The sequence below is a fragment of the Gossypium raimondii genome, chromosome 11, assembly GCF_025698545.1.
Source record: "Gossypium raimondii isolate GPD5lz chromosome 11, ASM2569854v1, whole genome shotgun sequence".
NCBI classification, from domain to species: Eukaryota; Viridiplantae; Streptophyta; class Magnoliopsida; order Malvales; family Malvaceae; genus Gossypium; species Gossypium raimondii.
The window spans coordinates 10,810,951-10,883,039 of NC_068575.1; the positions used below are offsets into that span (position 1 = coordinate 10,810,951).

The 72,089-nt window shown below is 34.0% G+C and overlaps 4 protein-coding genes and 1 pseudogene across 17 annotated transcripts; all 5 read right to left on the reverse strand.

The window, feature by feature from the left end:
- Nucleotides 1–2,655: 2,655 nt before the first annotated feature.
- On the reverse strand, nt 2,656–3,251 carry LOC105801609 (pro-hevein-like; annotated as a pseudogene).
- A 3,520-nt stretch (nt 3,252–6,771) lies between these two features.
- Nucleotides 6,772–12,051, reverse strand: LOC105801242 (potassium transporter 5). Its single transcript, XM_012632565.2, has 8 exons — nt 11,911–12,051; nt 9,532–9,702; nt 9,207–9,432; nt 8,814–9,062; nt 8,666–8,716; nt 8,162–8,590; nt 7,820–8,074; nt 6,772–7,724 (listed from the first exon to the last, which is right to left on the reverse strand). The coding sequence occupies exons 1-8, from the start codon at nt 12,049–12,051 to the stop codon at nt 6,772–6,774; spliced, it is 2,475 nt and encodes an 824-aa protein (XP_012488019.2).
- A 31,362-nt stretch (nt 12,052–43,413) lies between these two features.
- LOC105804683 (hevein-like preproprotein) lies at nt 43,414–44,273 on the reverse strand. The gene is made up of 2 exons (XM_012637383.2): nt 43,836–44,273; nt 43,414–43,738 (listed from the first exon to the last, which is right to left on the reverse strand). Exons 1-2 carry the CDS (start codon nt 44,244–44,246, stop codon nt 43,574–43,576), a joined length of 576 nt encoding a protein of 191 aa, XP_012492837.1. The 5' UTR covers nt 44,247–44,273; the 3' UTR covers nt 43,414–43,573.
- A 2,612-nt stretch (nt 44,274–46,885) lies between these two features.
- On the reverse strand, nt 46,886–51,734 carry LOC105804681 (vacuolar-processing enzyme). 12 transcript variants are annotated; one of them, XM_052624008.1, is made up of 11 exons: nt 51,579–51,734; nt 51,338–51,387; nt 51,037–51,243; nt 50,682–50,730; nt 50,194–50,403; nt 49,659–50,057; nt 48,933–49,012; nt 48,288–48,380; nt 47,998–48,052; nt 47,641–47,761; nt 46,886–47,198 (listed from the first exon to the last, which is right to left on the reverse strand). In XM_052624008.1, exons 2-6 carry the CDS (start codon nt 51,367–51,369, stop codon nt 49,761–49,763), a joined length of 795 nt encoding a protein of 264 aa, XP_052479968.1. In that variant the 5' UTR covers nt 51,370–51,387; nt 51,579–51,734; the 3' UTR covers nt 46,886–47,198; nt 47,641–47,761; nt 47,998–48,052; nt 48,288–48,380; nt 48,933–49,012; nt 49,659–49,760. The 12 variants fall into 12 exon arrangements, with proteins under 12 accessions (XP_052479968.1, XP_052479966.1, XP_052479967.1 ...); XM_052624006.1 differs by having other exon boundaries at nt 48,288–48,599; XM_052624007.1 differs by adding an exon at nt 48,518–48,599 and having other exon boundaries at nt 48,933–50,057.
- A 4,951-nt stretch (nt 51,735–56,685) lies between these two features.
- LOC105804680 (receptor-like protein 7) lies at nt 56,686–61,692 on the reverse strand. Of its 3 annotated transcripts, none has more exons than XM_052623999.1 (4): nt 60,694–61,692; nt 59,713–59,784; nt 58,737–58,808; nt 56,686–58,427 (listed from the first exon to the last, which is right to left on the reverse strand). In XM_052623999.1, the coding sequence occupies exons 1-4, from the start codon at nt 61,685–61,687 to the stop codon at nt 56,878–56,880; spliced, it is 2,688 nt and encodes an 895-aa protein (XP_052479959.1). In that variant the 5' UTR covers nt 61,688–61,692; the 3' UTR covers nt 56,686–56,877. The 3 variants fall into 3 exon arrangements, with proteins under 3 accessions (XP_052479959.1, XP_012492833.1, XP_012492834.1); XM_012637379.2 differs by having other exon boundaries at nt 56,686–58,658; XM_012637380.2 differs by lacking the exon at nt 59,713–59,784 and having other exon boundaries at nt 56,686–58,658.
- Nucleotides 61,693–72,089: the final 10,397 nt, after the last annotated feature.

Sequence of the window (72,089 nt, forward strand, 5' to 3'; positions counted from 1 at the left end):
AATGTAACATCCTGTTATTAGTAATGTTAGAAACAATGATTTTAGGACTACAATTCCTACAAGTAAATTATTATTTTATTATTTATTTAATGTCTACGGGAATATATTAAGGTCGTATCAAAAATTCGTTAAGAAATTTTGATGTTTAAGTAGTTAATTAAGTAAAAGGACTAAATCATAAAAAGTGTAAAAGTTAAGTTCTATTAGTTAAAGGGGTCAAATGGCTGGAAATGAAAATTAAAGGACTTAATTAGTAAACAGACCATTTAAGGTGATAGTGGGTGTGCATGGACATGGTTTAAATGAAATCATTATGGTTTTTAAAGAATAAAATGATAAATGATCAATTAAACTTAAATTAAATAAAACAAAATTGGTTAATCTTCTTCAAACTTCTTCTCCACCGATTTTTGGAGAGAAAATAGTCATTTTTACACTTTGAAGGTTTGGTGAAGCTTTCTTCTTACATGTAAGTGATTCTGAGTCCCGTTTTTAATAATTTTTATGTTTTTGAATTTGTTCTATGTAATGCTCTAAATAATTTATTTATGTTTCTATAAATATTTAATATAAATATGTATTTGCTTTAATGGTTAAGTGTTCTGAGTGTGTGTGTGAGGTCTTAGGTTCAAGTTTCCCTTTTGCCTAAAGGTTGTTATTTTAGATCCAAGCCTTATCCTTGATGAATAGTGTTTTATAAATTTGTCTATTAACTTATATCAAAATGAACTTGTTGGTTCGAGTGGTAAAAAGTCAGGGTGTTGGAGGTCTTGTGTTTAAATCCTTGCATGAGCATAGGTGATAGTTTTTGCTTCAGTTGACTGTGAGAGTTTGGATGGAGTTGAATCGGTTGGTTAGTGGTGGATTTAGTGGGATATTAGGGATTTTAAATCTTTTATTTTTATTTTTATTTTTATTTTATTTTTCTTTCCAAAATTTCTGACGTCAAATTTCTACTGCTTTACCCTTTTCTGACATTTTTTTCCTTTACTCGAAAAATCATTATTTCGTTCTTCTTTTTCGATTCTATTGGTGGTTCTATTGTTCAATTATGTCATTGGTTTTGTTGAGTTTTCTAATTGATTGGTAAGTAAAGTTTTGTTCCCTTTTAACTTTTGATTTGGAATTATAGTGATGTCAATCTGTAGCGATTGATTAGTGGAACTTCGTGTTTAGGAGCAGATTGTGGAGCAAGGAGTTCCACTCCAACAGTTTAGCACGCATTAGAGGTGGTTGTCGTCTGCGGTAAGTAGGGTTTGTGTTGATTCTTGTTGTCAAATTCATTAATGAATTTGCTAAATCTTTCATGGGTACCCTGTTTTTAGGTTTTGGAAGCTTGGGATTATTTTTGCATCGAAATCGTAACAAGTGTGTTCCCAAAACACTAAAAATCGAACTTCGGTGAAAGCTGAAAAACTATACTGTCAACGCCACACGGGCGTGTGCTTGGCCATGTGGTTGGTCGTGTGTTTAACGAGGGCATGGCCGTGCGCAAGACACAACCGTGTGATGGTGTGAGTGTGGTCATATGGGCCATACAGGTTAGGCTAAGTTGGGCGTGTAGGCCCACACAGACATGTGGGTTTAAGGGCAGGCCGTGTGGCCACACAGGCAAGGCCAATCTAGGCGTACGGGCCATAGGGCTTGCGGGCCCACATAAGCATGTGGGCCCATATTTCTAAAATTTTCCCTAAGGTTGCACGGGTTGTTCCGATCGATTGTAGGCCTACTATATGAATTTATACATTACGTTATACAAATAATAAAGAGCATGCCACATATCTTACTCATCTGACCCAAGAGCACATCATACATCTATTTGACCTGATATCCAATCCAGCTTGTCCAACATGTGTGCTCACCATTCATGAGGTATACACTAGCTAGCCAGTGTCTTGTTCGCCACTAGCTCGCCCATATTCTCATGGTTTTGCTTGCCCTTTTCTCACCTATATCTTTTGTAGAGTATTTGAGGACAGTTAAAACTCCTAAGAGGATAATGTGTCACCACACAAGGCACCTAGTTACCCCTAGCACGTCACATCAGTAAATCATGCCTTATATATATATATATGAAGATGAACCACCCTAAAAAGGGATAAAGAAACAAACACTCAACACACTACATCATATATGAATCCTTTCATAAATAATTTTAATTTTTTCCTCTTTTTCACTTTTTATACTTGGAGATTACTTTTTATTCTTCCGAAAAAATGTCATTGTTAGAAAGAAAAAAAAAACAGTGATGGATTGATTTTCCTTCTCCTTTGAAATATTAAATAAAATTATTATATTTTTACTTATTATTTTTAACAAATAAGTTATATTTTTAATTATTAGTAGAGGAGGAAGGAACCCATTTAATCTAAAAGCTTATAAAACTTTAACCAATTTTGCAAACAAATTTTAACATAAATAATTTATATTTGATGCAAGAAACATAAATAGTTTCACATATTATCGTTGAATTAAATAATGATATATCTTAAATTTTACCAACATTATAAAAACTAGAAAATTAATTAATCATACACTAAAGTTTTCAATAGGACAAACAAAGACCAAAAAATTTATCAATCTAGCAATCAAAATCAACTGCAGCATTATTCGGCATTTGTAGCACATAATTAAACAGCAAGAACTGTTGTAGTGCTAATTATCAACAACTAAAGCAAGCAAAGGATTGAAGCCATTGCCACAATCAACAAAATCATATCTAATAGTAAGGTGGCCTTGATCATGACCTACTCCATCAGTATTCAATCGGTTGAAAACTCCCACATCTAAATCTAACCCTCCATTGTTGCATCTATCCAGAATCCTCACTATTTCTTGAGCTCCAGTCCTTGTGCTTCTTACTCTCAAGCACCTCCCACAAGCAGCCAGGAAAGAAAGACCAACGAGACCACAAAAGGTAGTCCAACCATACTTATTCCTCCAAGAATATTACTTGTTAGCATCCTATATAGAGAAATCGGCACTCACTGCCCTCAAATCCCATCCATTTTGCTTTGGATTATAGAAATGGTAAGTAGACCACAGAGTCGCTCCTTCTCCTATAAGGGGAGGAAGGCCACTTCTACAATTGCTCTGACAATTTTTTGCTGGTGAATAGCAATATCGGTGTTCCCACACCATCCATATTGGCTGCAACATAAGTTGTTAGGGCATAAGGCTCCACCAGTTTGCCGACCACATTGCTTGGCCATTGTTGCTCCCACTAAGCTAACGAAAAACACAAACAACATCACAAACTTAGCTGTAGGAACTTAGAAAACAGATTAAGAATTTTCTGCAGATTCTTGTGCTTTAAGCCTATTGGAAATTGGCCAACCATGCTGCTGTTACATTTTTGGTTGAAGTGCATATAGCTTGATGACATGCTGCAACACGTATGCTTGTTGTAACAGCAAGGTTTTCTCTGTAGTTTCATTATAATTAAACTAGTTGAAAATGAACAAGTTGATGACAACTTGATGCATTAGGTGTTGAATGACTAGTTTAGGTGGCTTGCTTATGTGTACAAGCAATGTTTATCAAGTTACTAGGCTACTTAGTGGTAGTAGGTAGTATTTATTGATGTATTTGACTATAAATGTATTGTTTTTCTAGTTGAATGAATGAGCTGAATGAGCTATCAGCCATAAGCTCCCTTGCTGCACATTTGTAAGCAAGTAAAAATACTTCTTGCATCTTGTTTCATTGTTCTATGATCTCTATTCTCTTCTTTTGATGCTGCAATGTTCCAACAATTGGTATCAAAGCCTAAGTCTTAAGGGACCATTGCTTTTGCTTCCGCTGCTTGTTAAAAAGAAAGAAACTGTCAAAGCACAAGCAAGTCATTAAGGACTGCTTGTAGAGAAGACAGCATCAACTCAACCTTATGAGACCCCCAAAAAAGCTTGAATAAGATGAATGAGGAGTTTCAAGGAAAGTATGTGAGCTTTCCAATGTGCAAGCTCAGCAAAAATGTGCAAGCTGCAAGCTTAGCAAGATGTCAAAGCTGCAAGATTAGTGAGAAATGTGAGCTATGAGCTCATCAAAAAGTGTGAGCCCTTTATAGTTGCAAGCCTATTGAAGACAGTAAGCAAAGTGTAAGCCTGTCGAATTGCAAGCCAAAATGGCAGACTGAAGGCAAGCAAACTATACTCACGAACTGTTTGTGCGAGAAGAAACATGACTGTAATGAACAAAAAAATAAGACAAGAAAGAAAAGATGTGCTTGAAGGCAAGTTGTCAACCAAGGCTATGAAGGAGGAGAAGACTCCATTTGATGAACAAATCTTTGGCATAAAGGACTGGTATAGTCAAATGTGTAAGTCAAATTTGGTTGAGAATGAAGCCAAGGTTGAAAATGAATTACTTGGGCAGAGTCAGCTTGAAATAAAGCATCTAAGGATTACCAAGTTAAAAAAAAAAAAACCTTGATGAATGATTTGTATTTATAGCATGGAGTCTAAGGAGGAGTGTTGGAAATTGGCCAACCATACTGCTGTTACATTTTTTGGTTGAAGTGCATGTAGCTTGATGACATGCTACAGCACGTATGCTTACTGTAACACAATCCTGTTTCTTCTCGCACAAACAGTTTGTGAGTATAGTTTGCTTGCCTTCAGTCTACCATTTTGGCTTGCAATTCGACAGGCTCACACTTTGCTTACTGTCTTCAACAGGTTCGCAATTATATAGGGCTCACACTTTTTGATGAGCTCATAGCTCGCACTTCTCGCTAAGTTTGCAGCTTTGACATCTTGCTAAGCTTGTAGCTTGTACATTTTTGCTGAGCTTGCAGCTTGCACATTGGAAAGATCACATACCTTCCTTGAAACTCCTCCTTCAGCGTATTCAATATTGTTTGGGGGTCTCATAAGGTCGAGCTAATGTTGTTTTCTCTACAAGCAGTCCTTAATGACTTGCTTGTGTTTTGACAGCTTCTTTCTTTTTAACAAGCAGCGAAAGCAAAATCAATGGTCCCTTAAGATTTAGGCTCATGATACCAATTGTTGGAACATTGGTAGCAGCGAAAGAAGATAACAGACAGCACAGTACAATGAAGCAAGATACGAGAAAGAAAAGATGTGTTTGAAGGCAAGTTGTCAACCAAGGCTGTGAAGGAGGAGAAGACTCAATTTGATGAAAAAATCTTTGGCACAAAAGACTGGTATAGTCAAGTATGTAAGTCAGATTTGGTTGAGAATGAAGCCAAGGTTGAAAATGAATTGCTTGAGCAGAGTCAACTTGAAACAAAGCATTTAAGGATTGCCAAATTCAAAAAAAAAAAAAACTTGACGAATGATTTGTATTTGCAGCAAAGAGTCCAAGGAGGAGTGTTGGAAATTGTCCAACCATGTTGCTGTTACATTTTTTGGTTGAAGTGCATGCTGTTTGATGACATGCTGCAGCACGTATGCTTGTTGTAACAGCAATATTTTCTCTCTAGTTTCATTCTAACTAAACTAGTTGAAAATGAACAAGTTGATGACAACTTGATTCATTAGGTGTTGAATGACTAGTTTAGGTGGCTTGTTTATGTGTACAAGAAATGTTTATCAAGTTACTAGGCTACTTAGTGGTAGTAGGTAGTATTTGGTGATGTATTTAACTATAAATGTATTGTTTTTCTAGTTGAATGAATGAGCTGAATGAGCTATCAGCCATAAGCTCCCTTGCTGCACATTTGTGAGTAAGTAAAAATACTTCTTGCATCTTGCTTCATTGTTCTGTGCTCTCTGTTCTCTTCTTTTGCTGTTGCCAATGTTCAAACAAAGCCACAATATCTTGCTGAAAAAACAAAGGACTCGAGCTCAAGCAAATAAGAACCAAAAACAAGAAGTGAATTTTCTGAATGGTTCATAGATTATATTTCTTAAAACATCACATTACATATATCAAGTATACAACTTGGCTGAAAAAAAAAAGTTACCTAAACACACCTAACTCCACTATCAAGGTCTTGAAACTTATAAAACCTTGCTTGGACACTTGGTTAAACTGATTTATCACATCCATCAACACCAAATTACAACAAATACATCACTAACTTAGTTCAAATGTTACTAGCAAAATGTTAACTAATCAACAAAACAACAGCATGTTCTTCAGCTGCAATCTGCATGGCTCGAGTTGAATGGCTGCATGAAAGCCATCTTTTAACATTAGCTTTATCCATTTCTTTTCTTCTTCTTCCGAAGGGATGGATTTAGTATACTATGATGTCTATAATTTGTAAAGGTTTCATACTAAGATATATTCATGTTATTAGGACTAAAATGACCTTAGAACTTAGATTAGCTGACTTCATATTATATTTATGTGTATATTAAGATGACATCATAGGTGGTTAGGACTTAGGAGTTAAGGGTTTGAATCTATATAAGAAGCGAAAAAAAGCTAGAGAGTTTTACGGAGCTTTTGTTTTCCTTATTAGTTATCAATTTATTTCATTATTTCAGTCTAGCTAAAACTGGCATATGTTTTTTTAGGCTTGTTTTCCAAACGGTTAATTTGTGCTTAGACTTGGAAATAAATCTTTGTTCACAATCCTTAAAGATTAAAAATAGCAAAAAAAAAGTTATCTATATCTATGTACATATTTACTTCTATAAAACCTTTATGATTGAATCTGATATTCAGAACTAATTTGACACCCAATACATTAAAAGAACTTATTAATAAAATTCCTGATTCACCTAACAAAAAACAAGCATAAGACCACCCACACCCCACATCATCTCCCATTCATTTTCTGAATAAATCTAGCTACTTGTTTTAAAGCTGATAAGTCATGCCAACTTTAAGCATCCGCTTGTGAGGAATATCAAACACCTTCTCTCTTTGCCTTACATTTCTCTTCAACAAATTATATACATGATTAATCACTATCCTCTTCATTATATTGGCTTCTTTCTTTGCAATCACCTCACTTTCACCAATCATGTGAACTATACCTGCCTCTTCCCACTCTTTCTGCAGTTGTTCTATTTCTTGTTGCATGATCTCTTCTTCCACTTGCTTCGCATTCGCAACATCATTGTTCCTTTCAACGATTTCCCCTTCCGGTTCTGTGCCCTTTTCAGCATTGTTTCCAATGGTAGATAGCATTTGATTTTGCAGCAGTATTTCTTCTTGGATGAACTCTTTCAGTCTTGTCACTAATGTTTCCTCAAAGGCCACTTCCCGCACATCTTTGTATCCGTATCGAACAACACATCGAAAGGCAAAAAGCTCTCTTGGTTCGACTCTTCGGAAAAAGTATCTTTCTTCCGGTGGAACTTCGTTAATGTGTAGTGATTTCATGGAAACAAAGACAATGATGGAATGCAATGCTGGTACATTTGAGACATAATGCTCGAATATGGGTGGGATACCATGAACCAGCTCTGAATAGAACATGGCAAGTCCTGGAATTCTAGACATGTTTTTGTTGGCAGATATCTCCTTTAATCTTCCAGGGGAAATCTTATGGTCAAGCTCGTAATGGTACTTTCTTCGATACACATCATTCCAAACATACATTATAATCATTAAAACTGCTGAAAATACCAGCGGCAAGTACCCTCCGGAGGTAAATTTATAGAGAACTGAACTCAGATAGAGTAGTTCCACAAATCCAATGGTAAGAATGTATAAGATTATTAAAAATATGTTAGTTTTCCATATCATGATCATGACCAGAACCAGCAAGGATGATGTAAGAGTCATTACAAACACTACAGCAGTTCCTGTAATAACATTGAAAAGGAATAATGGAAATTCATTAGCATTGTAAATTGAGAAGAGACTAAAGCATAAAATGCAGAATTGTTGAAATGATTACCATATGCATTGCCAATCTTTACTGTGGACTTGAAACCCGCAGTGACACCGATACAAGCCAACATCAAAATGTAATTGATTGCTGGTATGTAAACTTGTCCTTCATGATTTGCGGATGTATAGACAACTTTGACAGGAGGGAAACACCCTAGAGAGAGTGATTGATGGACTATTGAGAATGTCCCTGAGATCATTGCTTGACTTGCTATAGCTGCAGCCAATATGGACACTACAAACATTGGCCAATACAATGGACCTGCACATTCATAAATAATTATCATAAGAAGCCACTTATACATGATTAACACTACTAGAAAAGGAACCATGGACATTTATTCACGACCTGGAACTGATTTATAAAATGCATCAGAAACCTCATCTGGATACTGGCGAAGATAAGAAGATTGTCCAGTATATGCAAATATTAAAGCAGGGTAGACCATGGAGCACATGCTGACTTGAATGGCTCGAACCGAGAAATGACCAAGATCAGCAAATAGTGCTTCGGCTCCTGTTGTGCAAAGAACAACTCCACCAAGAGAAATCCATGCATCTTTTTTGTTCCTGATGAAGTACTCAACAATGTACATTGGATTGATGGCTTTAAGAACTGTTTTATCGTGTTTTATGATGTTGTAGAAACCGATTCCACCAATGAGTACAAACCAAACACAAAGAACGGGAGCAAAGGTGTAACTCACTCTGTGAGTTCCAAATCTTTGAATCATGAAGAGGAAGATCAATATTACTACTGATATCCCAGCAATCATATCTGTTTACAACACTAAATCTTGTTTAAGCCACATAGATAAGTCAATAAGGAATGATAACAAACATATATTTATACCGTCTGTGAGGGCAGATGTTACTTCCTTGACACCAGCCACGGCAGATAAAACTACAATACACCAAGTCATTTACTTTTTTTTCTATTTTTTTGAATTACCATGAAAAATTAATAAATTAATAAGAAGAGAAAGTAATTAGTGAATTACCAGAGATGGAAGGAGTGAAGATACTGTCGCCAATGACCATAGAAGTACCAAGCATGGTGACAAGCAATAAGAAAATTTTGGCGAATTGGCTCTTCTGTAAGCTAGACTTTAGTACCGAAGCTAGTTTCAATCGCTTGCTTGGCAATTCCAGTTTGTAATTGGATACTTCACGGTCTTCAGCTTGTTGACTAGGGATCAAACTCACTCTTGCATAGCGACATATCAATGAGTAGAGTGCAAACGTTCCTCCTGATTTTGATTTTGATAAAATTTATCAAAAAACATAAAATTATACATTCTGGCATCAAATTTTCATTTTTGGTCTGATTTTATTTATTATTGTGACTTTACAAAGTAAACCTAATTGAAAATCCTATCATAGGTTTGACTTACCTTCACCATTATCGTTGGCTCGTAAGACAACGAAAACATACTTAACCAGAGGAAGAAAGGTAAGGGTATAAAAGACCAAAGAAAGAGCCCCCAATATATCATCTCTATGCTTTATGCCATTACTGAAGATGCTGGGGTAAACGTAGAGTGGTGATGTTCCAAGATCCCCATAAACGATGCCTATGCTCTGAAATGCCAGATTCAACACCACCCACCAGTTCGAATCCTTCAATCCAATACATAACACATATATTTAGTACGTATAAATGGTAGTTTTCGAAATAAAATTGTAAACATGTAGGGAAGGTAGGGGATGGAGCAGGACCTTGGAGTGGGAACCGTGGTTGGCTGGGGCCTTGACGGAAACAAGATCCATGGAACCATATGGTTTATGCAATATTGGACGCATGTTTCGTTTGAGTTGGTCATCGGACATTGGAATGTCGACTCGTATATCGTCTTCTTCGGCAGTAGCGTTGGACATTGCTTCAAAGCACTGTGATCAATGCACCGTGATTAAAGACTTGTTTAGAAAACGAGAAGGTTGGATTAGGGTCAGTGCGTATAATTTATAGTAGGAGAAAACACACCACACGGCTGAGACACGCTTTGTAAATTCTCAAAATTTTTCTTTTGCAAGTAAGTATTTGGTTTATATGGTAAGTAGATGAGATACTATCCATCTTTTAATTTCTTTTCCAAATAAATTTTAATTATTTTAATTTATTTTTCTTTAAATTCTCGTTCATATTATCATCTACATATTACAACAAAACGAAATAAGAAAAACAATTGAGCTTAAATAAATAAAATAGTCATGATGTCTTAGAAGTAAGCGAGTCTGTCCTGATCGATATAATCGTATAGTGAAGGTCGCCCTCAAGGTTAATACAGTACTCTAATAGTTGTACACCTGAATTAAAGAAAATGGAATACAATTGGTATTACTCTTCTCAAAAGGAATTGAAAAAACTGGATAAAAAACAGGCCAACTAAGGAAAGGAGAAGGAGAGAAAATGTTATTGTTTACTTGTGAGAAACTATTTAAATTGTTTTCTGAAAGAGAAAATAGTAAAATAGGCAACTGAAAATATTTTAAAATATTTTCTGCAACAGTAGAAATTTTGGTAATTGAAAATATTCTTAAAACATTTTTTGGATTGCCAACAATAAATATACATATTAATAAATGTATGGATTAAATTTCTAAAATATTAATTATAAATAATATAGAAGTGTATACAAAAGTTAGTACCCCCTCCTATCTGTATTATGTTTTAAGATGCGAACATTCCACGTTATGTATATATTGGGTGAGACTAACTCACTCGTGTCTTAAAAATTGGCTGGAGCTTTGACCTCTAGTGGAGTAAACGCCGGTCAAAATGAAGGGTTAATCTCTTATTTTTAACTTTATTATTATATTATTTTTAACATAAATATAATCAAAATTATTATTTAATATCAGTGTTTTTAATGGATTTAAATGTAGTGCTTGCATAATGTGTTATGAATAATTTATTAAGTGGATATTTCTCATGATCAAAATTAAGATCAAATTTTGATATGCTTTAAATTCTTATGCCTATAAATAGAGAATCGATGAAGCATTGTAATTATCCATTTGATTAGTAAAGTACATCCTCTATTGCTTTCATAATTTCTTTATTCTTTATTCTCTACATCTCTCTTTATTTTATAATATAATGTTTTTATTTGTTAAAATAATATTTAGCATTGTTATAAAATTACTAACTTTAAAAATAACTAAAATTATTTACCATTTAGTATAATAAATAATTTTAAATTATTATAAAACAATTAATTAAAATATTTATAAAAATATTGTGATACATATTATTTTATTAAATAAAATTACAATTTCACATTTTTTAATAATTTTATAAAATAAAATATTTTAAAACTCTATTATATATAAATTTTGATATGATGCGCTTAATAGTCATTTTACTTTCTCACCTCATCGTTAGAGTTGCGTTTGAATCCAAACACATACCTAATTATTGATTTTAATCTATAGACCATTAATTTTTATCTCACTAGATAAACATACTGTCTATCCAAAAAAACTGTCAGATAATTCAATTTGTTCCATACAAGTTTTCACGATAAGAGAGCAGCATCTTTCACATCTTATATCATTCGAAAAAAAGTCTAATTAAAGAAAAAAAAAGCAACTCAACATCTCTCAATGCCGAACCATCGATCCCATCTTTCACTATCAAACAACCTTACTCGACAACAACTTTCTAAAGATCGCCAAAAAAGCATCCCATAAAGTTTGACACCTCCCTAGAGAAAAATCAAACTCAAATAATGGATAAACCTATTGATTTTGATCTTATATTGATGTTGTACCCATAAATCAGTGATCTCAAGGTAACAAACTAATAATATAAGTGAGCAATTGATAAATTTATAAAATTTAATAATCAAAATGTAATTTGAATAATACATAAATAACTAAATCCATTATCCCAACTATAGCTTAAAAATATAGAGAAAACAAATTATAAGTATACAATATTCATCCCAACGTACAAGCGAAGTCCACTATTTACTATTTATATAGTACATGCATGCAGATTGAAATAATTCATCTCCTTTGCCTTCTTGTAGAAAATTTGGAGAAAGCCTTGGCAAACCAATGGGGTTTCCTTTTGATCACAACATACCCAATCACCGCTCCAAATAAGAATCCACATCCATAATCTAACACCACTACTTTCCAATCCAATCCATACTCTTCTGAAAAAGTTGAAGATGGAAGTGGCAGGCCTCCAGAAATGTTGCTACATTCTTTTAGCAAGGGTTTTCCACACATCCCTGGATTTCCATCAAAGGAGTTACTTTGAAAAATCTCAAATTGGTTGCCTCGCGGTATGAACCCTGTGAGACGATTATAAGAGACGTTGAGGAAGGCAAGGAAAGTTGAGTACTCAACTCCACTGGAATTCTACCCTCTAGCTTGTTCTGAGAAAGGTCCAAAGATTAAAGATTTGTGAGCTTCGCTATGGCTACTGAGATTCTTCCAACGAGATTGTTATTCGAAAAGTTGAGCAAGTGAAGCTCTTTTAGCTTCCCAATCTATTCTGGAATTTCTCCATCAAATCTGTTGCCGGAGAAATCAATGGCTGCAAGAGTCTGAATGATCTTTGGGCACTCCGTCTCCATGCCTTTGTTTGTAATTGTCATTGAGTTAATCATAATCCCTGGGAACTTGCATAACATTTATCCTCATATCTAAACTTTCAAGCATGTATTTAGGAGTTGGCGAGTTTTTCCCATCTAGACTTGATATGCTAATCCATCTCTCAAAGTAACCCCAAGGCAGGGTTCCATTAAATCTGTTGTGAGAAAGATCAATGATTCGCAACGTGGGAAAGACAACAAGATTCAACTTTGGAGTCCCTATCCTACCATAAAGTGCATTAGAAGATAAATTAAGAATATTCAACTCTGGAAGAGTCCTCAACCAGGAAGGGAATGTTGGAAGCGTGTGGACAATTAATAGTTGAAAATACACACAAATATTACCCAATATAAATACAATTTTTTTTCTTGCTCAAACATACTATTGTTGGCGAAGTAACCAGCCACTAATACGCGACATGTCTGTATTTTTTATTGACATGAAAATATTTTAAAAAATTAAAAAATACATTTAGGATAAACCTAAACAATTATTTGTCCTAGTTCATTTGAGCATGGACAACAATTTATCTAGGTTTAACTTGGACTTTATTTTTTAAATAATTATTAAAAAAATTATTTATTTTAATATTTTCTTATGTGACAAAATGTGCCACATTAGCATGTGGTACACGTGGCACATCATGGACCGCTATCTTGTTGTTTTGTTTGTCACACCATTGCTTAAAAGTAGAAATAGTTGGAACTTTTAACAAAAATATCAGTTTGCTCTTCCATCTAATACACAATGACTATATTGTCCATTTTTTGAGTAGAGGAAGCAAAATACAATCTAACTCCTACCATAAAGGCCCCCATGGTACTTCTACTTAATCCTAGTCATCCTTTTGTAGGACAAAACATGTTAGCGAACAAATATAAATATAAATATAAATATTTATATTAAATATAAGATCTAAACAAATAATATATAAACAAATATTTATATTTATGTAAAAACACCAAATCTGAAAAATATTTAAATAAATAAGATCTTGAAAAAACTAGAAATCGAATAAGATGTTGAGGCTTGTTTTCATAGTTTCCTTAAGACAGATTCAGCCGCTTCTATGGTACTTAGAGAAATGTTGATCGTCTATCTCCCAGGATACAACAACAAAATGGTCGCGGCAGCAGTACCTCTGCAGTGATCAATGAACAAACATTACTTTCTTCTATCACCGAAACGTTTGAAAATTTGGAGAGAAAAGAAAAGAATTTTTTAGAGTGAAATAAATTCGTTGTTTGTCTCTAAAAATTCTTTAGGCTTTTATAGACATTCAATATGGAGGAATTTTGGAAATTTTTATGAATAAAGATACAAAACTGCATTAAAGGAGCCTTTAAATCAATTTGAATAAAATCAAATCAAATTGATTGGAATAAAATCATGTGAGTGCACACCCCCCTTGCACATGAGAGAGAGCATTAGCTTAATTATTCAATAATTTATAGTTGGTTTACATATATATACTAGTTTCACTCTTAATTCCCAATCAATGTGGGACAAATTTTTTTCATTTTCCTCAATATAATTCACAAGTAGCTTAATTTGAGCATCAATTTCTCATTCATCACTCAATCATTTTAAGCATATAATATCCCGTTGTAAATGTCTTATGGGGTAGAATAAAATCATAATTTTATGATTCAAAACTCCTCATTTACCAATCGAAAATATGCCTCAAAGATTCCAAAAATCATATTTTTCCAACACCTTTAATTCCATATCACTTACATAAAAATTGAAAAATCCATATAATCACTTAAAACACACATAGATGGAATTTTTAATGGAATGGTCAATTTGCACTTTTTTTAATATATAAAAATTATTTTTTATTTTTTAATAGAGAAACAAATGTAATCGATCTTTGAGTTTCTATCGTACTTTTACCCATCTAACACCCAAAAAAAAAAAAAAAACATTATCATCATCTCTCAAAACTAAATGCATCGCCAAAACGCACCATTGAAGCATAAAAAGACAAACGGAATTAAGCTATTAAATTATTAAGGGAAGCTATTTACTTGGTCACCCAATTTTATGGGTGCTTTTATTTTGGTCACTCAATTTTTCGGACGCTTTTATTTTTGGTCACCCAGAATGAAACTCTTATAATTTCACCATCCAACTTTTAGCACTTTAATTTTAGTCATCCAAGCACTAAATCTCTAATGACAGTTAAATGTACACATTATATCATGTTCAGACTTTCATTTTGGCAACCCAACTTCTAGGTTGTTTTCATTTTGTTCACCCAAAAAATATTTTCTTTTAAGTATTGATCATGGTAAAAAAAATTAAGGGTTAAAGTGAAAATGTGGTAGAAACTAAAAAAATACATTATCAAATTGTACTTGCTTATCTCATTGCCAAAATTCTAAATATCTTTTTAATATTGAAATTTTAAATTTTAAAACATCAAAAATAAAGAAATAAATTATTGAATGTTATGAATATCTTATTAAGTGAGTGTCCATCAAGATCAAGATAAATTTTAATATACTTTAAATTCTAATATTCATTAGATTTAGATCTCTACTTCATTTATACTTTTATGCTTATAAATAGAGACTTTGGAGAAGCTTTGTAAAAATCCCATTGATCAATAAAATACATTATCTATTGCTTCCCATATTTTTTTTGTTCTTTACTCTTTGTCTATTTATTTTATAATATGTTATCAGCACGATTCTCTTTGAATTGTTTTTCTCCATAAGTCGCAAAATTTTTTCCCTTTCACCATGCATTTCCCCTTTCAAGCAACAACCAATGCAAAAGTTGGTCACTCAAATTTGCTACTCAAGTTGTTGTCGATTGCCTTCTAGAGCTACTGCTATTTCAGTCTTCAATTGAGGCCTGGATATTATCGGTAATCATTATGTAAAGAAATTTATATAATCCTTACCTGGTATGTTTCTCTTCTTTGTTGATTTATTTTTGGTAAAATTATTTTATGAAAAATATTATTACTTTAAGGTTTCTTTTAAACTAAGATTCTTTTATTAAATTATAGTATGTAAGATATTTGGATGATTAAAATTTTTATGATTAAATTATTGTTATTAATATGCTTGAAATTATTGTATCATATCTTTTAAATTGAATTTATAAATATTTGATTAGAGCATCATAAGATTTTATAACATATATGTGGTATTGAAATTTGGTACAATGTGTATCGGATAACTTTGAAGCATCGTACACAAAAATTTTGATTTTGTTTATTAAATGATTTTTTACTATTAGATTATAAATGATATTACGAAAACAAAGTTGTTTTACTACTTGTAATAGTGCTCATGATAATAGCTAGGGTGATAACAATGATGTTAAAGAATCTCAAGTATATTTTACTATGATTTATTTATTATATCATGTTTATTATAATTGGAGACTAATCATGACAACATGAATAGATAGATTTTGATTTGAACATGCATGTTTTCCGATGGTGATTATGAAATAAAGAATCAATGAAGGCGTTTAGAAGTCTATCCAACCAGATTTGTTGTATTCCCTAAAGTGAATGCAAACATAAAGAAAAGAAAAGACATAATCATGGACCACTAAAAATGGGAACATAGTAATAAATAAGAGAACAATGAGAGTTCTCAAGATAACTCTTCAAAGTGTAAAGATAATCTATATTATCAATGTGATATGAAAGATTATTGGCCACATATGTGGCGTATGCCCAAATATTTTGTTTCATTAATATACTTTGAGGAAGGATATGAGAATGTAGTAATGAATTCTATCATTACAAATATAAAATATTTATCTTATTTGTTACTAAAACAAACAAATATTATTTCAATATTTGATGGTACAAAATTAGATGAAAACTCCAAAAGAGCTAATATATCAATATCTAAAAAGCACAAAATTTGTGATGGCTAATGCATTAGTTTTAAAAGATATTCATTATAATCAATATCATATTGGGATTGTGAATGAAGAAAAGATTATATTTCATATGAATCAAAAGAGGATTGGGTTATTGGTTTATATTTATTACTCTTGTTATAAATTAAATTGATCGTGACTATCTTTGTGATCTTCTTTTTCATCATCCCATTAAAGGGTTGAAAGCGAAATATTTGACTGTGAAAGATCTACTTATGAGAAATAAAATATGGTAAATCTATCTAAAGCTCATTATGGTTGGATGCACCTGAAGTTACAAGTTTTTTAAAACTGTGAGTATTACTCTACAGTATTCATAATAAGTTCTCAATTAAATTTACGTGGAAAAATATTACTGATGAGAACTGTGCAAGAGAGAACTTATTCAACTTTTCATAATTCAAATGTGCTCCTACGGTAGCAATATCATGAAAAAAATTTACTTATAATTGAACAGAAGTTTTTAACCACGAAACCTAACCATTTCTTGAAGAGAATGTAACAATATGTAATAAATTAGAAAGACATAACCTTTAATATAGATGTAGTAAATTGGACTATAATAATAGTCATGGAGGATTGTCGTAATAAATTTTCTCACCACCAAAAGTGGAAAAATGAAGAAAGTACGAAAAGAACAAGAATTTCTAAGAACTTTTAAAAGAGAGACAATTTATTTATGAAGAGTAATTGGTTATGTATCTATTATACACTTGAAAAATAAGATCCACTCTCAAAATTTACTATTACTAGATTTTGATTGGATTCAAAGTCTACTACTGAAGTTTAATTTGCTTACTTCTTATCGTCAAGACTCAACATAGAAAAAAAGGTACGCTTTTAAATATTAAATCAACTTGATATATGATTTAAATATTTTGAGATGGTCTTTTTTAAGTTTTGATTACATGTGTTAAATATTGTTTTAAGCATCTCATTTGTTCATGAAAATGAATATTAATTTATTTATTTATGTCGTTATAGTAGGTTTTATAATTAAATAATATATTTGATTAAAACATATTTTATATGTAAATTTATATTAATAAACCAATGGATTTTATGGTTATTCAGATTTGATTTAGTTTAAAGAATGGTTAAAGGTAGTAGTTCATACATTTTATGTTATTCCGTTTGTTAATTATTTAGAGAAATGACATGAGCAATTGTAAATGAAAAGTTCTATGAGCTTGAATGGTTGGATTTTGAATTAAATTTCATGCATGTTTATGATTATGGTTATGAAAAAATTGCTAGTTTTTCATTATGTCATATTTTTATGTTTGAGATGTGACGTTTATTGATATATTTAGTATAGGCCTGTTTCTATACATGACCTAGACAATTATTCTTGGTAGTTAATTGATTAGGCAAAACTCTTGTTAAAAGGGTTTTAAAAGTATTTTGAATCGAACTCAGGACTTCTCGCATCCGAAGCGAGAATCATACCACTAAACCAAATACCCTGTATTTGAAGATTTGACATATTTCCTGAAGCTAATATGGCATATAATTATTTGGAAATTATATTTATTGACTTAGTGGCATTATAGACTTCACATTGATTTAGACATTTCCAGTAATAAATGTCACAATAGTACCTATATGTGGATACAAAGTAAAAGGAATAATAGTAAACTTATCAATTTGTTACAATTTAGTACAATTGAACGCATGTTAAAGTAAACTAGAAGTTTACTAATATAAATGCATTTACTACTTGGCGTGACCAGTTAGACTATCCTGGATCATATAAGATGTGAAAATTAATTGAGAATTCATATGGACATTCATTAAAAACTAGAAGATTCTTTAATTTAAAGAATTCTCATTTGTTTTTGTTCTCAATGAAAATTGATTGTTAAAGATAACTTATGTTATCAATGTGATATGAAAGATTATTGGCTACATATGTGGCATATGCCCAAATATTTTGTTTCATTAATATTCTTTGAGGAAAGATATGAGAATGTAGTAACGAATTTTATCATTACAAGAAGAAAATATTTATCTTATTTTGTACTGAAACAAACAAACATTATTCCAATATTTGGTAGTACAAAATTAGTCGAAAGCTTCGAAAGAGCTAATAAATTAATATCTTGTGATGGTTAATCCAAGAGTTTTAAAAGATATTCATTATAATGAATATCATATTGAGATTATGAATGAAGAAAATATTATATTTCATATGAATCACTATTGCTATAAATATCTATTTTGAAAGGATGAAAAAAGGAGGATTGAGTTATTGATTACTCTTGTTATTAAATTGAACTGTCTATAACTATCTTTGTGATCTTCTTTTGTCATTATCCCCATTAAGGGATTGAAAGGAAAATATTTGACTGTGAAAGATCTACTTATGAGCAATAGAATATGATAATTCTATCTAAAGCTCATTATGGTTGGATACACCTGAAGTTGCAAGTTATTTTTTAAACTGTGAGTATAACTCTACAGTATTCAGAATAAGTTCTCAATTAAAATTATGTGAAAAAATATTACTAATGAGAACTAGCAAAAGAGAAAGCTTATGTATGAAAAGTCATTGGTTATGTACCTTTTGTACACCTGGAAAATAATTTTATAATCATTTTTTTGGATATTTGAAGATTTTGGCATATTCCCTTAAGCTAAATGTAACACCCCAAACCCAGTCTGATCGTTATGGCCAAATCTAACAGTGTCACATGTTAAAGTGTTTAAAAACCATAACTTGTGTTGGAAACCATAACTTTGCTTAAAACATTTCTTGTTTAGAATCTTTTCATTATTATTTATTAATTCTAATATCATGTTAATTAATCATTCGAAAGCTTTCAAAACGTTTGTTCTACGTGGAAGCTTTTAAAATAGTTTGTGAATTCGTGAGTATTTTGTTAAAACGTTTGGTTATTTTGAAAACTCGAGTTTTCCTAAAACTAGTAGTTATAAATTAAAAATCCCAAATTTAAGAAAAATCCATAGAGGACTTTATTATAGTAAAATAACCCAAATAAAAGTTTAAAAACCTAATTAAATAAGAAACAGTAAAAAGGGGTCGTGTGGCCACCGCCGAGTCCTCCGCCGCTTCGATCCGCCTAAGTCTGGGGATCACCTATACAGATAAAACAAAAGGGTGAGTTTATGAAAACTCAGTGTATCATCCCCATATAAACAAGCACTCATGATGCAATCATAGGTTAGTCCTAAGCCCATTTCAGTAACAGTTTCAATTTCAGTTAGGGTCTTTGCCCATTACAGTGTCAATATTCAGTACAGTAACAGTTATGCAGTATCAATTCCTACCCAACCAGCCTCTACACTCCAACTCTGTCCAACCCTACACTCCATGTGGCGATATAATCAACCCATCCATCCTCACACTCCAAAAAGTTTCGGATGCGGCACTAGACAGTAGTTTGCAGCTGAGCTGCCAGTAAATTAAGCTCGAAGCCTTTCAGTACACTTCCTCCGAACATTATAATCCCCAACCCAATGCAAAGCAATACACAAATATGACATGCTATTCATAATATTACGCATGTAAACCGGGCATACAATATCAAATCAATGGGACATCATCATGCTTAATCATATCAGTCATATAGTCATTTCAGTCAATTAGGGGTCTAGGTAAGCTTACCGACCCTACAGTAGGTCCACAGTCGACTCCGATGACCCGTGTAACCTTAGCAATAAAATAGTGTAAATGGGCCTACAAGCCCATGATGTTCGCCCGTGTGGCCCACATGGCCCAAATTGGCCTTGGCAGTGTAGATCACATGGCCTAGCCCAAAAACCCCACACGCCTGTATGGTTCATCCGTGTGGGCCCACACGCTCGTGTGGCCTACACGGCCCAATTCGGTCCAACTTGTGTATCGCACATGGCCAGCCTCGTCGATCACACGCCCGTGTGGCGTCGACTGCCTCATTTTTTTGCTTTTCGTCAATTTTTGTTTACAGTGTTACGGTTACACACCTAGTTCAATTTTTATGTCCAAAAACTTCCAAGCACATCGATACCTTATATTGAGTAGCAGGGATTCACCGTCTTCAGAATATTGGCGAACGATAAACAACCCTTCGATAAACCCCAGAAACGCGAAGGGAATGATGTGCAAAAAAAGAGTAGAAATAAAAAGGACCGAAAAAGGGAAAGGTAGCAATGCGAAGGTTCGACTAGGGAAAGAATAAGGAAACGTTAAGAGACTTCCAGCAAGAAGGGAAGAAACTGAAAGTTAAGAAGAAAACCAATACCACCTTATTTCACTTACCGAATAGACGGAAATGAATGTTGCCACAAACGAACAATTGAAGCCAAGAAAAACAAAAAGAAACGCCAAGGGTGGGGGAGAAAAGCTGAATTTGGCGGCAAGGGAAGAAATTGAGGAATGAAAACAGTAGAGACAGGAAAAGAAATCATCAAGAAGATTGAGAGAAAACTAACTCTCTCTTTTTTCAAAAAGAAAAGAAAATGATCAAATTTTGGATTTTTTCCCATAATCCCCTAATTTCCTCTCACTTACCCCTAAATTCGCTCCCACACTTCCCCACATCCCTCAAACACTCCATAACCATCCACTACTTCCCCACACACCTCAAACACTCAGTATTTTACCACACCTCAAACTCTTACATGGAACAAGTAGCAAAATAATTCCCTTGTTCGTGCAAAAACTCGAACATCAAACCTCCAGTCACTTAACACTCCACCTAACCACTAGACCAGCAAGTCCATTCTAACATATTTTACCAACATTTATTTATAAGCCTACTGATTAGAGATAGGGGTTTATTCATTTAAAACAAAAATTCCACCCAAGTCATGGCTTGAACCCAGGATTTCTCAGACACTTTTAAAACACATAGCCACTGAAGCAAACAGGTATTTGTGTCATTCGATAGCAGAAACATATACAGAAAATTTTGGGGCCGCGAGTATTGTATATAATTATTTGGAAATTGTATTTATTTCATTGACTTAGTGGCATTATAAACTTCACATTGATTTAGACATTTCCAATAGTAAATGTCACAATAGTACTTATATGTAGATATAAAGTAAAAGGAATCACAGTAAAATTATCAATTTGTCACAATTTATATTGACATTATAAGTACAACTGAAATGCATGTTAAAGTAAACTAGAAGTTTACTAATACACATGCTTTTATTACTTGGCGTGACCAGTTAGACCATCCTTGATCATATATGAGGCGAAAATTAATTGAGAATTCATATGGAATTTTATTAAAGAACTAGAAGACTCTTTAATTTAAAAAATTCTCATTTGTTGCTTGTTCTCAATGAAAATTGCTTATTAGAAACTCACTAGCTAACGTTGAGATTTAATGTCTTGTATTTTTGAAATGAATATGGGCCCATTCATCCACCATGTGGATGGTTTTGATATTATATGATTTTTGGTACATGCATCTACAAAATAATCACATATGTGTTATCAAATTGCAACCTTTCGTTTGCAAGATTGCTTGTTTAAATAATTAATTTTAGATCATGCAATTAAGATATTTCATCTTGCTAATACTGATGAGTTTATATCTCAGTCTTTTATTGATTGAGTTTGAATTTTCTTTGTAAAAGTTTGTTATTTATGCGCATAATGGTTTAGAGAAATTATTGATTAAACGCCTCTGATTAATGTCTAAACCATTACTTATGAGAACTAGACTTCCAATTTCAACATGAGATTATGTTGATTTACGTGTTGTACGCATCGAGCCAATAAGTTATAAATACTTCCCATTACAACTGGTTTTTGATCAAGAGCTAAATATTTCTCATCTTTGAATTTTTGTATGCGCATATATGATCCAATTGCTCCACCACAATGCACAAAGATGAGTGAATCCTCAAAAAAAAGTTGAGAATATATATTAATTACAAGTTTCTTTGTATTATTAGATGTTTTGAATGTATTGCAGATTCAATTATGACATGATTTGTGATTAAAATTTTGATTCGATAGTTTTCTCGACATTAGGGGGAGAGAAATGATAGCTTGTAATGAGTTAGGGGGAGAGTAATTTGAACTAGAAGTTCAATAAGCATAACTCATTACAAGTTAACTGTTAGATGTATTTACAAACTTAATGAGAATAACCAAGTGTTATATATCATCTAATATTTTAAATTGAATCAAAGTCCTAGTGGGACAATCGGTTAGAATAAATAATAGATTGATCGGTTCCAAAGATGAAAATTCTTCTAGATGGTCATATAGTGGAGGTGAGTGCTCTACAAGAGACCTAAGACATAACTAATAAGTAAAAGTCTAGAAGAGATTCAGGTACTTGAAACTGAAATCTAAAAATAATGAAAATAAAGATCTCGATAAGTTATGCCAATTCGAGAAAATGTGGAACGGAATAATAAAAGTGGTCGGCAATGATTTTGCATGCATTATTATTATTAAAATAATAAAATAAAAGGAGGATATTGAATAAATCTATTGAGAAATATAGATCTGGAATAAACTGATCAAAATTGAAAGACACAACTCAAGTACAATTAAATTCGTGGAGTTTTTGGACCAGTAGTCCAAATATCTAAAGGTATAAAGCCAATAAGGGTGCAAATGAAGTAGTTTTGCAAAAGCGAAATAAAAATATGAATTTTTTCGTTAAGTCCTGGCATTGATTATAAAAAGATATAATATTATTTTGTGGTGGATGCAATAACCTTTAGATATATTATTTTGACAATTCATAAAAGATTTAACTTGCGTCTAATGGTTGTTGTTATAACCTTTTATGAACCACTATATAGTAAAGTTTATATTAAAATCCTTGAAGGATTTAGGATGCTAGCAACATATTGAAATTCTCGTGAAATTGTTCATTTATATGAATTAAAATAATTTGAACATATGTGGTAAATAGTAGTTGAAGGAGGATTATAAAATGATCCAAAAATACCTATTTGTGTTTTTATAGAAGAATCATGATTAAAGTCTGCTATGATTATTGTTGAAACTCTTGAAGATATCAAAATATATTTTCCCCAAATTTTCCTTCACTCATAACTTTCAAAAGAATGGTGATATAAATGCTTAACAAATACATTCAAATAGTCATTTGAAAAACTAGTATTCAAGATTGAATACGTAGAATATGAGAAAGTATGTGATGTTTTCACGAGGGGGAGTAATACGTGCTATACTCTTTTTCCCTTAACCGAGGTTTTGTCCCATTGGGTTTTCCTGGTAAGGTTTTTAATGAGGCAGCATATTATGTGTATTATAGATATGTGTACTCTTTTTCATTCACTAGAAGTTTTTTTTTTCCCACAGGGTTTTTATCTTAGTAAAGTTTTAACGAGGCACAATATTATCTACCAATGGACATCCAAGGGGGAGTGTTATGAATATCTTATTAATAGGATGTCCATCAAGATCAAGATAAGTTTTGATGTACTTTAAATTCCGGTAAGATCTCTACATTATACTTCTTATGCCTATAAATAAAGAGTTTGGAGAAGCTTTGTAAATATCCCCATTGATCAATAAAATACATTCTCTATTGCTTCGCATATTTTCTTTGTTCTTTAGTACTCTTTGTCTATTTATTTTATAACATTGAAAACTTTTATCCCCGATAATGTTAGTCAATTTGTTAGTATGATATTGAAATTCATTAATTTTAATTAATTTAATCTCCTCCTAAAATTTAAAATTTTATTTTATGTTTCAAAATTAAAATCAACTCAAATAACTCATCTTTAATCTAGAAACATAAAATAGAATTTTAAAGTTTAGGAGTAGATTAAATTAATTAATTTCAATATTATACTAACAAATCGGTTGGCATTATCAAAAATAAAAAGTTTCAACAATTTATTTAATTGATTTTTATGTTTGAAATTAAAAATTCAATATTAAATTTTTTGGGCGATGGGATAAGCAAGTACAATTTGATAATGTATTTTTTAGTTTCTACCACATTTTCACTTGAACCCTTAATTTTTTTTTTTACCATGATCAATATTTTTAAAAAAATGTATTTTTTTTGGGTGACCGAAATAAAAGCAACCTAGAAATTAGGTGATCAAAATGAAAGTATAAATATGATGTGATGTGTACAATCAATCATCGTTAGATATTTAACGCTTGAGTGACTAAAATGAATGTATCCTAAAAGTTGAGCAACGAAATTGTAAAAATTTCATTTTGAATAACCAAAATGAAAGCGTCCTAAAAATTGAGTGACGAACTAGATAGTTTACCCATTATTAAATCAGAAGTCTTATAGTACTTAATAATCCCTGTAGTTAAACGACATTGACAACTCACGAACTGTTATCCTATAAAACCCCTTCACCTCTTAATTTAGGTCCCTATAGCTCCCATTCTCGTCGTTATCATTAATAATCCTTTCAAAATTTTCACTTTAAATAAATAATTTAGGCAAGTATGGTCCATTTTGCTCAGAACCCATAATATTATCATTTTATAAGCCCAATAATGCCTGGGCCCGAACAATAACCCAAAATAGAAAATTGGGCCTATCTTAATCCAGCTACGAAGCCCAATTGGCTTAAGGCATCAGAAACCCTAGCAGGTAATGCGCCGCAAGCCCCCAGCAGTCTCCAGCAGACGCCCGATCGCCGCACGTCTCGGCCTCCCCCACGCCGTTTGCTTCACGTTTTCCTGCAAAAACGGACTTAAAGAGTCCAAAGGAAAAAACAAGCAAAATAATTGAATTTTTGTTTCTTTTTTAGGCCTATAAAAGGCCATTTTTAACATGTAAATGGGACGGATCTTTTGATAGGGAATCGAGAATAAAAAGCAGTAAAAACTTGTTTTTTTAAATGTGATTTCTTCTTGTTATTAAAAGTATTTATCGTTTTTACATTTTTTTATATTTTCTTTTACTTTTCATTTTGTTTCGTTTAAAATAACAAGGGAAAAGGAAAGGAAAACTTACCTGAAAACGCCGTGCCACAGCCATCTCCGTCGTGATTGGAGTTTTAGTGAGAGGGCGGATCGAGCGGCGGCGCAAGGATGCTAGGGTTCCAAACCCTAGCAGAGCAAACAAAAGGGGAGGCCTCTGTTTTTTTTATTATTTTTTTCTTCTCTTCGGTTGTAACTGATTCTGAAAAGAAAATTTGTTTTAAATAAAGGATCAAAACGGCGCCGTATTGTCCAGGCCTTGACCCGCGCGGTGACCCGACCAAGGGAGGATCCGCATGCTCGACGTCGAGAGGGAGATTTATAAATGGTCCTCCTTTTGCAATGCGCCCCAATTTAAACCTTTTTTTGTTTTTTAAATTAGGCTGCATATTTGATCCGAGTTTCGATTCAGTCCCTAGCTGCGCAGTATTTTGAGAGGATGGATTAATTTCCACCTGGGTCCTCCTACTGTTGTGCGCATCTTAATTTGGACCTTTTCCTTAGTTTCCATCTTTAAATTTGGTTTCAAAACTTTGTTTATTTTTGATTTAATCCTTAATTTGTTGTTTTTTATATGTTATTATTATTATTATTATTATTATTATTATTATTATTATTATTATTATTATTATTATAGGAATTACTATTACCCTTACTATATATATATACACATTCGCATATTCTCTGCAATAATATGTGCATACATTCTTTTTAACGATTTTTATAAACACATGCACCTTACATATATATTTTATTATCATTCTATGTGCATAACTTTCATATACTTTTGCGTGCATTTATATTTTATATAGATATACATTGTTGTAACATATTTATTCCCTATATTTTATAATTTAAAGCATACATGCATTCTCTAATATATACCTACACATTTAAATTTTTATAAATCCACGCATAAATTTTTACATACTAAACATTTTTTTAAAATGTGTATTTTATATTTTAGTTTCAAATTCTTTTCACTTTTGTAAATAAATATATGCGAACGCATAATTGTAAATATATTTGTATATTCTACCTACTTGTATATGTAATTGTGAATATTTATTCATATATGTTTGAAATTAGGTATTTGTTTCATGTTATACCTTAACCCTTTTTAGCATCCATTTTAAAAACATATATTTTGATTTTCTCAAAGTACTTAAATCATCTTATTTTATAAATTCAAATATTTGACATTCATGATTCACGTGAAAGATCGTGTCCTAACTTCTTTGGATCGCGATTATTTTTCGATGAATTTAGAAAGCCAAGTATTTGTTTTGCAACAAATTTTCAAATTTTAAATAAAAGCTTATTCTCGGGAATTAAAATGTTGGGTCCTAACTTACTGGTCATGACATTTTCTTCTCGAAATAAGAATTTTCAAAAACAAAAAGGCAATATTCGGGCATTTTGAAGATTTAAAAACATTGTGCCCTAACTCACTGGGTGTGGTGTTTTATTTCTTTGAAATAAGAATGTATTACTATTTTAAATCCATTCATGAAATAAAAAGTTTCCTTTTAAAATCTTTTCAAATTTTTGACACCAAGGCATTAAAAAAAATCAATTTGATACCAATTTTGGGTGTTACGAGGGTGCTAATCCTTCCTCGTGCGTAACTGACTCCCGAACCTGTTTTTTCAAATTCCGCAGACCAAAATTATTTTTAAGGTGGGCCGATCACACCCTAATAAAGGATCGGTGGCGACTCCAGTTTTGTTTTTTAAAGTTGACAACTAAATTTTTTGTTTTCAAAAAAACAGTTTCGACAGCTTGGCGACTCCGCTGGGGACATTAGAGAGTCGAGCCATAAACTGATTATGTTTGTCTTTGTGTCGAAAATCAAAAGTTTTTTAAAAAAAATTCATGAGTTCCCTTCGTGCTCATTGATGTTTTATCATGGTATTTTGGAAATTTTGCATTTGCATTTTGCATTTCGCCCTTTAAGTGGGAGCGAGAAACTAGTCCTTCGTGAGGTTTTCACCTCCGTGCAGGGTAGTGGATCGCTTCCGGGATACATCTGTACCTATGTCTTCGTGAGATTTTCATCTCCGTGCAGCCATAGGGAAATGTGTCCCCCTGAACTGAACTCGATCTATATGAGGCTATAATGGGTGAGGATCGAGGAATTTGCTGGTTTGGGTACCTTTACTCTAGAAACTAAGCCTCATAGTAGATTCCTAGGTAGAACTATCCCAAAACCCTAGTAGATTCCTAATAAGTGTTCTTGCCATGTTATTATATCTTTATATGTGATACTGACTTGTTTTATTTTGTTTTGATTGCATGACATCATGATTGCATGACATTTCATTGTAAAGGCGTTGGTTCATATTCGGTTGCCAAATAGGAAGCTTATCATGGGAAATGGGTTTCTTGATAGAGTAGAAGACAATGCGGCTGTCCGGGCTTGGTCTGAGAAGATACAGCGTGAAAAAGGTGACAGTTTGGCCACGGGATACTTATCAGAGTTATGGGACTTCACTCGTGTTAGCGTTGCTCAGAACAACTTGCAGGAGTTGAAGGAGATTTGGGATCAGTGGGATAATGAGGTTAGGCAGCTATTCTATTCAAATTATGGGGATTTACCTTATTTACTTGACATGAAGGTAGACAAGCGTCTGTTTCGAGCTCTTGCCCAGTTTTAGAATCCGGCTTATAGTTGCTTCACATTCGGAAAGGTTGATCTGGTGCCTACAATAGAGGAGTACACGGCTTCACTTCGGTGTTCGAAGGTTTAGGTGGATAGAATTTATTCGAAAGCGGTGAATGTACCAACCTTCTTGAGGAAGTTGATGAATATAACAGGGATGAGTGAGCAGTGGGTTACAGCTCGGATTAAGCAAAAAGGGGATAGTAGGTGTATTCCTTGAAAAATTTTGAAGGACCTCATTTTAGTACACCCAGATGCGAGGAAGAAAGTAGACGTCTTTGCTCTAAGTATATATGGTCTAATCTTGTTTCCTAAGATTTTGGGACATGTTGACGAGGCGGTCACTGATTTATTCGATCGGCTTGATAAGGGAGTTACATCAGTCCCGGTAATTTTGGCAGAAACCTTTAGATCATTGAATGCATGTCGAAGAACGGGAGAGGGTAGATTTATTGGATGTGCGCAGCTACTACTTGCGTGGTTCCACAGCCACTTTTGGAAGGTTGATAAGGTTTCATATCAAGTCTTTTTTGAGAGTTATTCACCGTTAAAAGAGATAGTGGCTACGTCAAGGAGAGATGACATCTCGGAAGTGAAATAGATGGCAATCTTTCAGAGTCTGCAAGAAGAAGATATCGAGTGGAGAGCTCCGTGGTTGCTTCCAAATGAGATCCTATATAGGTGTGGGGATTTCGACTGGGTTCCGTTGCTCGGGATTTGGGGAGTTGTTGGTTATGCCCCATTGCTAGTATTAAGACAATACAGGTTAAGACAGTTTGTGCCTGCAACACAGGGATTAGCCGAGTGTGAATTCTCATACAAGGATGATGGCTACAAAAGAAAGGCTCGTGAAATGGCCAATGCATGGAATCAGACTCGTCGAATGAAGAGATTAGTCGTGGGTCTAATGACAACCTCTGGGTACAACGAATGGCATGTTAGGAGGATTAATGACAACATTCCTGGGCCAAGTTCAGAAAATAGTCAGTCGACAGAGGAGCATTTGCGCGTTGTCCCTTCTGAGCTGGAAATCATAAAGCAAGACCTCGAAAGAAGGAATACAGAACTAGAGAAGAAAATAGAGCAAATGGAGGAAGAAAAGGTGAATTTAAAGTTGGACATAGATGTTCAGAAGCTGGAAACCGAAGGCCTGAGAAAAGGGAAGCGCAAAGTCGAGGAAGAGCTGAACAGCTTGAAGACGGATTATAAGAGACTACGTCTGTCAGTAAGAACTGCTGGGTTGGGAAAAACCTCAGAGCAGTGGCGTCAAGAGGTTCAAAAAGAAAAAGCCAAGGCTGGTAGATGGGAAGAAATATTCCAGGAAGCCCAGATGCAAAACAGATCGCTTGAGAAGAGTTTGTCAGAAAATCAAGATGAAAGAGATAAACTAAAGGCTAGAGTGGTAGAACTTGAGAAGATTGTTTATCAATACCGAAATCGTAATTCAGTGGCGGAACTGCAAGCAAGCTTAAGCAGGATTGAGCAACTGAAGAAAACCATAGAAGAACTAGAGACAGCATTACAGAATAGTGAAGCCAGGATTGAGTATTTGGAAGCAAGCAAAGATCATCAAAACAAACAGCTTCACTATTTCCAGAATCAGGTCAGAAGCAGGGACCGCGTTATGGGGGAAGCTTTGGTTCAGATTCGAGAAGTAGCTGATCACCTACAAACTTTGGCAGTACAAGCGGACATGTTAAGCGTAAAGTATGAGTTGGAGTCAGACCGAGGACAGGAGTTAGCCTCATTGCTTAAAAAGATCAAGGTCTTAAGTGTTAGGGCGAAGTCGTATTTGTAACCTATTCTATGTAAAGAAATTTGTTTTTTAATAAGTTTCCCAAATGGAATTGAATCATAATTAACGCCTTTTTTGCATTCATCTCATGCATCGCATCATATGCATTAGCATTGCATTATATGCATTAAAGACCTTTATTTAATCCTAATAAGTCAAAATCACTGTTCAGTTAACCTGGAAACCAACCAACCAACCCAACACCGATACGGCACTCGGGCAAAGACGAAAGGTATGGATCAGAGATTGGACAAACTCGAACAGTGTCAAAAGGAGATGCAAGACCGACTTCAGCTACAAATGCAGGAGCGGTTAGACAAGATGAAACAAGAGATGTCTGAGAAGATGCGGGAATCCCAATAAGATATAGTGGCAAAGTTAACCCGCCTGATAGCTAAGGGACTTGATAAAGGAAAGGGCCCCATGGCAAATGTCGATGAGGGAAATGATGATGAACCTTCCTATCCTCCAAGTTTCACCCCTCCACATGTGCGAGCTCAAGCCGAATACCCGTGCAAATCTACTGTTACCATCATGCCGCAGCAGTCTCGGGCTGGTGTTTCAAGCTTCCAAGCTGGACCAGGATCTAATCCTGAAAATAATCCCATTAACTCTGCCATTCTTGACTTTGATGAAGTGGTTGAGAATGAAAGAATGAAGGAAGAGTTACCGAAGCAGTTGGAAGAAAGATGCAAGTGGCTCGAAGAGAAATTTAAGGTGATGGAAGTCACTGAAAGTTATCGAGGCATTGACGCAAAAGAGCTGAGTTTAGTGCCAGATCTAGTACTCCCTCATAAGTTTAAGATGCCTGAATTCAAGAAGTACAGTGGGACGACTTGCCCAGAAGCTCACATCACCATGTTCTGCAGACGAATGGCGGGATATGTTAACAACGACCAACTCCTGATACATTGCTTTCAAGACAGCCTTGCAGGGGCAGCATCCAAGTGGTACAATCAGTTGAGTCGTGCCACGATTGGTTCATGGAGGGACCTAGCACAATCGTTCGTGAAACAATATAGCCATGTGACAGACATGGATCCTGATAGAATTACCCTTCAAAACATGGAGAACAAGCCGAGTGAAAGCTTCAGACAGTACGCACAGAGATGGAGGGAGGTCGCGGTCCAAGTTCAGCCCCCGCTCTTGGAAAAGGAAATGGCCATGTTATTCATTAATACCCTGAAGGCACCGTTCATTACGCATATGCTAGGAAGCGCCACAAAAAGCTTTCCTGACATAGTCATGAATGGCGAGATGATTGAGAATGCCATCAGGAGCGGGAAAATTGATGTGGGAGAGAGTAACAGAAGATCAGCCTCGAGGAGGAAGGAGAGCGAGGTGAACAACACGAGCGTGTACAACAAGGGTTACTCGAAGTCAGTAACAGTGAGTCAGCCAGGAAAGGTGGCTGCCAGTCAGCAAAGCTCGTCGAGACAGGAGGTCGGTACAAGGTAAAATGTTGAGAGGCCCCAATTCACGCCAATTCCTATGTCATACAGGGAACTATATCGAAATTTATTTGACGCACACGTAGTTTCCCCTTTCTATCTGAAGCCCTTGCAACCCCCGTATCCCAAATGGTATGATGCGAATGCACAGTGCGACTATCATGCGGGAATAACGGGGCATTCCATAGAAAACTGTACGGCTTTTAAGAAGTTGGTTGAAAGGCTCATTGGTATGGGTGTCGTTAAGTTTGACGACTCGACCAAGGCAGAAAACCCGTTACCAAACCACACCGATAGTGGGGTAAATATGGTGAGCGAAGATGGTAGAACCAAGACAGACATTGCGGATGTGAAAACTCCTTTGAGATGGGTCTGGAAGGAGATGGTGAAAAGAGGACTGATCGTCTCAGAAGGAAGCTATGAAAAGAGGGGGAACTACTGTGAGTTCCACCATGAAGTGGGGCATGAAATCCAAGAATGTACGGAATTCAGAGCCATGATACAAGATATGATGGATAATAGGGAGGTGGAATTCTGTGTAGGAGTTCAAGAGGAGAATCATGTATGCACGTCAGAGTTGGCATTGGGAGTCCCGAAAGCTAATCGTCCTGTGGTCATCATCTCGCCACCTCAGAACAGTGAGGTTAGGGCACGAATAACACCAAAAGTAATCATTCAAAAATCGGCTGTGTTTGCATATAAGGATAACAGGAGGGTTCCTTGGAATTACGATTGTAATGCGACAATCTCGGGGAAGGAAGATGTAATCAATAAAGAGGAACAGGATAAAGGAAGGCACCGCGAACAGATGAAAGCACGAGTAGAGCCAATAAGAGAAAGAACTTCAGTTGAAAAGAAGAATGTGGTCGAACTCGAATTGTTGGCCAATGAACCAATCAAAGAGGAGGAAGCAAGAGAGTTCTTGAAGTTCATAAAGCATAGCGAGTATAGCGTTGTGGAACAGCTACACAAACAACCAGCTCGCATATCTGTGCTAGCTTTACTCCTGAACTTGGAGGGACATCGAAATGCACTACTGAAGGTGCTAAATGGAACTTATGTTGCCGACGATATCTCTATTAACAAGTTGGATCGACTGGTCGGCAATATAAGCGCTGATAACTTCATCTCTTTTAGCGATGATGAAATACCATCCGGGGGTATGGGATCTACTAGAGCTTTACACATCACTACAAGGTGTAAAGGGTGCATATCACCGGGAGTTCTGGTAGACAATGGATCGGCATTAAATGTATTGCCCCTATCCATGCTCAACAGGCTATATGTGGATAATTCACATATGAGATCGTGTCAGAATGTGGTGAGAGCATTTGATGGCACCGAGAGGAAAGTCATGGGAAGAATTGACATACCCTTGTTAATTGGCCCAACTATCTATGAGGTAGACTTCTTGGTTATGGACATCAAGCCTTCTTACAGTTGCTTATTAGGAAGGCCGTGGATTCATTCAGCAGGTGCGGTACCGTTATCGTTACATCAAAAACTGAAGCTGGTGTCAGAAGGCCGGGTAGTGACGATAGATGCTGAAGAGGATATCATTGCATCTGTGACCAACGATGCGCCCTATTTGGAGACGAGTGATGATGCAATCGAGTGCTCTTTCCGTTCCTTGGAGTTCGTAAATGCGACATTCATCCTTGAGGGAAACAAGATCCTGATGCCGAGAATATCAAAGACCACAAAGATGGGGCTGCAATTGACAGTTGGAAAAGGAGCTTTGCCAGGGAAAGGATTGGGGAGATATCTTCAGGCCCGAGTTGAGGCTCCAATGTTGAAAGAAAAATAAGACCGTTTTGGCTTAGGATACAAGCCAGATGCTAGGTAGAAGAGGATAGAGCAGGAAAAGAAGCGAGAGAGAAGAAGGGCTCGTTTGACAGGTGATGAAGTCAAATGGGAACCCATGACCTTTCCTCACCTATCCAAGACTTTTGTATCGGGAGGATTCGTCTATCAAGGAATGCTAGGGGTCAGAAGTATTAACACAGAGTTAGAGAGTATTCATGCCGTGTGTGAAGAAGCGACAGGAGGAAGAACTTTGCTGGGTATTCGTCCTTACGAGTCGGGAAGGGCGCTAAACAACTGGACTGCAGAAGAAATACCTGTAGTTTTGAGGATTTCCTCAGAGTAATGTCCAGAACACCTTTATTGCTTTTAAGCCTAGAAGTGATAAGGATTCCTTTGTGAAATAGGCTCATGTCCAAAAATCGTTATTTCAAAAAAGTTCATTTTTGCAGTCATTTTTGGAGTAAATCTTTCTTTCCATAAGAGCAGTTATTTTGAATTTCTCTCAAACTACACTTGCATTTCATTCATGACCATATTGCTCCAAACAAATTCCTGAATCCATATTGTTCTTCATAACAGGTCCTACGATATCAATGATACGAATGTCACTCTTACAAATTTAGAGTCTCCTTTTGAACGAAACACGTGTTTAGAGGGATCGCATGATTTTGAGGATGACGAAGACTGTGGTTTGTCTCCTGACTTGTTGAAGATGGTAAAAAGGGCCGAGAAGCAAATCCTACCTCACAAGAAATCAATAGAAATTGTGAGCTTAGAGAAAGGAAAAGAGGTGAAGATCGGATCTGATATTTCATCAAAGACAAGACAAGACCTCGTCAGACTAATCTAGGAATTCAAGGATGTCTTTGCATGGTCATACCAAGATATGCCTAGGTTAAGTACTGACATTGTAGTCCATCGTCTTCCTATAAAAGAAGATTGCAAGCCAGTGCAGCAAAAGCTCAGAAGGATGAGACCTGATATCGTGTTGAAGATAAAAGAAAAGGTCCAGAAGCAACTCGATGCCAGATTTCTGTAAGAAGTCAAGTATTCTGAGTGGGTGGCCAATATCGTACCAGTTCCGAAGAAAGATGGGAAAGTGCGAATGTGTGTGGACTACAGGGATTTGAACAAGGCCAGTCCAAATGACAATTTTCCATTGCCCCACATCGACACATTGGTAGACAATACTGCGGACTTTTCATTGTTTTCCTTCATGGACGGTTTCTCTGGGTATAATCAGATAAAGATGCATCCTGAAGACATGAGAAAAACTACGTTCATTACGTTATGGGGTTATAAAGTGATGCCATTTGGATTAAAGAATACGGAGTGACATATCAAAGAGCTATGGTAGCTTTGTTCCATGATATGATGCACAGGGAGATCGAAGTTTATGTTGATGATATGATCGCGAAGTCCAAAACGGAGGAGGAACATGTGCAGGTCTTGAGAAAATTATTCTTAAGATTTAGAAAGTTCCAGCTCAAGCTTCATCCAGCGAAGTGCACTTTTGGGGCCAGGTCAGGAAAATTGCTAGGCTTCGTAGTCAGTGAGAAAGGAATCGAGATTGACCCAGACAAAGTGAAGGCAATACAGGATTTACCTTCACCCCGCACTCAGAAAGAAGTTCGAGGATTTCTCGGAAGACTGAACTACATTGCTAGGTTTATTTCACAACTAACTGAGAAATGTGACCCTATATTTCGTCTTCTGAAGAAACATAACCCTGGTACTTGGGATGAAGAATGCGAAGAAGCCTTTAACAAGGTGAAACAGTATTTATCTAATACTCCAGTGCTGTCACCACCTAGCCCGGATAGGCCCCTGATATTGTATCTAACAGTATTTGACAACTCCATGGGGTGTGTGCTAGGCCAACATGATGAAATGGGAAGAAAAGAAATGGCGATATATTATCTCAGCAAGAAATTCACTGATTGTGAAATGAGATATTCACCTATTGAGAAGCTATGTTGTGCCTTGATTTGGACAACCAGAAGATTAAGACAGTACATGTTATACCATACGACTTGGCTAATCTCAAAGTTGGACCCGTTAAAGTATATGATGGAGTCAACTGCTTTGAATGGGAGGATGACCCGATGGCAGATCTTACTATCTGAATTTGATATTATCTATGTGAGCCAAAAGGCTGTGAAAGGGAGTGCAATTTCTGACTTTCTAGCTAGTAGAGCTTTGGAGGACTACGAGCCATTGAGTTTTGATTTCCCGAATGAAGACCCGATGTGTATAGCCGCTACTGAAGAAAATCCCCAAAAAGGTCACAGTTGGAAGCTAAACTTTGATGGAGCCTCGAACGATGTGGGCATTGGAATTGGGGCAGTCTTAGTATCCCCGAATGGTGATCATTATCCTTTCACTTGCAAATTGGATTTTGATTGCATAAACAACATGGCAGAATACGAAGCATGCATCATGGTATTCGTGCAGCTATAGAGCGAAGAATCAAAGTGTTGAGGTCTATGGAGATTCGGCATTGGTGATATATCAGCTCAGGGGTAAGTGGGAAACGAGAGATCCCAAATTAGTCAGTTATCGAAAGTTGGTCCTGGAATTAATTAAAGATTTTGAAGACATCACTTTTTGCTATCTCCCACGAGATGAGAACCAGATGGCTGATGCACTGGCTACTTTAGCCTCCATGATCAAGGTGAATAGACATGAGGATATGAAGCCTATCCAAATGAGTATCCATGAAGACCCGGCTCATTGTTGCAATATCGAAGAAGAGGAAATCGATGATAGTCCTTGGTATCAAGATATACTACGATATGTAAAAAATCGTGAGTATCTGGCCAGGCAACGAAGAATGAAAAGAGAACTCTGAAAAGGCTAGCCATTAATTACGTCTTAGATGGGGATATCTTATACAAGAGGGGTAAAGATCAGGTACTGTTAAGATGTGTGGATGCCGTGGAAGCAAAGAAAATCCTGGAAGAAGTCCATGAGGGCATCTGTGGAACGCATGCCAGTGGGTTCACAATGGCTAGACAGATTATGAGATTTGGGTATTACTGGTCTACCATGGAAGGGGATTGCATCAATTATTCCAAAAAGTGCCATAAATGTCAAATCTATGGTGATAAAAGGCATGCACCTCCTTCGCCTCTTCATGTCATGACTTCTTTATGGCCTTTCTCTATGTGGGGTATGGATGTCATCGGACCAATATCGCCGAAGGCTTCAAATGGGCATCGTTTCATATTCGTATGCTAGCGTTACAAAGTTATCAGTCAGCAAGTTCTTGAAGAGGGAGATCGTATGTCGATATGGAATGCATGAAAGAATCATATCTGACAATGTGTTGAACTTGAACAACAGCTCCATAGCAGAAGTCTGTAGTCAATTCAAGATCAGACATCATAATTCGTCGCCGTATCGCCCAAAAATGAATGGTGCAGTGGAAGCGGCCAATAAAAATATAAAGAAGATTATGGGGAAGAACAACAGCTCCATAGCAGGGACTGGCACGAGAAATTACCGTTTGCCCTCCTTGCTTATCGAACGTCAATCAGGACCTCCACCGGGGCAACACCTTTCTCCTTAGTTTATGGCATGGAGGCAGTCTTGCCCATCGAAGTTAAAATCCCTTCTCTCCGGGTTTTGACTGAGCTACAATTGGATGAAGCAGAATGGGTTCAATCTCGATACGATCAGTTGAACTTGATAGAGGGAAAAAGGCTAAAGGCTATTCAGCATGGTCAGATGTACCAGAAAAGAACGATGCGAGCCTACAACAAGAAGGTCCGACCCAGAGAATTTCACGAGGGGGACCTGGTGTTGAGAAAAATTCTTCCTCTACAAAAAGATTTTAGGGGGAAATGGATGCCGAATTGGGAAGGTCCTTATGTTGTAAAAAAGACCTTTTTTGGAGGAGCCCTGATCCTGGCTAAAATGGATGGAAGAACCTTGCCTAATCCAGTAAATTCAGATTCGGTCAAGAGATACTTTACTTGAAGAAGGGAAGGAACCAAGGTGAAAACCCGCAAAGGGCGCTTTGATTCAAAAAAAAAGGAGAGGCTAAGGTGAAAACCCGCAAAGGGCACCTTAAGACCAAAGGGGATTTGAGTTGAAAACCTGAGAAGGGCAGCTCAAATTTTGATCGTCACGTGGTAGTCTTGTTGTACCTAAATCGGCAGAAAGGAATAGACGACATCTTGGGGCATCAACAAAATACTGTGAATCTCTTAAACACGTGTTGAATTCAGAAGGGTCTCGAAAAGTTGTATAGAGAAATTCAAGCAGAGATATCTGGGGCACCTGATCATAGTATCTGTATTGAATTCGCTGTTTTAGAATATTTCATTCTTTTTCAATATAAATGTCCCCAGACAATTTCTCTATCATTGACAATCCATTGCGAGCTATGCTCCCAAATTAATTTTGTTTTATTCATCGTTGTGATCTTTTCGCAAACATGTTGCATTAGAATGACGATTAGTGAACAAGTAAAACTTTCACAATGGAGGTTTTTCATATTACTCTAGAAATCTTTAAACAGCTCAGGAACCTGAAACAGGACTATTGTTTAGACCTTCACCGGGTTAAAAGGTCGGAGATATCTAGGAAGTCAAGAGTCAAGATTAAAATTCTCAAGTTTTGACGAAGCGTTGTTGCCACGAAGGAAGCCTTAATGAGCAATAATGACTTTAAACATTCAATATTCATTTTTCATGACATAACATATCATTCATACACGCCTAGTTAGGAGCATTTGATTCATTTTGATCATAACATCCTAATCATTAGGCATAATTAGGCTCATAAAGTGAATCATACAGGTCATGTTTCATAGAGAGCAGATTGGTGAAATCATAAAGCCTTGTCTCCCTAAGCAACAGTGGAGCAGGTTGAAGAGATAACAGATCTTGCCTTCCCATACTGGTGGCGAAGCAAATCAAAGAAAGCAGGTCTTGTCTTCATGTACTGGCGTGAAGTAGATCAAAGATAGCAGATCTTGCCTTCCCATACTGGTGGCGAAGCAGGTCGAAGAAGAAAGCAGATCTTATCTTCATGTACTGGCGTGAAGTAGATTAAAGATAACAGATCTTGTCTTCCCATACTAGTGGCGAAGCAGATCGAAGAAAGCAGATCTTATCTTCATGTACTGGCGTGAAGTAGATCAAAGATAGCAGGTCATGTCTTCCTATATTGGTAGCGAAGTGGATCGAACATACAGATTTTGCCTTCCCATACTGGTGGCGAAGCAGATCGAAGAAAGCAGATCTTGTCTTCATGTACTGGTGTGAAGTAGATCAAGGATACCAGATCTTGCCTTCCCATACTGGTGGCAAAGCAGATTAAAGAAAGCAGATTTCGTTTTCATGTACCGGCGTGAAACAGATCAAAGATAGTAGGTCCTGTCTTCCTATATCGGTAGCGAAGTGGATCGAATATACAGATTTTATCTTCCCATACTGGTGGCGAAGTAGATCGAGGAAAAACAGATCTTGCCTTCCTATACTGACAGAGAAGCAGATCAAAGATGGTAGATTTTACCTCCCTGAAGTTGCAGTGGAGTATATTGAAGCCAGTAATTCTATTCCCCTGGTCGGCAGTGGAATCGATCGGAAAAGCAGATCTTGTCTTCATGTACTGGCATGAAGTAGATCAAAAATGAGCAGATCTTGTCTTCCCATACTGGTGGTGAAGTAGATCGAAGATACAAGTCTTATCTCCCTGAAGTTGCAGTGGAGCAGACAAAAGTAACCAATCCTATCTCCTTGAAGTTGCAATGGAGTGGATTAAAACCGCAGATCTCATCTCTCTGAAGTTGCAGTAGAGCAGATCACATTAGATTCACCCTTAAGTTGTAACAGAACAAGTTGAAGCTATAAGTCTTATCTCTTTGAAGTTGCAGTGGAGCAGATTAAAGATAGCAAATTTTGTTCTTTTGAGAAGCTACAAAGTATGAATCCTATCTCCCTGGCATTGCAGTGGAGTGGATCGAAGCGCTAGTTCCTATACCTCTGAAGATGCAGTAAGAAGGAATGAAGCTACTTAAAGAAGAAAAGCACCGAAGAAGTTTAAGGCTCAGTAAGACCAGACATAATTGGGCCTTGTAGTCTTTGCTCTATTCCTGTTACACGACAATGAGCAAAGAGGGGCAGCTGTACAAGCCCAATAATGCCTGGGCCCAAACAATAACCCAAAATAGAAAATTAGGCCTATCTTAATCCAGCTACGAAGCCCAATTGGCTTAAGGCATCAGAAACCCTAGCAGGTAATGCGCCGCAAGCCCCCAGCAGTCTCCAGCAGACGCCCGATCGCCACACGTCTCGGCCTCCCCCGCGCCGTTTGCTTCACATTTTCCTACAAAACGGACTTAAAGGGTCCAAAGGAAAAAAACAAGCAAAATAATTGAATTTTTGTTTCTTTTTTCGGCCTATAAAAGGCCATTTTTAACATGTAAATGGGACGGATCTTTTGATAGGGAATCGAGAATAAAAAGCAGTAAAAACTTGTTTTTTTAAAGGTGATTTCTTCTTGTTATTAAAAGTGTTCATCGTTTTTACATTTTTTTATATTTTCTTTTACTTTTTATTTTGTTTCGTTTAAAATAACAAGGGAAAAGGAAAGGAAAACTTACCTGAAAACGCCGTGCCACCGCCATCTCCGTCGTGATCGGAGTTTTGGTGAGAGGGCCGGTCGAGCGGCGGCGCAAGGACGCTAGGGTTCCAAACCCTAGCGAGCAAACAAAAGGGGGCTCTTTTTTTTTTTTTTTCTCTTGGTTTGCAACGATTCGAAAAGAAAATTTGTTTTAAATAAAGGATCAAAACGGCACCGTATTGTCCAGGCCTTGACCCTCGCGGTGACCCGACCCGAAGGGGAGGATCCATGCTCGACGTCGAGAGGGAGATTTGCAAAATGGTCCTCCTTTTGCAATCGCCCCAAATTAAACCTTTTTGTTTTTAAATTAGGCGCATATTTGATCCGAGTTTGATTCAGGTCCCTAGTCTGCATATATTTTGAGAGGATGGATTAATTTCCACAGGTCCTCCTCTTGTTGTCGCATCTTAATTTGGACCTTTTCCTTAGTTTCCATCTTTAAATTTGGTTTCAAAACTTTGTTTATTTTGATTTAATCCTTAATTTGTTGTTTTTATATGTTATTATTATTATTATTATTATTATTATTATTATTATAGGAATTACTATTACCCTTACTATATATATATACACATTCGCATATTCTCTGCAATAATATGTGCATACATTCTTTTAACGATTTTATAAACACATGCACCTTACATATATATTTTATTATCATTCTATGTGCATAACTTTCATATACTTTTGCGTGCATTTATATTTTATATAGATATACATTGTTGTAACATATTTATTCCTATATTTTATAATTTAAAGCATACATGCATTCTCTAATATATACCTACACATTTAAATTTTTATAAATCCACGCATAAATTTTTTACATACTAAACATTTTTTTAAAATGTGTATTTTATATTTTAGTTTCAAATTCTTTTCACTTTTGTAAATAAATATATGCGAACGCATAATTGTAAATATATTTGTATATTCTACCTACTTGTATATGTAATTGTGAATATTTATTCATATATGTTTGAAATTAGGTATTTGTTTCATGTTATACCTTAACCCTTTTTAGCATTCATTTTAAAACATATATTTTGATTTTCTCAAAGTACTTAAATCATCCTATTTTATAAATTCAAATATTTGACATTCATGATTCACGTGAAAGATCGTGTCCTAACTTACTGGATCGGGATTATTTTTCGATGAATTTAGAAAGCCAAGTATTTGTTTTGCAACAAATTTTCAAATTTTAAATAAAAGCTTATTCTCGGGAATTAAAATGTTGGGTCCTAACTTACTGGTCATGACATTTTCTTCTCGAAATAAGAATTTTCAAAAACAAAAAGGCAATATTCGGGTATTTTGAAGATTTAAAAACATTGTGCCCTAACTCACTGGGTGTGGTGTTTTATTTCTTTGAAATAAGAATGTCTTACTATTTTAAATCCATTCATGAAATAAAAAGTTTCCTTTTAAAATCTTTTCAAATTTTCGACACCAAGGCATTAAAAAAAATCAATTTGGTACCAATTTTGGGCGTTCTGGCGTGTTAATCCTTCCTCGTATGAATCGACTCCCGAACTGTTTTTTTCAAATTCCGCAGACCAAAATTAATTTTAAGGTGGGCCAATCACACCCTAATAAAGGATCGGTGGCGACTCCAGTTTTGTTTTTTAAAGTCGACAACTAAATTTTTTGTTTTCAGAAAAATGGTTTTGACAATCATTAATAATCCTTTCAAAATATTTTGATATTTTGAAATTATTTTAAAAATTATCAATGAAATTATTATCTTTAATAGTTGTCTATATAAATTTAAATTTCTTTTGATTGTATGATCTTGAATCTTCCGTGTTAAGTTAAAAGTAAAAAAATTTCTTACAATTAATTAAATTAATTAATTTTTCTTCCATGCCAAACAAAACTCATAATCTTTTCATCACTTATTTACCCAAATGAAAAATAAGCAATTAATTTAATTAACTGCAATGATAGTTTCCTTCACTTTTAGTTTAGCATGAAAAATTCAAGATTATATAATCAAAAGAGATTTTAGTTTCAGAGACAATTATTAAATATGAATTATTTGAGTTGATTTCGTTAATTTTAAAATTTAAAATGAGATTAAATTAATTAATTTTAATATTATAGTAATAAATTGGTTGACATTACCGATGGGTAAAATTTTTCAACAATTTATTATGATGTTTTAAAATTTAAAATTTAAATATTAAAAAAATTAGAATTTCCGGCAATGGGATAAACAAGTACAAATTGAAAATTTTGTGTACTATTTTAGTTTCTACAATTTTTCCACTTTAATCCTTGCTTTTTTTTACCCCAATTAATATTTTAAAAAAAAAGATATTTTTTTTGGGTGACCAGAATGAAAGTGTGAACATGATGTGCCGTGTATAGTTAACCGCCGTTAAAGATTTAATGCTTGGGTGACCAAAATGAAAATACCCTAAAGGTTGGGTGACCAACTAAGTAGTTTAGTCTCTTTAATTTATGATGATGTAAAAGTTACATATTGCCTACATAACATATTTGATAATTACAAAATTAGGAGAGAGAAAAAGAGTTAACAGAATTTGAACTCGTGTCACTTAAATGCCAAACAGGAGGTCTAACCTCTACTGAGTTTTAACATATCAACAGATTCAGCATACTTCCATATCTTCTTCTTTTTTTTTTTTTTCTTTTATGATCTGACATGAGGATCTTTATTGATCTCAAGTTTTAACATATTTTTTAATTATGAAATTTTGTATCAATGGGAAGGCAAAAGAAACATTTCCCAAATTTCTGCCACTTTCATTTCTAAAGTTCTAAAGTGATAGAAGTAGGCATGAAACTATGAATGCCTTAGATTTTTTATTTATTTTGCACCAATATGCGTATGTACATCACTTTTCAGCCAAATTGGTGATTTTATCCACTTTGAAAGTGGATTAAATGCTATTCCTAGTCATGAAAATTGTTAGGTATAATCGTATAAGCAAAATTAATGAGTTCTTAATTACCAATTAATTTGTTGAATATAAGAAACATATGATTTGTGTTTTTAAAGTTACATACCAACAAGTCATGATAAAATGTTTGGAGTAAAATATTTTATGTAAATGTTATTTTGATATATGGTAGTTGGTATCATATCAGTATCAATTATATCAATTAGTATATATCGTTTCGGTCTTAAATGGGTATCAAGTAATTTACGTTTTGTTTTCGTTAAAATTTTGATGTGCTTCCTTCGTTTCAATCCATTTCGGTGTGTACCTACCAATTCCAATCCGTACAAAATTAAAATATAGTTATTAAATTAGATTATCGAAAATAAATATTAATTTTAAAATTTATATGTACATATAACTATGCTTATATGAATGTAATTAAGATATATGATGTATATATAACATATAATTTATTAAGAAACTAAAAATTAAATTGTAAATATACATGTGAAAATATTTAAATATATTATAATTTATCGAGGAATTAAAAATTAGACTACAAATATATATATGAAAAATATTTAAAATTATCGATAAACTTGAAATGATACATCAAAATATGGTGATATCGATCACGTATCAATATCAAAAGTTTTTAAATACATTTATGTATAAAATACTAATTACCTTACTTACAATATTAAGCAACATAGAGAGGTGATATTTTCTTTACTGTGTGCAATTTACACCAATCATGTGGTAAGCCACATGGATGTTTCGATAAATTTAAGTTTGTGGTAAGTACATTTTATCATTCATCGACACTATGAACAGATATTTAGATTCACCAATAAATAGTAAATGTATAATTAATAATAATTAAAATTGCATCTAACAGTATGTAATTCTTGACTAATCAGCAATTGTTCAAACTCGTATTTATTATTGGATTGGCAATTCAAAAATACTTTATGAATTTGCCCCTTTTGGCTTTTTCTCTATATCAAATAGGTACATAAAATTGTTTTATTTGGTTATAGGTGGGAGTTCTCTTATTCTTTATTTTTAAGAAAAGCTTGAATCTCAACAGGCGACAAATTGATAATCCACCATAAGGTGGCCTTGGGCATGGCCTCTGCCATCAGTGTCAATCTGCTGGAACATGGCTACATCTAAATCTAGGCCTCCGTTGCTGCACTGATCCACAATTCTTACTGTTACTTGTGCTCTTGTAGCTCTATTTGTCACCTGCTCATCATAACCAATATTAGCTTATTATGTATCATAGCTCTTAAACTCAACCAGACATGATTGAGATGATGAAAGAAACAAATTGAAAACTAACCCTTAAGCATCTTCCACAAGATGCTTGGCCACGAGGTCCGACCGGTCCGCAGAAGGCGGTCCATCCATACTTCTGGCGCCATGCTAAGGGCTTGTTTGCATCCCAAGTTGAGCAATAGGCACTTACAGCATTTAGGTTCCATCCATTTTGTGCAGGGTTGTAGTAATGGTAGGTAGCTCTGACATTGGAGGCACTTTCACCACCGCCGCCACTACCACCCCCACCCCGACAGTTACTTTGGCAACCTCTAGAAGGTGAACAATAATCATCTGTGGTGCCACAATAACCAAACTGGCTGCAACAAAGGTTGTTAGCACAAGTCCGGCCACCAGCTTGGCGCCCACACTGCTGGGAAGCGGCAGTAGCTAATAAGCATAGTAAAGAAACAAGGGATAGGCTTAGATTACCCATTTCAGTTTTGTGTAATTTTCATGCTTAAGGCAGTTCAATGGTGTTTGAATTTATAGGAAGGGTTTGCCGAATGGCATTTAATACGTTTGGCATTGAGGGTCTTGAATTTCTACATCATAATAATACCTTTGAATTTCTACAACGAGAGTAAAAAGAAGGCAACTGAAATGTGTCATCGTACAAATACTCGGCCTTTGTGGTCACCAAAAGATGACAGTGAGGAAAATAAAGATTTTTTTTTCTTTGAAGAGCAAAATAAAAAAAAAAATTTATGGAAAGAAAGAAGCATACTTTATTCCTTCAAAAAAAAAATTTGTTTGCACTTTTATCGTAAGAACAACATGCAATATCATAAAAAACAGTGTACTCTTTTATTTAATTTACAATGATTAATTTTTTCTTTTTGTGTAAACAAAAAATACAATCAACTCTTATTATAGAGGCGTCCAAAGTATTTTTCTTAATCCTACTCATCTATTAATTCCATATCACTTATATAAATTTTTTTGAAAATCATTATCATCACTTAGGAACACATGGATAAAATTTTAATAGAATGATCAATTTATATTTTTTCTAATATATAACGATTAATTTTTCAATATTTATTAAAAAAAATAAAATGTACTCCATCCCAATATAGGAGACTAATACTATTACCCATCTAACACCCCAAACAAACATTATCATCATCTCTCAAATCTAAATGCATCGCCAAAACGCACCATTGAAGCATAAAAAGATAAATTGAATTAATCTATTAAATTATTAAAGGGTAAATTATCAAGTTGGTCGCCTAATTTTTAGGTCACTTTTATTTTAGTCATTCAGAATGAAATCATTGCAATTTTGTCATCTAACTTTTAGCACTTTCATTTTAGTCACCCAAGCGTTAAATATCTAACGGCAGTTAACTGTACAAGTCATATCATGTTTAGACTTTCATTTTAGTCACTCAACTTTTAGGTTGCTTTCATTTTGGTCACAAAATTTTTTTTAAAGTATTAATCGGGATAAAATCACATTAAAGATGAAAAAAAATAGTAAAAATTAAATGGTGCATTAAAAAATTGTCAAATTGTACTTGTTTACTCCCTTGCAACAATTCTAAAATTTCTTTTTCAATATTGGAATTTTAAATTTCAAAACATCAAAATTAATTAAATAATTTATTGATTTTTTTATGTATTGATAGTGTTAATTGATTTGTTATTATAATATTAAAATCAATTAAATCAATTAATTTAATCTCCTTCTAAAATTAAAATTTTATTTTATGTTTCAATTTAAAATAAACTCAAATAACTCATCTTTAATAATTGTTTATGAAACCCAAATTACTTTTGATTATATGATCTTGAATTTTTACGCTAAGTTAAAAGCAAAAAACAAAATCATTTCATTTAATTAAATTAATTACTTTTATCTTCCATGCCAAATAAAACCAATAAATTTTTATCACCTCTAACCCAAATGAAGAACAAGCAATTAATTTAATTAATTGTAAGGATTTTTATTTGCTTTTAGCCTAACATGGAAGATTCAATATTATATAATTAAAAAATTAAAGTTTTGTACACAATTATTAAATATGAGTTCTTTGAGTTGATTTCATTAAGAATAATATAGAAACATAAAATAAAAATTTAAAATTTAGGAGATTAAATTAATTGATTTAATAAATTCAATATTATACTAACAAATTGGTTGACATTATCAAGGGATAAAAATTTTCAACCATTTATTTAATTGATTTTAATGTTTTGAAATTCAAAATTCAACATTAAAAAACATAAATTTAGAATTTTTGACAATGAGATAAACAAGTACAATTTGACATTTTTAATGTATTTTTTAGTTTCTACCATATTTTCACTTTAACCCTTTTTTTTACCAACAATATTCACTACACCAAAATAGGCTTTTAGCGGCGCTTTTTTAGGAGCGCCGCTAAAAGTATTTGCGGCGCTTAGAGAAGCGCCGCAAAAAACGCCGCTAATGACAGCGTCGCTAACTTTAGCGGCGTTTTTTTTCTAAAAACGCCGCTAAAGAACAAGACCTTTAGCGGCGCTTTTCCCACAAATGCCGCCAAAGACCAAGACCATTAGCGGCGCTTTTCCCACAAACGCCGCTAAAGACCATGACCTTTAGTGGCGCTTTTCCCACAAACACCGCTAAAGACCAAGATCATTAGCGGCGCTTTTCTAACAAACGCCGCTAAAGACCAAGACCATTAGCGGCGCTTTCCCACAAACACCGCTAAAGACAAAGACCTTTGGCGGCGCTTTCCCCACAAACGCCGCTAAAGACCATAACCTTTAGCGGCGCTTTTTGTCACAAACGCCGCTATAGATCAAACCTTTAGTGGCGCTTCTCGCAAAAACGCCGCTAAAAACATAACCTTTAAAAAAATTATTTTAATCGAATTATATTTATTTTTATGATAAATATTATATTATGTTTTATTTTCTAAATTTGAACTTTAAATATACTTTTAAGGATAAAAAATATTATTTAAATTAAATTTCCTATGAAATTTTAACTTTAAAACTAAATATAAAAATTAATGATTTTAGTTTTAGAATTTAAAATAATAAATTAATAACACAATTAAAATCCAAAAGTTAGAACTCTTAAGTAAAAATAAAATTTAGAATCAAAACTTAAATAAATAATACATATGCAAGGTAATAAAACATACAATGCATTTTCTTAATCAAGTAAATCTTGGTAATAAAAGATATAATACATTTATTTAATCAAGGAAATCTTGTAATGAACTCAAAGCAATGAGCGTGAAACTGAAAGCAGCAGAATTGTAATGAACTCAAAGCAATGAGCATCAGAATTGAGAAGAAAAAAAATCACGATCATAAGCGAGATCCAGAACTTCTATTCCTTTGGGCGCCCACACTGGATAGTCCCCGCTTCAACGCCATTGGCTATCAGAGCCTAATAACAACAATAGCAGCAGCAAAATCACTCATCAAAAGGTGGAAAAAGGATAATTACAAGTTAACAGTGAGGAGATCGCATGAAACTCAAAGCAGCAGATCCGTATCAAAGCTAGTTGGAATGGAAATCCATGGGAAAGCAAGCATAGATTAAAACTTCATAGAACTTTCTCTAAAAACTTCATAGTAAACTGCTTCAGTCTACTTTTTACTTTACTTGTACAACAATTACATGATATGCCAAAATAAAAAAATATAGGTCTGCGCCACAGAATCCATAAAAAACTTCATAGAACTTGCTCTAAAATTTTACTTGCCAATGTTTGTCAACCTTTTTTCAGGAATTTGGAGCATGCAGAAACCATATAATTTAGCTATCCCATTTTACAGTGAAAGCTAGGAACACACAAGAAACAGATGAAAAAGGATAAATCTAATACCCGTAAAGCATCAGTAACTTGGCGTCCTTGTAGCCCATCTTTTTGCAGAGACCATCTATTCCCAGCATTTTTCTTCTTTGAAAAACCCGTAAAATATGGGTTTTGGTGTTAAATAATGCGACTGCCATCAACATCAAGGTCGAAATCATAGCTTATTCTTCCATGTTAAGAAAAGTATGCTAAAAAATGAGGGATAGAAAATAAAATAATGCTTGGTTTGAAACATACACCATTGATGTAAGAATAGGGTTAGAACTGTATGAACATTAAGCAAAATAGCCAATTTAAATTCACTTAACAACATTAAGAAAAATAAGTCTGGTTGAAAGAAATGGAACCAGGAGAGAAGAGAAAAACCTGTTCAGCAATGCTAGCTGCCTCACCATAAGCATCTTGGATGTTCTCAGCAAGCCTATGAAGAAATATATTAGATATGCCTCCAGCAGCAACAATGAATGGACCAGTAGCTAGTGTTATGAGAACAATCTCCCAACAGTTGATAAAACCAATAATATGATCAAATTATAACCCCTTACATATGATCAAATTATAAATCAATATAAAGGAAAATTATGCTTTGGCCCCCTCAAAACAATGCAGAAAACAACTAACATAGAAGAGTTCCTACTTGCTAAGAAACACTATACCTGAAGGCTGAAGACAAGATTTAGCATGGAGATAATTTTCCCTAGGATCTGTCTGTAACTGTGGACTAAAATGTACCTTCTTGTTGACAGAATCTGGCTTAGAAAAAATTGCAATAGAAGAGAGGCAAAGAAACAGGACAAAAAGGAAATGGAAATGAGAAAACATACAAAACTTCAACCCACTAATTAGCTTCCAGGAAAAAAAGAAGGCCTCTATCAACTATTTTTACTCGGTAAAATGTAGTGCTTGTGATGTCTTGGGATAAATGCCAACAACTGCTGCTGCATGATACCTTCTTTATCCGTGTATGTCTTAAAATGAAAACACGAGTATAGGTCTTAAAAAAATAATAAGATAAATAAATAAATATATTATAGTAAACATTATTTTTATATTTTGGATAAGCTAGAATATATAATATCAAAAAATAAAAGTGCTATAATAATATTGGATGCGCATTACTTATCTTTTGAGTTGTTAACTATGAATTATCTTGCAACAAAATAAGGTCTGAAAAGGGCAGAGACACATTATACCTTCATATTTTATGATATATTAGACAGTAGAATTCATGCTTCAACTCTCCCCAGCACTTATATTAATTAAATCGAACTAAAAGTGATAAATAATTAATCCAAACATACCGCAGTTCCATTTTGCCTTGGATTTAAAGAATGCCTCATCCCTTTTGATACAGACTGGGTGGTATGCCTTAGGACAGCCACTGTCACGTAAAATGATACAAATGCAAAAAAGAAAAAAATAATAAATAGATACAATACAAACAAAAGAAGAGAACATCAGTACTAAACCAACGTTCCCTTACCGAGAAGACATGATTTCTAATCTATGAATTAGTGCCACAAAATAAACAAAAAGATTAGCGGCACAGGCACAGAACTTGCGCATTTTTTAACTGCAATTAAATCCAGTTCCATTTTGCATGTATAAAAAGAAAATATAAGCTCAATGAGCCAAAAAAACTAATAAAATTTGAGCTCAACTTAACAAAAATCGAAGTGCAGCCAAACAATGACTCTAGTTCTGACCTTAATAATCCCAACTAACTAAAACTTTCTTCATACCAAACAAAGCCAGTATATCGATATTCTTCATACCAAAGCTTATCGGTTTAGGATCCCTGCAATTATTTTCATGTTCATTTCTTTTCAAAACAACTTTAGTCACCCTTCATATGTATGAGTCAATCGATAAGTGGTTCTATTAAATATACGTGGTTGACGAATGTATTCAAAAGTTAAGGTCTTCAACAGTTGAAAGTTCTGCTATATTTTATGCACTGAACCCGTTCCCAAGAGAACCCCAATGTCCTGAAGGAATGTTGAAACAAGCTTGTGCTGATGCCTCACCCATCTTTTCTGTCTCAATGCCAGCATTGCAGATGTTCGCAAGGGAACGCATGTGTTTCATCCCGTACTGAGCCAGTGATCCGCAGTGCGTCTCAAAGGTTCTCACATGTGTCGATGAACAGAGCATCTTCGTAAGTTGCATGATGAGAAAAAGGAAAATGAGGAAGAGGGACTGAGAATCAAGGATATTACCATTTTCTTAAGGCATTTCCAGTCATCAACAAGAGGTTGACCAGCTGGTCGAACAGTGTTTAAAACTTCAGGGCCTCTTTTGACTCCGAATAACAGCTTTCCAGTGAGTTGTATACTGTTGTCTACATGCATTCTATGGGACATGGCTTCCATAACCTGCTTTTGAGCTTCAACCTTCCTAACCAAGACATCAAGTGCCTTGCGATACTACACAATAGGTTCGAAAATAACTTGAGTGGGATGAGCTCTAAACTAGCAGTTCAGCTTTCAACGTATGGAACAAAGGTTCATATCTTACACTCATTCACAATAATATTTGATGCAAGAGACATAGGATACAAACCTTATCCCAGAAATGGACAAGATCAGCATAGCGCTGATTAACAGCTTTGGTGGGTGGCAACAATGAGTTCCCATCGACGAATTTGAAGTTATCGTTAGCAGGATTGGTACCCAAACATGTGAAGAGATTGTCCATGCTAATTCCTATATCACCAAATTGCATAACATGAGAGCCATATGCAGAATTGTCATTGATAGTCCTCCTTTTTACCTGTAAAGACCAGCACAGTGAAATTTCACCATATAACTCAACCGGGTAACCATTTGGATTTTAGCATAATACTGAATAAGATTCATTGGCACTTGAATTCAATGTCAAAGGAACTTAGACCGACCTCTCATTTTCAGTATATAGTTTCATATTTATTTATATCTATATAGCAGTAATAGATAACTACTATAGGAAGATGACATCGAAGTCGCCATTTTTTTTCTCTTTTTAAGGAAAGGAAACAGCTCATGCAAAGCATAGGTTTAAAAAAGCCATACAAGTTCATATTGCTGGTGCAAAGTCTCCTTCCACAGATTATGTATGTCACTGCTCAACAAGATACAGAACATTAAAAATACATACCGAGAGATGTAACTCAACTATTAAGAAAAAAGTTGATTCCTTAGTATTAAAATATATCCTAATTTAATCCAGGTGATATCAAAAGAATCAGAATATATCCACCTACTTTGCCTCTGATTTTTGTATTTGTTTACCAAATTCTTAGAGACATGAAATAAACTGAAAATGCTAAACTGAAATCTATCGAAAACAGATATAGGCAATAAGGCTTCAACTTCAAAAACCTCGCAGATTCAATGAACCGAAGGGTAAATAAAAAATTATATGTACCTGTCCTCCATCCAAGCAACACTGTACAAGTCTCCCAAGCAGGTTTCATACTCTGGGGGAGGACTTGGATACTCTCCAGGACAATAGGTTCCCCAGCTACTCTCCAGGACAATAGGTTTCATTCTGCGGTGGATCCGATCACAGTCTACTGAACTGCACCGAATCCACACTTTTTTCCTTGAAAACTGAATCTTCCTTTCCTTTTCACTTTAACCATAAAACCAAACTCAAATTAAAAAGTAACATGGAAAAAAAGTTGATTTTTTTTCTGTTTCCAGAAAGAATAAGATTGGAATATTACCTGCAAAATAAGAGGAACTGATGATCGGCCATAAAAAATAATTGTTTTCCCTAAATTAAAGAAAATTTAGATTAAGATTAAAAGAAGGTAAATGAATTAATGGAGTTGGATTGAGTAAATAAAAAGAAAATCTTGAGAAAGGGCACGTTGTGGGCATCGACCGATATCAAATGCTAGGTTAAGAGTGGGAAAAATAATGCAAGTTTCATGCCCTCCTATTGACAACCCTTCCACTCGGTACCTTTCAATTTCCAATCCCTTTTTTCTCTTTTTCTCATCGTTTCCTTGGTTTCCTGGTTCTGGGTTCTTTGATTTTGATTTTCCCTAGAGTTGAATAAGCTTTGGGTTTCTTTCTTGGATGTGGGAAATAAGGAATTTTAGGGGGAGGGGAGGGAATTTTATAAAATGGCCCTATTTTTTTAAAAGTAAATTTTTTTGTGGCGTTTTTTTATGAAAACGCTGTAAATTTATTTGGAATAAAACGACACTATTTTGCTATGCTAAAAGGGTGCTATTTTTTTAAAGTAAAATTATTTTTTGTGGCGTTTTTTATAAAAACGCCGCTATTGCTTACCTTTTGCTAAAAATCTTTTATTTTGTCTGTTAAAAATTATTAGTTAAATTGAATTTTTATTTCATTTATTATTATTTTTATAAATTGAATTTTTATAAAAAATTAAGTACTTTTAAAATAAATATCGTATATTTTAATAAGAAAAAATGATTAAATGGCTGTAATTAATTATTAAGTTAGAATTATCCAATGTAAGCAATTAATCTCTCACATATCAAATTTCTATTAAAGATTGAGACGTTAATAAATATTTTATATTATTCATTTCGATCTAATCTCCATTTTATTAGAGATATTTCTTCCTAACTAAAATATTATTATTTTGCTACATGTTCGATGTGGAATGATTTTAGTTTTTGTATTTTATTTTATTTGTTATAATTTGGTCCTATATATCCAAAATAGATAGTTACCTATCCGTATCAATTTGTTTCATTTTTTATTAATTTTTTAAATCTAATATTTAAATATATCAAATGGTTTAGATTAAATATTTTTAGTCATAACTTGTAATGAAACGACACCGTTTTGAAAAATTCTAATACATATTGTATATTGCATATCAATTTTAAATTAATAATCTTTACAATTTGTTATTATCTCTTTTACAATTATATAAGAACTTATTTAGTATATAAATTAAAAAATACTAATTAATCTAAACCTTAAACCCTAACCTGACCTCGAATCTCTAAACCCTAAATCACTAACTCTTAACCCCAAACCCCTAACCACTAACCCCTAAACCTTATTTAATAAATAAATTAAAAAACACTAATTAATCTAAATTCTAAACCCTAACCCGACCCTGAATCCCTAATCCCTAAACCCTAACTTGACCCAAAATCCCTAACCCCTAAACATTATTTAATATATAAATTAAAACACATTAATTAATCTAAACCTAACCCCTAACCTCTAACCTCTAAATCCATAAACCCTAAATCCATAACTATCTTAACCTCTAACCCTTACCCCCTAGCCACTAACACATAAACCTTAAATCACAACCCTTAAATTAGAATCTCTAATCCCTAATCCCTAATTTCATAATCTATAAACCTTAAAATTGTAACTTTTAAACTGACCCTAAATCCTAAATTAACCATATATATACTCTAAACCATATATATTAAACCCTAAACTATAATGATAATTAAATTAAATGTTTTAAAATTAATACTATCGTATCTTTTACAATTATATTTGAAATTAATACTTAAAATTAATACTCTAATTTCATTTGTCCCTTTTCATTCATTTTCAGTTCTTACTCTTGAGTAGGTACTATTAGGTCATTGTTGTGTTCATGTTTAATTAACTAAATATAAAATTATTTTTGGTAATAAAATTATCAATATATAATATTATTTATCACCATATTTGGTGTTTTATATTACTTTATTTGATTTATTTAATCGAACTATCAATTTAAGTTTTATGATATTTTATTTTACTCATAATTTAATATATTTTTCTAGTAAAGTAGTTTAAATAAACTGTGGTTGAAAAATAATAATAAATAGTTAGGAGTTAGGACTTCTCTTTAATAAAAACATTTTGTATTAAACAATATTATTTGTTATCATTTAAATGTAAATTTGACCAATATATAATAAATACAACGAAATATCAATTTTTTCAACTTATAATAAAAAAAATAATTGAAACATTACATGAGAATATATCAAAGAATGAGATAATTGAAATGGTTTTAGATTTTATTATTATTAGCGGCGCTTTTTTAAAAACGCCGCTAAAGATCCGAGCATTAGCGGCGCTTCTTCAAAAACGCAACTAAATGCCCTAAAAACTCATAAAACGGTGTAGTTGGGCTTAGGTTTTTTGCGGCGCTTTTCAGAAAACGCCGCTAATGCTTATTTTTAGTGGCGTTTTCCAAAAAGCGCCGCTAATGCTCGATCTTTAGCGGCGTTTTTTTAAAAGCGCCACTAATGCTCGATTTTTCGTGGCGTTTTTTGTCCAAACGCCGCTAAAAGCCTGTTTTGGTGTAGTGATTTTTAAAAAAATGTATTTTTTTGGATGACCAAAATGAAAGCAACCTAGAAGTTGGGTGACCAAAATGAAAGTGTAAATATGATGTGGTGTGTACAGTCAACCGTCGTTAGATATTTAAAACTTGGAGGACTAAAATGAATATGCCCTAAAAGTTGGACAACGTAATTGCAAATATTTCATTTTAGGTGAACAAATGAAAGCACTCCTAAAAATTGGATGACCAACTAGATAATTTACCCATTATTAAACCAAAAGTCTTATATTTTTGAAAGTAGTACTTAATAATTTCACTTCACCAATATACTTCAATCTTAAAGTAGACTCCTCGTAGTTAAACGACATTGGCAACTCACAAACTGCTATCCTATAAAACTACTTCACCTCTTAATTAGGTCCCTATAGCTCCCATTCTCGTCATTATCATTAATAATCCTTTCAAAAATTTCACTTTAAATAAATAATTTCAGGCAAGTATGGTCAATTTTGCTCAGAACCCATAATATGATCTCATTAAAGTCTTTACCGATCGAGTCGCCATTCCTTCCTAGAGATAAATAAGAAATTTCAATCCACTTATCGTTGAATCATACTCCTCATCAAAGTAGGAAATCCAGTATTGTTCCAAACCATCTTTCTACAGATCCCGTAAAATCTTTTATACGTACATATACCATTACACATCGATCTTCATGCAAGAGATACAAATATTAAATTGAATCGATTGAACTGTGATTCAAAAGCTTCTCTCCTCCTTTCTCGATTTATAATTTTTAATTTTTAACAAGCTTCTCTCTGTAAACTCTAATTTATGTAGGGTTTTTATAGTTGTTTTCGGCACCTTTTTACTTAAAAATAATATTAATTCCAAGTAATTGATCACTAATTGGGCAAACTTTGTTTATATTTCAATAATGGGCATGATTTAATGAAGAGTGTGCTTTTATCCTATTTTTGCATTAAATGTGTACATAACTTAATTATTTTATGCTACTTATTGATCTTGATTTAATTAATGTAGTTGGACCAAGGAATTATACATGATTTTTTTATAAATTAAAGCTACACGGACATGCCCAAATTTCACTCCATGTGAATGGCAAATACATGCAAAATGGGTCAAGAAGAAGTTGATTTGATCCAATTGAAGAAGGGGCCAATTGATGGACAAATTTGGTAAACAATTGGGTCACCAAACTGTCCAAACAAGGGAGAACAAGCCCAATTCGGCAAAGGCATTTGGGCTGTTCAAAAATTCACTTTTGGGAGATTTATTGGAGGTCCCTACACTTGCAAATGAGTTAGAAAATAGCACACCAACTTTTCCCAAGTAACCACCTACCCTTGTTTGATTCAAGCATGATATCGTGCATGAATCAAACAACCAAACAACTCCCTCCTCCACAAATTATGGCCAGCCATGGGAAGGAAAATCTAAGGGATTCATCATGCTATTTTTAGTAAACACACCTACCATCCTTCATTATAAATACCCACCTCCATTCCTCATTTTAATCATCTCTCATTCATCCTTCATTTAACATTTCTCTTCCATTCTCTCATTCCCTCTCTTCATTCCCACGCATAGCATCTCATATTTCCTTTCTTTCTTAGCCAACAAAACCTTGATAAGACCATCTCTTAGGCGGCCACCTTGAGGAGCCATTAGCAAAAGAGCAACACGAGGATAGGAGAAAACTTCTTCAATCGAAGTTCGTAAGACTGCTAATTCAAATAGAGTTTATTCTTCATTTACTTGTTACTTTGATTTTAATCATGTTTGCAATGTGCTTTGTTATCTTGCCATCACAATGGTAGCTTAAATCTGTTTAGCTAGGATGATTGAATCAATTCAATGAAGTTTGTTTAAATCATGTTTATAGTGTTTTTGCCTCAGTCATTCATATTTTTAATTAAACTCAAGCATGTATTTCATTCATATGTGATTGGATGCATTGAAATTATTTGAGCGATCCTAACCAGACAACGGCTAATAGACATAATAGTTGAAAAGTGCATGCTTAATTACATCCTAACCCGACTAAATTAAAGGTTCACAATAACTTTAACGAGCTCTATTATATTGCATAGTTTTTAGGTTTATGTGATTATATTGTTTCAAACTTAACCCATCCCTGTTATTTCACATGAATTCTTAGAAACCTTTAGTTTAATATGATCAGTAAATGCATGTTTTACTAAGTAAAAGATTTCGAGAAGACTTAATTTGGTTTCAAACTCATGAAAGATTGAGTTGTCATGGAGTATTTTTTGAACACTGTTAAACACAGTTGTTAGCCTATTCTTGTTATTGATTGTTAAAGTTTGTGTTGTTGTTGCTAAATTCATCTCATACATTTTAGTTAATTATCAACTTAGATTAGAATTGTATTAAGGATCATCTTGCATCTAAATAATTTAATTTAGTTTAATCATCCATCACTCGAAATATTGTGTTCTTATCACTACTTTATAAAACTTTAATTTTGCAATTAATTGATTAACATACATAGTCCTTGTGGAGACGATAACTTTTTTACTTACTTATTACTTGATAACAACTATGTACACTTGCACAAACCTATGCGTTACACTCTCATAAAAAAATCATTTTCCTCTCATAAACCCATACCTCTTTAAATCATTATTAGATTTAAATAATTTCCCACTAGAGATTTGAATTCTATATAGTATGCTCGAAATTATATAAAAACTGGTCTCTGACCAAGCCAAGGGGACATTCTAGTAATATGTGTCGTCCTTCTTCTAACTCCACTTCTTTTTCATTATAACAAGAGTACTAGTGATGAAAAAAGCGAAATGGGCGCATTCCATAATGTAACTATAGCTTAATAATACATGACATAGATGCATATAGAGGGAAAAAAACGATGAAGGATACAACCTTCATCCCTACCATCCCCAATGGTGCATGCAAAGTCCACTTGATTTTTTATAGTACATGCCTCCTTCGCCCTCTTGTAGGAAATTTGGAGAAAGTGTCGGCAAACCAATCAGGTTTCTTTTTTATCACAACATGCCCAATCACCACTCCAAATAGGAATCCACACCCATAACCCAACAACACTACTTTCCAATCCAATCCAAATTCTCCCGAAGAAGTCAAAGATGGAGGTGGCAGGCTTCCAGAATTGTTGCTACATTCTTTTAGCAAGGGTTTTCCACACAACCCAAGATTTCCATCAAAGGAGCTACTTTGAAAAGTCTCAAATTGGCCGCCTCCTGGTATAAGCCCTGTAAGACGATTATGAGAGACGTTGAGGAATGAAAGGAAAGTGAGTTTAGTACTCAACTCCATTGGAATTCTTCCCACTAGTTTGTTCTGAGAAAGGTCCAAAGATTCAAGATTTGTGAGCTTCGCTATGGCTATTGGGATTCCTCCAACGAGATTGTTATTCGAAAAGTTGAGCAAGTGAAGCTCTTTGAGCTTCCCAATCAATTTTGGAATTTCTCCATCAAATCTGTTGCTGGAGAAATCAATGGCTACAAGAGTTCGAATGATCTTTGGGTACTTCATCTCCATGCCTTTGTTTGTAATTGTCATGGAGTAATCATAATCCCTGGGAACATGCATAATATTTATCCTCATATCTAAACTTTCATGCATGTATTTAGGAGGTGAGTTTTTTCCATCCAGATTTTTCATGCTAATCCATCTTTCAAAGTAACCCCAAGGCAAGGTTCCATTGAATCTGTTGTGAGAAAGATCGATGATTCGCAACTTGGGAAAGACAATGAGATTCAACTTAGGATTCTCCATCCTACCATAAAATGCATTAGAAGATAAAATAAGAATATTCAATTCTGGAAGAGACCCTAACCAAGAAGGGAATGCATCTCTAATCTGATTGTTTCCAAGATCAAGATATTCCAACATTTTACACTCCATCAGCGATTTTGGAATCTTCTCCTGCAATTTGTTTTTGCTCAAATCTATCATTTTTAATCTGTTTCCAGTTGCCCAACCACTTGGAATGGGACCATCTAACTGGTTGGACCGCACCTTCAGTACTAATAAAGACTTGCTGAAGTTGCTCAGACACACTGGGATCCCACCACTCATGTTGTTGTAGGAAAAGTCAAGAATGGAAAGAGAGCTGAGATTGCACAACAGCTGTGGGATCTCTCCATTGAGAGAATTATTTGAGATGGAATAGAAAACTGTAGACAATGGTGGAACTGGGAGAGAACCTCGGAGAATGTTGGAATCAAGTTTCAGATATTGCAGTTTAGACCATGGAAGAACAAGTGGGAAGTCATCGAAACCGATGAGGGAGTTGTTTGAAAGGTCTAAAAACAACAGGGTTTCAACGCTCACTTTGGACAACCACTGCGGTATCTGGCCCTCAATGTTGTTTGAAGAAAGATCAAGAAGCTGTAACCGGCGTTGGTTGCGCAAGAAATATGGGAACTCTCTTAGATGGCAGTGCCGTAATCCTATATCAACAAGCTGAGCTTGAGGGCGGGTGGCATTGCTATTATCTGGAGAAACAAAATAGAAATTATTCAAGGACAGAAACAAATACTGCAGATCTTTTAGCTCTAGAAATGGATCCATCTCCAGAATGCCACCCAATCTATTGAAGTCACAGTCAAAAAAATTAAGTTTCTCAAGTCTCGAGATTGAGCTTGGGACTGATCCATGTAGCATGTTTCCGAGTAGATTCAAATAAGTGAGTTGGGTCAAGTTGGTAAGCTCAGAAGGAATAAAACCTGTTAGATTTTTAAAATAAATTTGATTAGTCGAAAAAGAAAAAGAAAACAAAGACATAAGGTTTCCTGGTAACTCACCCGTAAAATAATTATATTTGAGATCCAAAGTATCGAGTTTGGTGAGATTACCCAACGTTGGTGGCACTGACCCTGTGAAGTAGCATTTAGGTACAACCTTCAACTTCAACCATATACTCCATTCAAATAAATCAATAATATGGCACAAAGATAAAGCTAGCCTTTGATGCTAATTCATATTTTCACCTTAGTCATAATTTTCTTTTATCATTTTAATAAATTTTAAGATTTAAATATTTTTTTTTTGTTAAAAAATTAACTCAAGTATTCTTCACTATTAACATAGAAACTTTTTCTAAAAATTTTGTGAGTTGTTTAATTGTTGAAACCTAAAAATACTTATTATTATTTTTAAATTTTCTAAAATAAAAATGAGTTGTCACGTGAGTGATCGCATCAATATCATTAAAAATCAATTCGATTACTTTTAAAATTTTAGGGCCAAACTAAAGAAATAATTAAAATTATCATTAAGCCTAGGGGTGTAATCGAGCCAAGCTAAGCTCGAGCTCGAATTGAAATTCAGAGCTCGATACTCAGCACAAACTCGATCGAACATCTATTTTTAAGCTCGAGCTCAGCTCAAGATATAATCAAGCTACTCGAGCTCAAGTTCAATTAAGCTCGTTTACTAATTTTTGTACTCAAGCTCGAACTTAAACTTGAGCTCGAGCTTAACTCAATGATTAAGCTTAAGGTTAATAATATATATTAAGGGCAATAAAGTAATTGAATAATATAAAAATATAAAAAAACTCGATAAAGCTCATAAGCTATTCTAATAAAGTGTTACTAAGTTTGAATTCGGCTCAATTGATAGCTAGAACTATTCGAGCTCGATCTTGAGCTCAATAATTATTTAATCAAGTTCAAATCTTTTTTCAATTAAATTTGAGTAGCTTGTGAATGCCGGTGTCTCCTTACCTGTTGTTGTGCTTAAATAAATAGAGTAGGAATTATTTGGAAGGCAACTCACCCGTAAAATAATTGGTTGCTAGATCCAGAAATTTGAGATTGGGAAGATTACCCAACGTTGGTGGCACTGACCCTGTGAAGTAGCATTTAAGTACAACCTTCAACCATATACTCCATTCAAATAAATCAATAATAGGCACAAAGATAAAGCTAGCCTTTGATGCTAATTCATATTTTCACCTTAGTCATAAGTTTCTTTTATCATTTTAATAAATTTTAAGATTTAAATAAATTAATTTTTTTTTGTTAAAAAATTAACTCAACTGTTAAGATCTATGTATTCTTCACTATTAACATAGAAACTTTTTCTAAAAATTTTGTGAGCTGTTAAATTGTTAAAACCTAAAAATACTTATTATTTTTTAAAATTTTCTAAAATATATATGAATTGTCACGTGAGTGATCGCATCAATATCATTAAAAATCAATTCGATTAATTTTAAAATTTTGGGGCCAAACTAAAGAAATAATTAAAATTATCATTAAGCCTAGGGGTGTAATCGAGCCAAGCTAAGCTCGAATACTATCGAGCTCGAGCCCGAATTGAAATTCAGAGCTCGAAACTTTGCACAAACTTGATCGAACATCTATTTTTAAGCTCGAGCTTAGCTCAAGATATAATCAAGCTACTCGAGCTCAAATTCAATTAAGCTCGCTTACTAATTTTTGTACTCAAGCTCAAACTTAAACTTGAGCTCGAGCTTAACTCGATGATTAAGCTTAAAGTTAATAATATATATAGGGCAATAAAGTAATTTAATAATATAAAAATATAAAAATATAAAGACTCATAAGCTATTCTAATCAAGTATTACTAAATTTGAATTCGGCTCAATCAATAGTTAGAACTATTCGAGCTCGATCTTGAGCTCAATAATTATTTAATCAAGTTCAAATCTTTTTTCGATTAAATTTGAGTAGCTTGTGAAACCGTAGTTGTGCCTAAATAAAAAGAGTAGGAATTATTTGGAAGGCAACTCACCCGTAAAAGAATTGGTTGTTAGATCCAGAAATTTGAGATTGGGAAGATTACCCAACGTAGATGGCACTGACCCTGAGAAGTTGCAGTGACCGAGTCCCAAGAATTCCAAAGAATTAAGGTTATCGATTGAAGCAGGTAACTCACCAGAAAAGCTTGTATTCCACAATGCTAATTTTTTAAGTTTGTTGCTGAAATTGAACTCCAGCAAGTAACCTGTCAGATCCAAGTTGTCTACCAGCCAAACAGTTTCAAGGTTTGGTAGCCGGAAAATGGCTAATGGAAACATGCCCTGCAGTCCACAAAACTCGAGGTAAAGGGACGTCAGCGAGGACAAGTTGGCCAACACACTCGGAATCGGAGACGCCACAACTACGTAGGAGAGACTGAGGTACTTCAAGTTTGTTAAATTCTGTATTAAGCTCTTCATATCTGGCTTTTCGAGTACCAACAACCTTTGAGAAAGGTTCGTATCCCAATTATTAGAGAAATCAAGGGAGGATAACCTATAGAGCTTTGAAATTTCTGACGGTATTTGACCAGAAAATACAGAACTAGAGAGGTTAAGGTATGTCAGCATCGAAAGATTGCCCAACGCATATGGAATCAAAGAGTAATTAAAATGGTTGTTAGCGAGGTTAAGCTTTTGAAGGCGAAGAAGGCGGAAGAGACTGCTGGTGGACTTGATGGAGCCATAAAGGCAACTACTGCTGAGATCCAGGCCTATCACCACACCCGTGATTTTGTCACACTCAATGCCATCCCATGAACAGCAGTCGACGCTTTGAGAATCCCAACTATCAACCTTAGGATAAGCACAAAAACCTGCAGCCAATGCCTGCTTGTCGATGATGAAGCTATCCTTGAGCTGCAGCAAAGCAAGACGCTCATCGCTGTGACAAAGTACTGCAGGCTGCTCAGACGAGAAAGAAAAGGCAGTGAACTGAAAAAGAGTAACGATGAAAAGAAAGCAAGCAAATGCAAGTGAAAGCCTCATTTGATTTTTTGGCTTGATGTGTTAGGCGAGAGAAGTGTTTTTATAGACGAGTGCTTCAGATTCACAATTGTACGTAATGATCCAGTGGCTGAGAATGGCCAAGGGTCAATGGCGGATTAAAGTCTATATGATTGATTGATTGATTTTGGGATGAATTTGGACAATTTTTAAATAGAAAGTTGAGGAAATGTAAAAGTAAATTTACATTTAAAATTTTACCTTTACTATTACTTTTATATTTTTTTGGAATTTTAGATTGTTTAAAATTGTTTTCTTAATTCTCACTCCAGAGATGCATTTTATGTGATTTACTAAAATATTAACATTTATTAATTTTCTTCTTTTAAGGGTAACTTATATCCATGGTTAATCAATTATCAATAAGTTTATATATGGTCATTCAATTAGAAAAGTTACAATTTAATCACTCAAATATTCAAATTTGATCAATTAAATTACCCTTTAATTTCATTAATTTGTTAAGAAAGCCGATGTGGACTAATAAGTCACTATTTCTCAAGTATATTTGGGTAGCCTACATTGTTGGTCACATAATTATGGTCACTCAACTATTGAAGGTTACAAAATAATCATTAATAGACCGATGACATGACATATTAATTTATAGGCTTAATAGTTAAATTGATCCATGAACTATAACAAAATATTAATTTGGTACTTTTAGAAATTTTTAACGTAAATCCAAACAAAATTATAAAATTATAAAAAAATATCTAAAACTCATATTTTCTAAAATTATAATTTGTTATAATTATGCAAAGATTGATTAAAATTTTAAAACCTCATAAATTTCTAAAAAGTTTTAAAAATTTAAAATATCTTTCCATTACATGGTGATTTCCTTCTTCTCGCTTGACCGTTAACAAAGTAAATCTAGGTTTTTTTTTGTTGGTGGTTTGTTAATGGTCCTTATTTAAAAAATAAGTTGAAAATGATGTACATGATAAGAGCACAATTATTTATGTCATATCTTCATAGCTTTCCATCATGTTGTTATTATCATTCTAACAACGTTTGAGAAAGAGCAATGCCTTTGACAGAGGAAGAATGGCATAATGTTAGAACGTCTTTATTCATTTTAATGATTCTTATTTTAAATTTATGTTAGCTTATTAGTGAAGTCATTTATATATAGTAAAGCATGAAATATATATTTTGGCTAAATTAATAATGCAAAGCGCATCAAAATGAAAATTTATGATATAAATGTTTGACAAGATAATTTGTGAATTATCATGTGAATCATTACATTAAATCACTTCCACTCAACAATATTATCTTTTATTTTCTTCTAAACTTCAAACAATATTACTTTGAAACCACTTTTAGTAAAAAAAGAAAAGAAGCGGAGTGACTGGAGAAAAGAACAAGCAATTTTTTCCTTATTTTATTATATGCAATAACAAAGTCAATAGGAGGCTTTTATTTGTTTTTCCCAAAGCAATCCCACTCGACAATTTTCCTTTGGAGAACTTAACAACCAATGAGTGGGATCCCCAGTAATTTCCAAGAAATTCAACTTAATTTTGGGATTTAAATAAATTAGTTGACAATTTAATTTTTTCATATTAAAGTATTTTCTTACTTATTAACAAAAATGCTTACTGAATCCTAAAGGATACGCATATCCGTGAAATATCTTTAAGAATGGTGATTTTCACTCCTCAAGCAGGACTATTTGTTGTGTACCCACAGACAAAATCAATTCCAACAACAAGATTATGCTGTAAAATCTATAACCGAAAGTAAGTTTCATCTGCAAGACTATTTACTTTGTACCCACAAACGAAAGCATATTCTAATTGTATGAACTTGTTGTGTGTCCACAGTTAAATGACAGTTATTATCTACAAACCCAAGAAAATAAGAGAGTAAAAGAGAGAATGTATTTATTGATCAATCGAAATCTTTACAAAGTTTCCCCAAAATCAATTTATCGTCACAAAAAGTATAAATGAAGTAGAGATCTACTTCTAATCACTATTAGAATTTGAAGTACATTAAAATTTATATTGATCTTGATGGACATCTACTTAATAAGATATTCATAACACTCCCACTTGGATGTCTATTTGTAGATAATGTGTCTCATTAAAACCTTACTAAGATAAAAACCTTGTGGGAAGAAAAATTCCAAGTGAAGGAGAAAGAGTACACATATCTATAATACGCATAATATGCTGCCTCATTAAAAACCTTACCAGGAAAACCTAATGGGACAAAACCTCAGTTAAGGGAAAATGTGTACAGCGCGTATTTATTCCTACTCATGAAAACATCACATGCTTTCTCATATTCTACATATTCAATCTTGAATACTAGTTTTTCAAATGACTATTTGAATGTATTTGCTAAGCATTTATATCACCATTCTTTTGAAATTCATGACTAAGGGAAAATTTTGGGGGAAATATATTTTGATCTCTTCAGGAGTTTCAACAATAAACATAATAAACATTAATCATGATCCTCTATAAAAATACAAATAGGTGTTTTGGATCATTTTATAATCCTCTTTTAACTATTATTGACTAAGTCAAATTTACCAAATATGTTCAAATTATATCGATTCATATAAATTAACAATTTCACGATAATTTCAATATGCTTCGGCATTCTAAATCCTTCAAAGATTTTAATATAAACTTTACTATATAGTGATTCATAAAAGGTTGTAACAACAATCATTAGACGCAAGTTAAATCTTTTATGAACTGCCAATTTAATAATATATCTAAAGGTTATTGCATCCACCACAATATAATATTATATGTAACATCCCAAAAATCGAGGGTTAAGTAGAATTGGGTTTGTAAAACAAGAGAGAGTGGTCATGCCTTAATTTTTAAGATTATGTATGCATTTTTAGGAAATAAATGAGTATTGGTTTGTTGGTTAAGTGTTAGTGAAACGTTCCTTGAAACCCAAGTTCAAATCCCTTCTCTCTTATCATTTTTATTATTTTGCAAATTTGCCTTAAACCCTATTATGTGACATGTCTTGCTTTTAAAATAAATATTACAAAATCATTTCAAGAATGAAGAAAAATCCTAATGGTTAAAAGAAATATGAGAAAACATGGAAATTAAATGAAGTCCCAAGTTCAAATCATTTCCCTTGCAAAATAACTAAATTTTGCAAAATCCCTTGGTTTTTTTAATGTGTGTGCCATCCAAACCGTTGAACCCTAAGTATAAATACGACATTTTATTATATTTTTCAGCCTTTAATTCAATTTTTCCCTACCCTACCTATTCACCCTCTTCCTCTCCTCTTTTTTCTTCAATTTTCTTTATTTCTCCCATTGTTGTCGTCACCTATACTTGCCATTTTACCATCTCTTTCTTCTTCTTTTTGCATCAAGATTGTGCACCATCTCCATCAATCTATTGCTGCCATTTGTCCTAATCTAAATCAGCATCAAATCTGAAATCTTGAATCCCAAGGTCGATCCCGATCATTGCCAAGAAAGTGTTATTGTCGTTTCTCTTAACTAGCTTGGGTAAGATTTCTTTTCTCTTCAATTTCTTAATTAATATTGTAACCAATATTTCCAAATATGAAATTTGGGGGATTTTAAATGATTTCAAAAGAATTTTTCTAGATTTTAATGAGATCTCAAACCATTTTAAAATTCAGCCTCAATTTTGGTCACCACGGTTAGTGGTGCGTGCGCCTATGTGCAAGAAAGGGAGCTATTTTGTTTCTTGGGTCTTGCCAATATTTTTATAGAATTAAATTGTGTTCTTGGACCCTCCTAAACATCCTTTAATCACATGTTAATTAGGGAGAGACGTTTTTGATCAATTAGCCAATCGGATCCCACAAATCGTGAAGCATAAGTACAATTAAGGATAACTAGTTTGTTATTTTGACATAGTTGTTGGGTAAAGGTTATGAATTGATTAAATGAAGGAATTTAATTATTAATTAGATACTGATTTTCCATTATATTATTGAATTAGGTGCTGACATAAACGCCCCAAATCATCCATAAAGGCGAAGAACGATTGTACGTATAGTTTGCATCGATACAGTGCAAGGAATCTAACTAGTTTGGATTCATAAAATAGTTATAATTTCAATGATTGGTTTGAACTCATAAGTGGCTGTTTGGGGGCTGGTTTAATGGTAAATTTATACTAAATTTTGGTTTAGGTTCATTTAAGGAATTATTAAGGAAAACTGGAAGATTAACTAATGTGCTGCCAACAACTATGTCCCATGCTCATACACCGTTTGACATCAATTTTATAATGGCTATGTAATTATTTGAAATTCCTATGATGGTTCTTTTTTTTTTAATGCTAATATGTTTCACTGTATTCGATATTTATGTTTATGTCTGTTTAAACAATTGTTCAACTCGCACTAAGCTTTTCATAAGATCACTCCCAATATTGTTTAACTTTTCATGTACACCTTAAAATTAGGGCTAGACTCGGCATTCGGAGAATCACCTTGGACCTCGAACTGTTCATAATAAGTATTATTAAGTCTTTATTGGTTTTGGCTTGTAATTCTAATTATTTTTGGTCCATGTCTTGGTAACTTTTCTTTTGGGGATTTTTGCATGCATGGATTACTCAAGTATAATAACCAAGAAATATATGATATCTGACTTAAGTAAAATTTGATATTGTTCCTGTGAAAAATATAATGTCGGTAAAGACAATATATCGCAAAGAAAAATAAAAATAGGAAAAATAAAGAACATACAGATTTTACATGGAAACCCTTTCGGGAAAAAACCACGGGCAGAGGAGAAGAAAATTCACTATGTCGAATTCGAATTATATACAAGAAGAGTAGACTATGCCTATTTATAGGCTTGTAAACCTTATTCTAATAGGAGTGAAACTCCTTATTCTAATCAATATCAAATACATGAAGTTTAATAAGATTTAAAAAACCTTATTCTAAAATAAAATAAAAGAAGTATAATTCTATAGTGATTTTACTTTTATTTTATTTTACCACTGTATTTTACTTAAATAAGGATTCGAGTCACTTAATTCTAACAATCTCCATCTTGACACGAATTCTTAATAAACAAGTTCTTCATCGCGAACTCTCAACGAACAAGTTCTCCACCTCTTCCATAAAACCCCTTAAGGGTTTATCTTCAACAATGAACACCAACCAAGTCTAAGCAATGCTCAAACTTGGTTATAGGAAGTGACTTAGTCATCATATCTGCAGGATTTTCATGAGTACTAATTTTGCTCACAACAATATCACCACGAACAATAATATCGCGAACAAAATGATACCTAACATCAATGTGTTTTGTTCTCTCATGAAACATTTGATCTTTTGTAAGGAAGAGGCATTTTGACTATCACAAAATACTGTATTGATTTGAAGGTCTTCATTGAGTTCACTAAAGAGTCCCTTCAACCAAATAGCTTCTTTACAAGCCTCAGTAATCGCCATGTACTCAAACGATTGGTAGACAAAGCGATCGTAGTTTGCAAAGTGGCTTTCCAACTAATTGCACAACCTCCGATTGTAAAGACATAACCTGTGAGAGATCTTCTTCTATCGAGGTCTCCAGCAAAATCAGCATCAACATACCCAATGACTCCATCTCTAGTTCTTCCAAACTGTAAGCAAACATCGGTAGTACCTCGTAAGTATCTTAAAACCCACTGCACTACTTTCCAATGTTCTTTACCGGGATTCGCCATGTATCTACTAACTGCACTAACTGCATATGATAAATCTGGACGTGAACAAACCATGGCATACATGAGAGATCCCACTGCACTAGAGTATGGAACATGTGACATGTACTCAATTTCATCATCTGATTGTGGAGACAAAGCCGATGAAAGTCTGAAATGGGCTGCTAAAGGAGTACTAACAGGCTTAGCATTCTGCATATTGAATCTGCAAAGAACTTTCTCAATGTACCCCTTCTGACTTAGGTACAATTTACTTACTTCTCTATCTCTGAGAATCTCCATACCAAGTATCTTCTTTGCTGGTCCCATGTCTTTCATCTCAAATTCTTCACTTAGTTGGGCTTTGACCTTTCTTATCTCTCATTTATCTTTCGCTGCTATCAACATGTCATCAACATAAAGGAGTAGATACACAAAAGAACCATTACTATTTTTCTTAAAGTAAACACAACTGTCAAAGCTACTTCTTTTAAAATCATGAGAAGTCATAAAGGAATCAAACATCTTATACCACTGTCTTGGTGACTGTTTCAAACCGTAAAGAGACTTTTTCAGCAATCAAACATAGTCCTCTTTTTCTGAGACTGTAAAACCCTCTGGTTGTTGCATGTAAATATCCTCATTAAGTTCTCCATACAAAAATGCAGTTTTTACATCTAACTGCTCAAGCTCCAAATCATGCATGGCCACAATACCAAGCAAAGCTCGAATCGAACTATGCTTCACAACTAGAGAGAATACATCTGTGAAGTCCACTCCTAGAATTTGACTGTAACCCTTTGCAACAAGCCTTGCTTTATATCTGGGTTCTTCAACTCTTGGAGTCCCCTCTTTTTTCTTAAACATCCATTTACAAGGAACAATCTTTTTACCTTTAGGAAGTTTCACAAGATCCCATGTTTGATTTTTGTGCAGTGATTTCATCTCCTCTTGCATAGCAAACATCCACTTTTCTGAGTCTTCACAACTAACTGCCTCAGAATAATTAGATGGCTCTTGGTTTGTATCTATATCTTCAGCCACATTTAAAGCATAAGCAACTAGATCAGCCTCGGCATACTTCTTTGGAGGTTTAATTTCTCTTCTAGTTCTGTTTTTGGCGATAGAGTATTGTGGTGAAGAAGCAACTCTATTTTGAATTTTTGTACTGGCTTTAGTAGTTGACTCTATTGTAGATTCTAGATTAATCTGATGCTCCACCTGCTTTTGATTTTCTTTATTGGAATAGTCTTTAAGAGATAAGTTAGGTAGCATAGCAGTTTCATCAAAAATAACATCTCTGCTAATCACAACTTTTCTATTTTCAGGACACCATAACTTATACCCTTTTACACCAGCTTTATAACCAAGAAAAACACATTTAATAGATCTCGGTTCCAATTTTCCATTATCAACATGAGCATATGCAGGACAACCAAAGATTTTTAAATCAGAATAGTTAGCAGGATTACCAGACCATACCTCTTGTGGAGTCTTTTTCTCAATGGCAACGGATGGAGATCGGTTGATCAAAAAACACGCAGTAGAGGCTGCTTCTGCCCAAAATGACTTTGATAAGTTGGAATTTGACAACATACATCGAACCTTTTCCATGATCGTTCTATTCATTCGTTCTGTAACGCCGTTTTGTTGTGGAGTATGACGAACTGTCAAGTGCCTCACGATCCCTTCTGACTTGCACAGTTTATTAAATTCATTAGAACAAAACTCTAAGCCATTGTCTGTGCGGAGGTATTTTATTTGCTTTTCTGTCTGTTTTTCAATCATGGTTTTCCAATACTTAAATGCGAAAAACACATCGCTTTTCTACTTCAAGAAGAACGCCCACACTTTTCTGAAAAAATCATCAATAAAAGTTAGCATATAATTAGCTCCACCTCTTGAAGGTACTCTAGATGGCCCCCACAGATCAGAATGAATATACTCTAACGTTCCCTTCGTGTTATGGATTCCTCTGGTGAATCGAACTCTCTTTTGCTTCCCAAAAATGCAGTGCTCACAGAACTTCAGTTTGCAAATTCCTTACCCATTAAGAAGTCCTCTTTTGCTCAATTCTGCCATGCCATTCTCACTCATATGCCCTAGGTGCATATGGAAAAGTTTAGTAATATCATCATCTAACAAGGAAGAGGATGACACAGCTACATCACCAGTAACAGTAGAACCCTGCAAAACATATAACTTGGCAGTTTTTCTCTGCCCTTTCATCACAATAAGGGAACCTTTGGAAATCTTCAAAACCCCACTTTTAGCTGTGTATTTGTACCCTTTTGAATCAAGAGTACTCAATGAAATTAAATTTCTTTTTAATTCTGGAACATGTCGTACGTCACTAAGAGTTCTGACAACTCCATCAAACATCTTAACTCTAATTGTTCCAACACCTGTAATTCTACTTGAAGCATTATTTCCCATCAACACAATACCTTCAGACACTGTTTCGTAAGTTGTAAACCAATCCCAATTGGGACTCATGTGGAAGGTACAACCCGAATCAAGGATCCACTCCTTGCTCGCTTTGGAATTGTTGACAGAAGTGACTAGAAGTTCACCATCGCTGTAATCTTCTACAATATCAATTTTACCAGAATTTTCTGGTTGTTTTCCATTTTGATTCGCAGCCTCCCTTTTGATCTTGTTCTGTAGCTTATAGCACTCAGATTTAATGTGCCCTTTTTTCTTGCAAAAGTTACAAGTTTTACCTCTATTTGAAAACTTCGATCTACCCTTAGATTTACTGCGAGAATTTCGTTCATGTGTCCTTCCACAATCATCATCAGCATTCCGATCTTGTCTCCCACGAACAATAAGACCCTCTCCCTGAGAGTCAGTTTTAACCACAAGATGATTCATCTTATCATACGAGGTTAAAGAATCATAAACCTCATCAACTGTGAGAGACTCGCGGCTATATAAAATTGTATCTCTAAAGGTTGAATAAGACGGGGGCAACGAACAAAGTAGAATCAACCCTAAATCTTCCTTATCATACTGAACCTCTATGGCCTCCAAGTTTGAAAGAATTTCTTTGAACACTGTTAAGTGTTCGTGCACAGATGCACCTTCCTCCAAACGATGAACATAAAGACGCTGCTTCATATGTAGCTTGCTAGTTAGAGTTTTCGACATACATACCTGTTCCAACCTCTTCCATAATCCAGCGGCAGTCTTTTCCTTCATCACATCCTGCAAAATTTCGTTAGACAAATGCAGATGTAACTGTGTTAACGCCTTTCGATCATTGAGCTTCTTCTCTTCTTCCGTCAATGTTGAAGGCATCTTATCTACCCCTAGTAGGGCTTCCTCTAAGTCCATCTGTGCAAGAACTGCTTGCATCTTTATCTGCCATAACGCAAATCTAGTGTTGCGATCCAACAGCGAAATTTCGTACTTCAAAGACGTCATTACCATGATTGAGATGAATAACCCGGAAAGCTCGGATACCAATTTGTGAAAAATATAATGTCGGTAATGACAATTTATCGCAAAGAAAAATAAAAATAGGAAAAATAAAGAACACACAGATTTTACGTGGAAACCCTTTCGGGAAAAAGCCACGGGCAGAGGAGAAGAAAATTCACTATGTCGAATTCGAATTATATACAAGAGGAGTAGACTATGCCTATTTATAGGCTTGTAAACCTTATTCTAATAGGAGTGAAACTCCTTATTCTAATCAATATCAAATACATGAAGTTTAATAAGATTTAAAAAACCTTATTCTAAAATAAAATAAAAGAAGTATAATTCTATAGGGATTTTACTTTTATTTTATTTTATCACTGTATTTTATTTAAATAAGGATTCGAGTCACTTAATTCTAACAGTTCCCTAGTTTCCACTGCTCTGCAAAGGAAACGTTTTTGAAAAACAAATCAATAAAGCAACTAAGTTTCCAAAATGACTTGAAAAATGGTTTTTCCGCTGCATTAGTTTAACATTGAGTTTTTTAAAGAAGAGCGACAAGCAAACGATTTTTCTCTAAGCTAACTCAAAGTACAGAACCTAATGAATGAATGCTTTTAAGCTAACTCAAAGTATACAGAACCTAATGAATGAATGCTTTTAAGCTAACTCAAAGTACAATTACGGTTTTCTCTAAAATGAGTTTATTTAAGGTCTTCAAAAGTAATGTAAGTTAGCTTAGCCATTTCGGTGGCTAATGTAGCCTTCTCAATCTAGTCATAACGTCTAGGTCGGGTTTGGGAGGTTACATTATATCTTTTCATAATCAATGCTAGGGCTTAGCGAAAAACTTTATATTTTTATTTCGTTTTTTGCAAAACTACTTCTTTTTTACCCTCACTAGCTTTATACCTTTAGATATTTTGACTATTGGTCCAAAAACTCCATGAATTTAATTGTACTTGAGTTGCATCTTTCTATTTTGAACAATCTATTCCATATCTATACTTCTCAATAGATTTATTTAAGATTCTCCTTTTATTTCATTATTTCAACAATAATATTACATACAAAATCATTGTTGACCAGTTTTATTTCCAGTTCCACATTTTCTCAAATTAAAATAATTTATCGAGATCTCTTATTTTCACATTTTAATCTTCAGTTTCAGGTACTTGAGTCTCTTCTAAAGTTTTAGTTATGTCTTGGGTCTCTTTTGGAGCAGCCGACACCACTATATAAATCTAGAAGAATTATTTTCTTTTATGAGAATTTTAATATTTGGAACT

Bases quoted from the DNA above. Each gene is read 5' to 3' on its own strand.
- LOC105801242 (XM_012632565.2), bottom strand. From the start codon at position 12,051: ATGTGTGGAAAACCCTTGCTAAAAGAATGTAGCAACATTTCTGGAGGC. The intron at 9,063-9,206 runs GTAAGTCAAACC...AATCAAAATCAG, and splicing joins AGCCAACGATAATGGTGAAG to GAGGAACGTTTGCACTCTAC. The intron at 7,725-7,819 runs GTAATCATTTCA...ATGTTATTACAG, and splicing joins AAAGATTGGCAATGCATATG to GAACTGCTGTAGTGTTTGTA.
- LOC105804683 (XM_012637383.2), bottom strand. From the start codon at position 44,246: ATGGGTAATCTAAGCCTATCCCTTGTTTCTTTACTATGCTTATTAGCT. The intron at 43,739-43,835 runs GTTAGTTTTCAA...TATGATGAGCAG, and splicing joins CTTGTGGAAGATGCTTAAGG to GTGACAAATAGAGCTACAAG.
- LOC105804681 (XM_052624010.1), bottom strand. From the start codon at position 51,369: ATGGCCGATCATCAGTTCCTCTTATTTTGCAG. The intron at 51,244-51,337 runs GTAATATTCCAA...TTATGGTTAAAG, and splicing joins CAGTTCCTCTTATTTTGCAG to TGAAAAGGAAAGGAAGATTC. The intron at 50,058-50,193 runs GTTTGTATCCTA...CCTATTGTGTAG, and splicing joins TTGTCCATTTCTGGGATAAG to TATCGCAAGGCACTTGATGT.
- LOC105804680 (XM_012637379.2), bottom strand. From the start codon at position 61,687: ATGAGGCTTTCACTTGCATTTGCTTGCTTTCTTTTCATCGTTACTCTT. The intron at 59,785-60,693 runs GTGAGTTGCCTT...GCTACTTCACAG, and splicing joins AACAACCAATTCTTTTACGG to GGTCAGTGCCACCAACGTTG. The intron at 58,809-59,712 runs GTGAGTTGCCTT...GCTACTTCACAG, and splicing joins AGCAACCAATTATTTTACGG to GGTCAGTGCCACCAACGTTG.